The sequence below is a fragment of the Staurois parvus genome, unplaced genomic scaffold, assembly GCF_062004578.1.
Source record: "Staurois parvus isolate SC_StPar_1 unplaced genomic scaffold, SC_StPar_1.0 ptg000715l, whole genome shotgun sequence".
Classification (NCBI taxonomy): domain Eukaryota; kingdom Metazoa; phylum Chordata; class Amphibia; order Anura; family Ranidae; genus Staurois; species Staurois parvus.
This window is the reverse complement of record NW_028318511.1, coordinates 2,539,869-2,611,957: the sequence shown is the minus strand read 5'-3', so window position 1 is coordinate 2,611,957 and position 72,089 is coordinate 2,539,869. Positions and strand designations below refer to the sequence as shown.

The 72,089-nt window shown below is 43.6% G+C and overlaps 1 protein-coding gene across 1 annotated transcript; it reads right to left on the bottom strand.

Moving 5' to 3' along the window:
• Nucleotides 1–32,304: 32,304 nt before the first annotated feature.
• On the bottom strand, nucleotides 32,305–54,827 carry LOC149445615 (intestinal mucin-like protein). The gene is made up of 5 exons (XM_089653501.1): nucleotides 54,795–54,827; nucleotides 45,782–45,910; nucleotides 41,690–41,735; nucleotides 38,500–38,605; nucleotides 32,305–33,730 (listed from the first exon to the last, which is right to left on the bottom strand). Exons 1-5 carry the CDS (start codon nucleotides 54,825–54,827, stop codon nucleotides 33,553–33,555), a joined length of 492 nt encoding a protein of 163 aa, XP_089509627.1. The 3' UTR covers nucleotides 32,305–33,552.
• Between the last annotated feature and the right edge of the window lie 17,262 nt (nucleotides 54,828–72,089).

Here is a 72,089-nt window from a genome sequence, read left to right as displayed (position 1 = left end):
ATGTATGCCCTGAATATAGCCATTACAAGGTTGACTGAGGTAGGCACCAGTCATTTGGGGACAGCTGTCATGTTGCCCCTCTGTACGTTAGGCTCCTAGTCCTGACGAAGCGAGTCATCCTCGATGCCTCGGGTTTATATCTTTGATAATATCTTTAGCATTTTTTGCTCTTCCGGCCATATCACAAACGGACCCTGTTTTTTATGACACATTTGTTATTGTTAGGCCTGATACCATAATTGAATTCTGGTTCTCTGTCTATGTTAACTTTCTTGTCTCATCGATGATATCTACTGTGCTTTGTATACTCAGGTTGCACAGCTACCATACCCATTATTGCCTCATGATGGCTCTAAGGCTGTTATCATATAATGTCAAGGGGCTCACTTCTATCCAAAAACGGTGGATGGCTCTGAAGGAGTTAAAATCTTTGGGAGCAGATATTATATTCATCCAAGAAATTTATTTTAAGCAGGATGGCTCTTTTCATTTCACCTCCAAAAGTTTCTCTCGATCCTACTCAGCTTTTGATCCCTCTGGGAAAGCCGGAGTAGCTATCTTGATCAGGAAAAACTGCTCCCTTAGGGTCTCCTCCTGGTCGCTATGTTCTATTGGAATGTATGTATGCTTATACTCCATTAGAACTTTTGAATTTGTATGCTCCCAACTCTGGTCAGCTGTTATTTCTTTCTCAGACTTTAGACAAGTTATGCTCAATATCAACTCCTTTTATAATAGTTGGAGGAGAGTTTAACCTGGTCATGTCACCTCATAAAGACAGAAGAGTGCTCTTCACCCCCACTCCGTCAAAGAGACTATGCTCCACATCTACAGCTTTCCGCAAATTGTTTCGGGAGCATCGCCTCTTTGACGCCTGGAGGATTAAACACTCCCACCCCCCCACAAGCAATTTACATTCTACTCTAATCCACACTAGGTTGGATCACTTCTTTATCACCGCCCCCATGATCCCCTCTCTAGTCTCTTTGGAGATCAACCCGATAACATGGTCAGATCATGCCTCATTATCACTGGATCTCATCCTCTCTAAATCCCTCTCCTAGAGTTTGCCACTGGCGTTTTAATGAAAGCTTCCCGTGCACAGAGCAGATTCGAGAGGATCTGTCCCAGGGTTTGGACACTTATTTTCATTTAAATATTGGCACAGTAGCTTCCCCCTCTACCCTTTGGGAAGCCCATAAGGCCATCATCAGAGGCCTCTGTATCTCTATTGGAATTTGTTTGAAGAAAAACTCTGTTTGTTCATGCAAAGCAATCCTTATTACGCCAACTAACCACAGCGGAATGTCGATTGCTTAATAAGCCCTCTATACCCCGATTACAAAAGGTTTCCTATGTATGTGATCAAATCAGGGCTCTTGATCTGCATAAAACAGCTCAATCTCTTGCCTGGGCCAGGCAGAAATTGTATGAGTTTTCCAACAAACCACACTGCATACTAGTGAATAAACTCAAATCTCAAACACCCCCTTTTCTCCCGGATCATTTAAACCAGCCTGATGGCACACCCACATATGACCCACATGCCATGGCTATAATATTTGGGGAATATTACGAGAAGCTTTATAACTGCCTTACTCCTGATTTTCATCCCCCCTTCCAGTTGGCTGCTTTTAACACTTTTTTTTTTACTTACTACACCTACCACATTTATCACCTTCCGGTGTCAATTCTTTAAACACAGAGGTTTCTATGGAAGGGTCAGGAGTACATAATGCATAGAATCCAGGTAACAGGAATGCTATGCACAGAATGCAGGAAACAGGATTACATAATGCACAGGGTGCAGGGGACAGGAGTGTTATGCACAGAAAGCAGGGGTCAGGATTATATTATGCATAGAATGCAGGGAACAGGAATGCTATGCACAGAATGCAGGAATCAGCATTACATAATGCACAGGGTGCAGGGGACAGGAGTGTTTTTCTCAGAATGCAGGGGTCCAGGAGTATATAATGCACAGAATGTAGGGGGCAGGAGTGTGTAATGCACATCTAGTTTAGCTAGGGGGAGTCCTGATTGTCAGTGAGGAAGGCTGAGTAACAGCCTGGGTGTAATAGCCAGAAGGTCAAATTGTAGTAAGGGCTGAGAGATTTTGCAAGCCAGCCCCTCTGGAATTTCCCCCTGTTCCAGGGTTTTTGGAGGAGGGCCCTAGAGGCAGTGGGTGGATCTGAGGAGTGGCTGGTTGCACTTTTAAAGGATCCTAGCCAATTCCAAACAAGGTGTTGGCTAGGGACTGGACACCCTTAAACGTTTTGGAGTTTGCTCAGTGCAGGAGAGTGGAGAGTGGAGAGTGGAGGAAGAGTTTGGGTGGAAGAGGCTGCAGGAAGGTGACTGCGAGGAGGCCCTGTGGGATGGGACCTACCTGCAGGCCTGGAGCTGGAAAAGGGGAAAGCTCAGAGCTCACTGGCCCACTGAGAGAGGACCACCTGTATGGCAGGGAAGGAGGGGCGCAGCTGATAGGCCTGGTAGCAGCCACTAACCCACAAGCGGTACAGGAGAGGATCTAAGTGAGTACACCTATACCCCCTGGGCAGATAGGGGAGCTCTGGTGGAAAACCAGATTAGCCACCTACCAGTGACTGTTCATCTCTCAAAGTGACAGGAAATGGTTACCTTGTTCAAGGATACCTCCAGATTGCTGGGAGAAGATGAGACTTTTTTTTTCTAGGGTTCGGGTTGGTACACTAAAGAGGCTAGCTCTCCAGCAGAGACTGTGCTGCAGAGAAGGCTTGTAAATACTGAGGAAAGTTGTCCTCAGTTTATCAGTACCCTTGGGCATCCTGTACACCCCATCCCTATCCCAGTTCAATTCCCCTAAATAAAACAACTAAATCAAAGCTCGAGGACTGATTTCTGACTCTAGATGCAAGCTTTTGAAGATGTGGGATGCCTGGCTGTGCAGGACTATAGGGGGACCCAAATCTTCTGGCGACTCCTAAGGGGCTAGTGCTACATACAGAATGCATGGGAAAGTGTTTAATGCATAGTGGCAATCAGGAGTACAAAGCAAAAAGAGTGCAGGAGTCAATGGTGTGTAACACACAGTGTAGGGGTCAGGAGAGTGTAAATGTCCCCATTCAAGCAGTATTCTCCCCCAAATTACCCTTCCACTATAATCCCTCATTCCACTCCAAAAAACCTAGCACTAATTGATACACCCCCTCCCTAGCACAAATCCTCCTCTACCCCCCCACATCACCCCTCCCAGCAAAATTCCCCCTTCCCCATATCAACACATATCCCCAGCCTCCTTGATTCCCCTCCCAGAAAAAAATCCTCCTTCACCCCCTAAATCCTCCCTTCCAGCACATCCCAATTCCATTACAAATCCTCCCCCACCTAATTCTTCTCTTCAGATCCCCCCAGCAAGAATCCCCCCCAAATACCACCTCCTAGCACTACAAACACCCCAAATTCCTCCCAGCTAAAATTCTTTCCCCCCTTCAAGTACAAATTGCCCCACTCACAAATCCCCTTCTAACACAAATCTTCCCTCCTCAGCATAAATCCTTTCCCCACTTCCAGCACAAATCTTCTCCCCCAAATCCCTTTTTCCAGCACAAATATTCTTTCACCCCCTCCCAAAATCATCCCTCCTAGGACAGCTACTCATGCTAGCATAAATCACCCTCCCCAAGATACCCCCCCCCCCAAAATTCTCCTTCCCCCAAATCTCTCTTCCCAGTACAAATCATCTCCCCATATCTAGCACAAATCTACCCCCCCATCCTGGCACAAACCCTTATTCCCCCCTCTTAAACACCTCCCTCAGCACAAATCCTATTTCCCCTAACCACTCCTCCCAGCACAAATCCTTCCTCCCAAATACCCCTCCCAGAAAAAATCCTGTCCCTCAAACTCCCCCCCCCTTCCAGCACAAACCCCCCTCTCCCATCTTGGAACAAATCCTCTGCCCCCCAACCCCCTGGACTTTTTCCCCAGCATAAAGTCATCTTACAATCTCCAAATATGCCCAAGTTTGAACAAAAGCCCTGCGGCCCACAATTCCGCGCTGAGGCACGGAGCCCAGTTCAGGAACAATATCTGACACTTGGCTCTAATAACCCACCTGGCAGGGGTGTGCTAGCGTGAATACCCAGGACAATTTTCCTGCATCTCTTGCAGGATGCCCAGGGTCCCACATGCTGTGATGACCCACTCTATGTCAGTTGGTGTCTGTTTGATTTGGGGGCTAAGAGGATATATGACAGGGGGTCCTTTGGGAGGGGAGAGGAATTGTGCTGGGGAGGTTGGGGGTGTCCATATTTAAATCTGCCCCCTCCATCTAGTCCTCTACCCTCCCAAAGCACACCCTAGCACATATCATCTAGGCCCCCTAATATCACTCCTGGAATGAGTGCTCATACAGGCAGCCGGCAGAGATAGAAATGAGGAAAGAACAAACATTTTGCATTTCCATGTTCTTTGTACTGTGGGAGACCACAGGCCTAGTGCATTACCATAAAAAATATTTAATAAGAAATAAAATAGGTGTTGTACTCACAAACGACAATAAAGTCAAGGCACATCATAAAAGAACAGCTGGGTCAACATCGCGTAATGGGGTCCGTAATGGGGAATGTAGCCTGCCAATAGGCTGACGTGTTTCGAGGACTTGCCTCTTCCTCAGTCTATTGGATGTTTACATTCCCCATTACAGACTGTTACTCAGCGCGGTGTTGACCCAGCTGTTCTTTTATGATGTGCCTTGACTTTATTGTCGTTTGTGAGTACAACACCTATTTTATTTCTTACTAAACATTTTTTATGGTAATGCACTAGGCCTGTGCACCCTCTCTTTGTTCTTTCCTCATTCAGTATATTTGGATTCCCCCGGTCTGTTGAGGGCAGCAAGGTGTTCATGTTCCAGGACATTCTTAATGTGGTTTCAGCCTGCATCAAGTCCATCCCCAAGCGCAGGAGCATCTGTGTTTGCTGGCAGAGATAGAAATGCCTGCTACCATAGAGAGATGCAATTGTGGTGGGCGTGTGGGACCAGAGGCACCTTGCAAGAGATGCAAGTTAGGTGTCCCAAGTGCCCGCGCTAGCACTTCCAAGTCAGGTAGGTTAGTAGAGCTAAGTGCTGGAACTTGTTCCAGCACTGGGCTCTGGGATTTAGCCTAGACTCATTGGACACTGGGATTTAAATCAAATCGGCGAGTCTGGTATGGTTGGGAGGTATGCAATACGCCGCACACACACACTTTGTCTTTGCAGGCTACTGTAGTGGGCAACATAGACAAACTACATGATTTTTCTTTTTTTTCTTTTTTAGTCACCTTCCAATACTCCACAACCACAACAATCTTCACACATGATGCATCTCTGTCTAATTGCAGCTAACATGTTTTATTAGTAAAATTTTTCAGAAAATTCCTAAAGATCACTTTTCATTAAAGTGTTACTAAACCCACAACAGAAAAATCAGTCTGTATATGCAGTAAAGCATGCTTGTTATACTTAGTGTGGAATTTAAGGGATTAATCCTCTGCATTGTGTAAAAAGGGTGTGTGATTCTGTCTTTTCTGATCCTCCCCTTCTTCCACGTTCCCCATTTCATCTCCTGATAGAACACAGCCACTCTGCACATGTTCAGTTTGGTGCGTACTACTAGAGAATTTCTTTTTCTTTTTCTTGGGAGAGTGCATGTGGGAGGGTGCATGTGATCAGAACAGGACCAATCAGCACTGTCCAGAAAGAGAGTCAGGGGTTATGCAATCTCATAGAGATAGTGAGAGGAGAATGAAAACTTCCCTTATAAGATTTAACCAGTGCTCAGCTGGACACTGATAGAAGTCACAAGACAGCTCTAACTGCTGATGGGAAAAGGTATTTTGAAGTTTATATTCACTAAAATAATTGCATTTCCATGTTCTTTGTACTGTGGGAGACCAGATATAGTGAATGCAGGGTCCTGGGTTTAGTAACACTTTAACTATAGCTTTTCTGACTTTCATGTACAGATACAGGCATATGCAGGCGTTTTTGAGCATTTTTTTGAGCTGATTTGCAAACGTTATAGGCGTTTTTTGTTTAGGCGTTTTTGCTGTGGCCAATAGAAATAGCTGCTGTTTAAGCTGAAAACCCTTGAAAAAATACTCAGTCCCACTGTTCGGTCATTTTTCATTCAAGTCTATAAGGACAAAACGCTCAGTTCTGCCTCAAAAGCTGCACAAGTACTTTCTTGAGCGACAGGCGTTTTGCTACAGGCGACAGAACACTGTTGTGTGAGCAGGGGCCATTGGAAATAATGGAATTTTACTTGAACGTTTCTGAGCGTCAAGCTTTGAGCTAAAAAATGCTCAAGTGTGAACGGGGTCTAACTAGTACAGGTTATACAGTCAGTGTCAGTTACTGAAATGTTAGAGGACTGATTTGGCCGTAGTCTGATTATTTGATTCAGTGTGCTGAGATTTAAGAGGACTCATTCAGGGCTTGTTTGGCTCTTTGATTTCATTTCTGGGTTTTTTTTAAGGTGACAGTCTGTGCATTTGCACTTTACAAATGGTAGTGGCAATGCCTGAGCCACCTGTGAAAAACAGAAGAAACTGAGACATTGATTCTTCCCAGACCCATGGCTAACATATTTGCATTTCAAAACAGAATGCCAAGTGTCTGTGATACAAAAGATTGGTCGGCATAGCACAAGGTGGTGTTCATGATGTCTGTAATCATGTTGCAAGTTACAAACACAAAACTATTGCTGCAGCCAGACAAGCCAACTCTGGAATTGTTACCTTAGCTAAGCAAAGCATAACAGAAAAACCTGGGGGTGCATGCGCGGCTTCCCGGAGTATAGCCGCATGGTGTATGAGCTCCGCACTTAACACAGCTTCTGCTTGCTTTCTGGGGCCACTCTGCTTCTCATTTTTTGCTCTGATAAGCCTAGCACCCCAAGGAACACTTGGTGCATGCCGTCGATGAAGAAGAAAGGTAAGGGGACCGCTTACTACATACTTAATGTGGACACAGGAGCAGTGCAGCATGTCCCAAGATGGTGCCGGCAGAGCATCCCCATCCTGTTTCCCACAAGACACAGCAGCCAAGTCCCCTGCACAGGACAGTGAGTACTCAGCAGCTTACAAATGGGAATTTGGAAGCTTGTCTAAATGTCACGTATACTAAATTGGCCACTAAATTTCAATCAGAGCTTCATAAAAGCACTAATGTCCTTTCTCAGGAGATAGCTGCACTTGGTGCCTGAGCGGATCGCCTGGAAACTAAAAATGATGAACTCAGTTTGGCCTATGGCGAGCTTTCCAGGGACTACAACCTTTTACATTCTGCCTTTACTCAATTGCAGTCGCAGGTGGAAGATCTTGATAACCGTAATCACAGGAAAAACCTGCACATCCTCGGGATCCCCGAGTTAGTCACTGATCTTATAAAGGCCGTACTAAAATTATTCAAGTCCCTTCTCCCTGACCAGGACGCTCAGGCCTTTGCTTGTGACCGGATACACAGAACGTTGCATCCAAAGCCTCCTACGGATAAACCTCCTCGGGATATAATATTGTGCATGAAAGATTTCTTGATTAAAGAGGACATTCTTAGAGCTGCTCGTAACACCCCAGCGATATCCATGGAGGGTTGGACTCTGCAAATTTTTCCAGATGTCTCTCAGGCCACGCTAGAGAAGTAGCGCAAAATGAGGGAAGTCATGGCTGTCTTGTCCTCAGCTAGAATTCATTATAAATGGGGATTTCCCTTTAAGCTGATTATTCCCCACAATGGAAGCACATATACAGTTACACCTCCTGAAGGTCGAGAAGTCCTTGTGAAATTGGGCCTTGCAGATTCTTCCATGCCTCAACACCCACCCTCAACTCCTCAGGTATCTCCTATTTGGAACACCCCATCTCCACGGCGTGAAAGGCGGAGAGTCAGACATGAGGCAGGATGATAATGATCTTCTCCTTTGGCTGTTATACCTGTCATCTGATTTCCTATTGGGACATATCTATGACGTTTTACCATTAGCAGTGTCCGCCAAGTTTGGGTTAATTCCCTATATCTGTTGATGTGCTATATGTGTTATATGGGTATCTATGCTATTTTTTGCTTGCAGGCTGAATCTGTGGGAGCTGGCGATGTGCTACCCCACCCTGTTGCCACATGTGGACAGAGCTGCCACTTCCCGGTTGTAGAGTGGCCGCTCTGCTCTCCGTGTTCCTTGGCGGTGGGGTTTGGGCCCTGTTGGCCCTTGGAAATTATGGTTTTCTGTCTTTTCAGACGAGACGCTTTGCCTACCTGATCATTGGTTTGTTTTTATCTCTATTGTCATAGGGGCAGTTCTGGCCCCGCTTTTATTATTTTATGTTTTTGTCTTTTTTCTTGGTACATGATTGTTGTCATACACATTTTCATGGGTCTCCTTGCTACGCAAATGTGGCTTGGATATTGCATGAAATGATAAGGTCAGACTTCATCCTCCTGGTTGTAGAGCCGGGTAATTCTCCTTGCAGGCCAATCTCTTCTGATACTGAGCTCCTTGGTAAGATAATGTTGTTATGTGCTCTTTGCTATTTATTCAGAAATGGTGATCCACTGCCTTTCTCATAATGTCCAGGGTTTTAACTCTCCACATAAATGCAAAACAGCGTTCCTTCAGTATAGATAACTAGGGGCGAAGAAACTCATTTGGCAGCAGATAAGTACCCTACATTCTTCGCAAATCATATAAACAAGCATTCTACTGTATATGTTGCACTCCTCCAAATGTTGGGGTTGGCGATATTCCTCCATAACTCATTCCCCTTAGAAGTGCACCAGGTCTATCGTGACCCAGAGAGTAGGTTTATTATCATCATGGGCTCCCTTTTAGGTAGTGAACTTACGATAGCTAATGGCTAATGTTTATGTGCCAAATTCTGCTCAAGGGACCTTTTTCTCAAATTTGTTTTGACACTCTGGATAAGTTTCTATCCCCCATCTACTGGTGAGAGGGGATTTTAACTTGGTGTCCAACCCTTTGTTTGATAGGAGCTCCTCTTTGCCCTATTCTCTAGCCTTCCCAAAGTCCCTTACGAAATGCCTGGATTCGTTCCAATTGATTGATTCCTGGAGGGCTCACAATGTGGGGGCCAGGGATTATACCCTTTATTCCCATCCGCATAACTCCTATGCTAGGTTGGATTACATAAAAATGCTCTCTGATCGTTCTGGCCAACTCCATGAAAGCTGTATACATTTGTGTACTTGGTCGGATCATAAAATTGTGTTGTTATCTATCACTTTTATAGGTCTAGCGTGTACTTCTTATTCCTGGAGGCTGAATGACTCTATGCTCACAGACCCCACCTCCAGACAAGAAGTGGCTACATCAATCCAAGAGTATTTTCAGCTGAACAATACCCGACACCTCCCCGGCTAGGCTGTGGGTGGCTCAAAAGGTGGATCTTCATTGCCGCCTTATCTCTATGGCAGTTACCAGGAATAGAAACAGCTGGAAATGGATTCAGACACTCACCAGGGAACTTGAAACACATTATAGAGCTCCTATAGGTAACCCGTCCCTACTGAATAAGGGCATACTATCACAAAGGCATTTGGAAATGAATACCCTATTATCTCAAAAAAATGAAAAAGCCTTATGCTGGTCTAAGGCATCTTTTTTATTACATAGCAATTTGGCATCAACCATGTTCACTCGTAAACCTAACCATTCAATCCATCCCCCACATATATACAGTATAAATTACGTAATAAACAGGGTACTGTCTTCTCTTTGCCTCATGAAGTTTTGAATATTGTTGAAGAGTTTTACAACTTCCTGTTGGCTTATCCCCGAGTTGAGTCCTCTCCCCCTGCTGCCTCCTGGCTTGATTCTATTCCTCTCTCCGTTGTTATGCCCTCTCAGATCTCAACTCTTAATGCCCCTTATACATTGGAGGAAATTACTCGAGTAGTTAGCACATTGTAAAATTCCACGGCCCCGGGCCCTGATGGGTTTTCAGCCAGTTATTATAAACATTTTGCTCCTCTTCTAGCCCTATCTTTGGTGTCTATGTTTAATGAGGTTTTGTAGGGGGGTAGGTTTCCTGACGAGATGCTTTTGGCCAATATGTCGCTGTTGTCCAAACCCTTAAAGGATCACCTTTTACCACAAAACTATAGGCCCATTTCTGCCATGAATAATGATTTAAAGATCTTTAGCCGTATCTTAGCAGATGGATTGCCCCAATTATCTCTTCTTTAGTTTCATCTGACCAATTGGGCTTTATCCCTAACAGGCTTATTACAGATAATATACGTCTCACTTTAAATGTTATCCAAGATGCTAATTTACACTCCAAGGAGGTTTTGTTGATGAGTCTTGACATTAATACGACTTTTGATTGTGTCCTTTGGCCTTATTTGTTATTGCTATTGCAGCATTTGGTATTTAGTGATGAATTTCTCTCTGGTGTATGGGCCTCCAAACAAGGATTAGACTACCTGGCTTCAATTCTGACTTTTTTACCCTGGGCAGAGGCACCCAGCAGAGTTGCCCGCTCTCGCCCCTACTGTTTGCACTGATTTTAAAACCCTTAGCCATTGCCATAAGGTAACACCCTGGTATTTTGGGGTACCCGGTCTTGGTCTCCCAATTTAAATTATGTATATACAGTATGCTGATGATGTCATGCTCTTTCTTACTAACCCATTAGTATCACTGCCTAATTTACAGTATGTTCGGTGTTGAATGATTTTGCATCCATATCAGGCCTCTCTGTACTTTTTTCTAAATCGGTAGTTATGCCTATCAATGTTGCTGAACCTTTGGGGGAGTCCCTTCCTGGTTCTCCCATTTTGCTGGGCCATGGACCGGATTCAATACGTGGGTGTTTATCTTACACCCAGGGATTCTGGGATATTTGCAGCCAATTACCCACCATGTGTATCCCATCTTTATACTCTGCTCAAAATTTGGCATGGGTACCCTATTTCGTTTCTGGGTAGAGTCAAGGCAATAAAAATAAACTTTTTACCTAAACTCCTCTATTTATTTAGAGTGCTCCCAATATTGGTTTCTAAATCGTTCCTCGATCATTTTCAACGGGTGGTCAATAATTTTATCTGGCAGAATCGATGTCCTTGATTTTCCTCACTTGTCCTATATAAATCGCAAAGAATAGGGGGCCTAGGCCTTCCTAATTTCTGGGTATACTATTTATCCACTAATTTTCTCAACTTGCACAATGGGCGAGTATCAATTCCCCAATTCCCTGGGTCAAATTTGAGTCTCAGTCGATACGCCCATATTATTTACCGAGTTTACTGTGGACAAATATCCCCTCTCGTTCATTGTCGGGTTACAATTCGATTGTGTTTAACTCTCTGACACTTGTCCCGTTATAAATCTAAATTGGGTCTTATATCCTCAGCCCCTCCGGGGTCGACGGTTTTTGGGAGATCCAAAGTTTACCACAGGGTTTTCGAGCCCACTAGCATATCGTTAGTGATATGATCGTGCTCTTATCAGACTAACGGACTTTCAGAGAGGCGGGTCATATATATCTTTTGACCTGTTGCACACACTTTTTGATATCCCACTCTGTGAACATTATTGTTATATGAACTTTTTTAGTTCCCATTTTGGATTGACGCCCTCATCCCCGATTACTTATTTTGAATGTATCTGCCGTGACTCGCCCAGGGGTAGAGGCCTTATCTCAGATTTATACCGCTTTTTTTCGTGTGCCAATTATCCCTCACCCCCCTCATATAGATTGAAATAGAAGATTGATTGTAACATTACACTCACAGATGAGGACTGGGACTCCATGTTGGATATTATACGTAGGGGTTCTAGATCCCTTTCGGTCCATGAGACGGCCCTTAAGGTCTTAACCCATTGGTATTACACCCCCTCTAGATTACATGTCATGTTTCCCGGGAATGTCACACCTCTAATTTAGGGGTTGTGGCCTTGCTGGAACTCTTGTGCATATGTTTTGGGCTTTCCCTGGTCTCTCCTTGATCTGGCATAGGAAATAGGAGGTGGCCTCCGCCTTGGTGGGTTCCCCGGTAGACTTTTTGCTGAAAATTTGTTTATTGGGTGCACCCATTTCAGGGATTCCAGCAAACCTAATGAGGCTAATCCATACTATTTGCATTTCCACTCTATGGGCCATTGCCCTTCATTGGAAGTCTATAGTAGTCCCTTTGGCCTCTGTATTGCAGAGAGTTGATATGGTCATGCTAATGGAATATATTCAGTAAACTTTATTGGACAGGATGAATTTATTCAACAGAAAATAGGATGGTTGGAAGACACAACGGCACTTAATGTTAGATTAAATTTCTTGTGTACCCTTATTTGTCTTTGATTCTTTGTCAGTCATGCGCTTAATCTGCCTACAATGTTGTCTACCTCTTTCATGTACTTGATCTGTAATTTTTTGTGATTATCTTTATTTCACTGTAAACTACATATATGCCCTTTTCTCACTGTTCATTCTACCTCATGTATGATGTGCAGTTTTTGTAGTCTGCCCTTCAATAAAAACATTTGTAAAAAAAAAAGAAAAAAAATAACAGAAAAACCTGTTTAAGCAAGTTGAATATAGCTCTTTTTTTGCCCCAAAATATTTGACACTACAGTTGCTATCTTACAAATAGCAAATGGCTGAATAGCTTCAAACTCCAAAATTGCAAGTACCCTTTCCTGTAAGCATACCAAAAGGTCCATGCTGATTAAAAACGTCAATGGCAAGTGCAATAAACAGCTGTTGTGCCACAAACCTTCCTCTTGTAACTTTTCATTGGAAACAGAATAATTCAGCTGTTGGCTTTACTAAAACCTTCAAAACAGGTCTACTGTAAATTCTGGGGACATTTTTGAACTATCTAAGTATTTTCCACAGATTGTTCCCCCATCTGTTTTTGATACACTGCATGCTGAATTTATTGAATACCAAGTGACAGATTTCACAGATGTTCCCCAAAGACAGATAGTGACTCACACATGTTATACCTAGAGATGAGCGAATCGAAGTATCCGAAGTGGAATTCGAGTCGAATATCGGAAAAATTTCGATTCGTGCCGAATCCGAAAAATAGCCTAATTCGGACGCGCGAATCGAAATTTTTCAGAAAATGGCGGCTGACATGTGCGGCGACGGAGCGGGGATGTCTGGGAAGGCGCGCAGACAAGGCGCGCTGACCCATAATGCATTCCTCAACTACATGTGATCGCATCAGCCAATCAGCAGCCAGCCAGCCTGCACTGTGTAATGGTCGAGCTATAAATAGCGGCCATTTTGGAATTCTTCATTTGCCTGCAGTTATTGAACAGAGGCAGACCGCTCTGTACTAGGGACAGGGACAGAGTTAGGGCCACAGAAACGATAATTGGGGACAGAGAAAAGTTACTTAGGGACAGAGAACCATTACTCAGGGACACAGACTTGTTAATGAGGGCCACAGAATCGTTATTTAGGGACAAAGAAACGCTAGTTAGGGCCACAGAATTCATAATCAGGGACAGACAGAATTGTTACTCAGTGCCAGAGAATTGTTACTTAGGGCCACAGAAACGTTATTAGGGCCACAGAATTTTTACTCAGTGACAGACAGAATTGTTACTGAGTGCCAGAGAATTGTTACTCAGGGACAGACAGAATTGTTACTGAGTGCCAGAGAATTGTTACTTAGGGCCACAGAAACTTTAATTAGGGCCACAGAATTTTTACTCAGGGACAGACAGAATTGTTACTGAGTGCCAGAGAATTGTTACTCAGGGACAGACAGAATTGTTACTGAGTGCCAGAGAATTGTTACTTAGGGCCACAGAAACTTTACTTAGGGCCACAGAATTTTTACTCAGGGACAGACAGAATTGTTACTGAGTGCCAGAGAATTGTTACTCAGGGACAGACAGAATTGTTACTGAGTGCCAGATAATTGTTACTCAGGGCCCCAGAAACTTTACTTAGGGCCACAGAATTTTTACTCAGGGACAGACAGAATTGTTACTGAGTGCCAGAGAATTGTTACTCAGGGACAGACAGAATTGTTACTGAGTGCCAGAGAATTGTTACTTAGGGCCACAGAAACTTTACTTAGGGCCACAGAATTGTTACTCGCACAGACACAGAATTGTTACTCGCACAGACACAGAATTGTTACTGAAGGCCACAGAACTGTTACTTAGGGCCACAGAATTGTTACTCGCACAGACACAGAATTGTTACTCGCACAGACACAGAACTGTTACTGAGGGCCACAGAACTGTTACTTAGGGCCACAGAATTGTTACTCGCACAGACACAGAATTGTTACTCAGGGCCACAGAACTGTTACTTAGGGACAAAGAAACGCTAGTTAGGGCCACAGAATTCATACTCAGGGACAGACAGAATTGTTACGGAGTGCCAGAGAATTGTTACTCTGGGCCACAGAAACTTTACTTAGGGCCACAGAATTTTTACTCAGGGACAGACAGAATTGTTACTGAGTGCCAGAGAATTGTTACTCAGGGACAGACAGAATTGTTACGGAGTGCCAGAGAATTGTTACTCAGGGCCACAGAAACTTTACTTAGGGCCACAGAATTTTTACTCAGGGACAGACAGAATTGTTACTGAGTGCCAGAGAATTGTTACTCAGGGACAGACAGAATTGTTACTGAGTGCCAGAGAATTGTTACTTAGGGCCACAGAAACTTTACTTAGGGCCACAGAATTGTTACTCGCACAGACACAGAATTGTTACTCGCACAGACACAGAACTGTTACTGAGGGCCACAGAAACTTTACTTAGGGCCACAGAATTGTTACTCGCACAGACACAGAATTGTTACTCGCACAGACACAGAACTGTTACTGAGGGCCACAGAACTGTTACTTAGGGCCACAGAATTGTTACTCGCACAGACACAGAATTGTTACTCAGGGCCACAGAACTGTTACTTAGGGACAAAGAAACGCTAGTTAGGGCCACAGAATTCATACTCAGGGACAGACAGAATTGTTACGGAGTGCCAGAGAATTGTTACTCAGGGCCACAGAAACTTTACTTAGGGCCACAGAATTTTTACTCAGGGACAGACAGAATTGTTACTGAGTGCCAGAGAATTGTTACTCAGGGACAGACAGAATTGTTACTGAGTGCCAGAGAATTGTTACTTAGGGCCACAGAAACTTTACTTAGGGCCACAGAATTGTTACTCGCACAGACACAGAATTGTTACTCGCACAGACACAGAACTGTTACTGAGGGCCACAGAAACTTTACTTAGGGCCACAGAATTGTTACTCGCACAGACACAGAATTGTTACTCGCACAGACACAGAACTGTTACTGAGGGCCACAGAACTGTTACTTAGGGCCACAGAATTGTTACTCGCACAGACACAGAATTGTTACTCAGGGCCACAGAACTGTTACTTAGGGACAAAGAAACGCTAGTTAGGGCCACAGAATTCATACTCAGGGACAGACAGAATTGTTACGGAGTGCCAGAGAATTGTTACTCAGGGCCACAGAAACTTTACTTAGGGCCACAGAATTTTTACTCAGGGACAGACAGAATTGTTACTGAGTGCCAGAGAATTGTTACTCAGGGACAGACAGAATTGTTACTGAGTGCCAGAGAATTGTTACTTAGGGCCACAGAAACTTTAATTAGGGCCACAGAATTTTTACTCAGGGACAGACAGAATTGTTACTGAGTGCCAGAGAATTGTTACTCAGGGACAGACAGAATTGTTACGGAGTGCCAGAGAATTGTTACTCAAGGCCACAGAAACTTTACTTAGGGCCACAGAATTTTTACTCAGGGACAGACAGAATTGTTACTGAGTGCCAGAGAATTGTTACTCAGGGACAGACAGAATTGTTACTGAGTGCCAGATAATTGTTACTCAGGGCCCCAGAAACTTTACTTAGGGCCACAGAATTTTTACTCAGGGACAGACAGAATTGTTACTGAGTGCCAGAGAATTGTTACTTAGGGCCACAGAAACTTTAATTAGGGCCACAGAATTTTTACTCAGGGACAGACAGAATTGTTACTGAGTGCCAGAGAATTGTTACTCAGGGACAGACAGAATTGTTACTGAGTGCCAGATAATTGTTACTCAGGGCCCCAGAAACTTTACTTAGGGCCACAGAATTTTTACTCAGGGACAGACAGAATTGTTACTGAGTGCCAGAGAATTGTTACTCGGACAGACAGAATTGTTACTGAGTGCCAGAGAATTGTTACTTAGGGCCACAGAAACTTTACTTAGGGCCACAGAATTGTTACTCGCACAGACACAGAATTGTTACTCGCACAGACACAGAATTGTTACTGAAGGCCACAGAACTGTTACTTAGGGCCACAGAATTGTTACTCGCACAGACACAGAATTGTTACTCGCACAGACACAGAACTGTTACTGAGGGCCACAGAACTGTTACTTAGGGCCACAGAATTGTTACTCGCACAGAAACAGAATTTTTACTCAGGGACAGACAGAATTGTTACTGAGTGCCAGAGAATTGTTACTCAGGGACAGACAGAATTGTTACTGAGTGCCAGAGAATTGTTACTTAGGGCCACAGAAACTTTACTTAGGGCCACAGAATTGTTACTCGCACAGACACAGAATTGTTACTCGCACAGACACAGAACTGTTACTGAGGGCCACAGAAACTTTACTTAGGGCCACAGAATTGTTACTCGCACAGACACAGAATTGTTACTCGCACAGACACAGAACTGTTACTGAGGGCCACAGAACTGTTACTTAGGGCCACAGAATTGTTACTCGCACAGACACAGAATTGTTACTCAGGGCCACAGAACTGTTACTTAGGGACAAAGAAACGCTAGTTAGGGCCACAGAATTCATACTCAGGGACAGACAGAATTGTTACGGAGTGCCAGAGAATTGTTACTCAGGGCCACAGAAACTTTACTTAGGGCCACAGAATTTTTACTCAGGGACAGACAGAATTGTTACTGAGTGCCAGAGAATTGTTACTCAGGGACAGACAGAATTGTTACGGAGTGCCAGAGAATTGTTACTCAGGGACAGACAGAATTGTTACTGAGTGCCAGAGAATTGTTACTTAGGGCCACAGAAACTTTAATTAGGGCCACAGAATTTTTACTCAGGGACAGACAGAATTGTTACTGAGTGCCAGAGAATTGTTACTCAGGGACAGACAGAATTGTTACGGAGTGCCAGAGAATTGTTACTCACGGCCACAGAAACTTTACTTAGGGCCACAGAATTTTTACTCAGGGACAGACAGAATTGTTACTGAGTGCCAGAGAATTGTTACTCAGGGACAGACAGAATTGTTACTGAGTGCCAGATAATTGTTACTTAGGGCCACAGAAACGTTATTAGGGCCACAGAATTGTTACTCAGGGACAGACAGAATTGTTACTGAGTGCCAGAGAATTGTTACTCTGGGCCACAGAAACTTTACTTAGGGCCACAGAATTTTTACTCAGGGACAGACAGAATTGTTACTGAGTGCCAGAGAATTGTTACTCAGGGACAGACAGAATTGTTACGGAGTGCCAGAGAATTGTTACTCAGGGCCACAGAAACTTTACTTAGGGCCACAGAATTTTTACTCAGGGACAGACAGAATTGTTACTGAGTGCCAGAGAATTGTTACTCAGGGACAGACAGAATTGTTACTGAGTGCCAGAGAATTGTTACTTAGGGCCACAGAAACTTTACTTAGGGCCACAGAATTGTTACTCGCACAGACACAGAATTGTTACTCGCACAGACACAGAACTGTTACTGAGGGCCACAGAAACTTTACTTAGGGCCACAGAATTGTTACTCGCACAGACACAGAATTGTTACTCGCACAGACACAGAACTGTTACTGAGGGCCACAGAACTGTTACTTAGGGCCACAGAATTGTTACTCGCACAGACACAGAATTGTTACTCAGGGCCACAGAACTGTTACTTAGGGACAAAGAAACGCTAGTTAGGGCCACAGAATTCATACTCAGGGACAGACAGAATTGTTACGGAGTGCCAGAGAATTGTTACTCAGGGCCACAGAAACTTTACTTAGGGCCACAGAATTTTTACTCAGGGACAGACAGAATTGTTACTGAGTGCCAGAGAATTGTTACTCAGGGACAGACAGAATTGTTACTGAGTGCCAGAGAATTGTTACTTAGGGCCACAGAAACTTTACTTAGGGCCACAGAATTGTTACTCGCACAGACACAGAATTGTTACTCGCACAGACACAGAACTGTTACTGAGGGCCACAGAAACTTTACTTAGGGCCACAGAATTGTTACTCGCACAGACACAGAATTGTTACTCGCACAGACACAGAACTGTTACTGAGGGCCACAGAACTGTTACTTAGGGCCACAGAATTGTTACTCGCACAGACACAGAATTGTTACTCAGGGCCACAGAACTGTTACTTAGGGACAAAGAAACGCTAGTTAGGGCCACAGAATTCATACTCAGGGACAGACAGAATTGTTACGGAGTGCCAGAGAATTGTTACTCAGGGCCACAGAAACTTTACTTAGGGCCACAGAATTTTTACTCAGGGACAGACAGAATTGTTACTGAGTGCCAGAGAATTGTTACTCAGGGACAGACAGAATTGTTACTGAGTGCCAGAGAATTGTTACTTAGGGCCACAGAAACTTTAATTAGGGCCACAGAATTTTTACTCAGGGACAGACAGAATTGTTACTGAGTGCCAGAGAATTGTTACTCAGGGACAGACAGAATTGTTACGGAGTGCCAGAGAATTGTTACTCAAGGCCACAGAAACTTTACTTAGGGCCACAGAATTTTTACTCAGGGACAGACAGAATTGTTACTGAGTGCCAGAGAATTGTTACTCAGGGACAGACAGAATTGTTACTGAGTGCCAGATAATTGTTACTCAGGGCCCCAGAAACTTTACTTAGGGCCACAGAATTTTTACTCAGGGACAGACAGAATTGTTACTGAGTGCCAGAGAATTGTTACTTAGGGCCACAGAAACTTTAATTAGGGCCACAGAATTTTTACTCAGGGACAGACAGAATTGTTACTGAGTGCCAGAGAATTGTTACTCAGGGACAGACAGAATTGTTACTGAGTGCCAGATAATTGTTACTCAGGGCCCCAGAAACTTTACTTAGGGCCACAGAATTTTTACTCAGGGACAGACAGAATTGTTACTGAGTGCCAGAGAATTGTTACTCGGACAGACAGAATTGTTACTGAGTGCCAGAGAATTGTTACTTAGGGCCACAGAAACTTTACTTAGGGCCACAGAATTGTTACTCGCACAGACACAGAATTGTTACTCGCACAGACACAGAATTGTTACTGAAGGCCACAGAACTGTTACTTAGGGCCACAGAATTGTTACTCGCACAGACACAGAATTGTTACTCGCACAGACACAGAACTGTTACTGAGGGCCACAGAACTGTTACTTAGGGCCACAGAATTGTTACTCGCACAGAAACAGAATTTTTACTCAGGGACAGACAGAATTGTTACTGAGTGCCAGAGAATTGTTACTCAGGGACAGACAGAATTGTTACTGAGTGCCAGAGAATTGTTACTTAGGGCCACAGAAACTTTACTTAGGGCCACAGAATTGTTACTCGCACAGACACAGAATTGTTACTCGCACAGACACAGAACTGTTACTGAGGGCCACAGAAACTTTACTTAGGGCCACAGAATTGTTACTCGCACAGACACAGAATTGTTACTCGCACAGACACAGAACTGTTACTGAGGGCCACAGAACTGTTACTTAGGGCCACAGAATTGTTACTCGCACAGACACAGAATTGTTACTCAGGGCCACAGAACTGTTACTTAGGGACAAAGAAACGCTAGTTAGGGCCACAGAATTCATACTCAGGGACAGACAGAATTGTTACGGAGTGCCAGAGAATTGTTACTCAGGGCCACAGAAACTTTACTTAGGGCCACAGAATTTTTACTCAGGGACAGACAGAATTGTTACTGAGTGCCAGAGAATTGTTACTCAGGGACAGACAGAATTGTTACGGAGTGCCAGAGAATTGTTACTCAGGGACAGACAGAATTGTTACTGAGTGCCAGAGAATTGTTACTTAGGGCCACAGAAACTTTAATTAGGGCCACAGAATTTTTACTCAGGGACAGACAGAATTGTTACTGAGTGCCAGAGAATTGTTACTCAGGGACAGACAGAATTGTTACGGAGTGCCAGAGAATTGTTACTCACGGCCACAGAAACTTTACTTAGGGCCACAGAATTTTTACTCAGGGACAGACAGAATTGTTACTGAGTGCCAGAGAATTGTTACTCAGGGACAGACAGAATTGTTACTGAGTGCCAGATAATTGTTACTTAGGGCCACAGAAACGTTATTAGGGCCACAGAATTGTTACTCAGGGACAGACAGAATTGTTACTGAGTGCCAGAGAATTGTTACTTAGGGCCACAGAAACTTTAGTTAGGGCCACAGAATTGTTACTCAGGGACAGACACAGAATTGTTACTGAGGGCCACAGAACTGTTACTTAGGGCCACAGAATTGTTACTCGCACAGACACAGAATTGTTACTGAGGACCACAGAACTGTTACTTAGGGCCACAGAATTGTTACTCGCACAGACACAGAATTGTTACACAGGGACACAGAACTGTTACTGAGGGCCACAGAACCGTTACTTAGGGCCACAGAATTGTTACTCGCACAGACACAGAATTGTTACTCGCACAGACACAGAATTGTTACTCGCACAGACACAGAATTGTTACTGAGGGCCACAGAACTGTTACTTGGGGCCACAGAAACGTTAATCAGGGACACAGAATTGTTACTGAGGGCCACAGAACTGTTACTTAGGGCCACAGAATTGTTACTCGCACAGACACAGAATTGTTACACAGGGACACAGAACTGTTACTGAGGGCCACAGAACCGTTACTTAGGGCCACAGAATTGTTACTCGCACAGACAGAATTGTTACTCGCACAGACACAGAATTGTTACTCGCACAGACACAGAATTGTTACTCAGGGACACAGAACTGTTACTGAGGGCCACAGAACTGTTACTTAGGGCCACAGAATTGTTACTCGCACAGACACAGAATTCTTACTCGCACAGACACAGAATTGTTACTCAGGGAAACAGAACTGTTACTGAGGGCCACAGAACTGTTACTTAGGGCCACAGAATTGTTTCTCGCACAGACACAGAATTGTTACTCGCACAGACACAGAATTGTTACTGAGGGCCACAGAACTGTTACTTGGGGCCACAGAAACGTTAATCAGGGACACAGAATTGTTACTGAGGGCCACAGAACTGTTACTTAGGGCCACAGAATTGTTACTCGCACAGACACAGAATTGTTACTCAGGGACACAGAATTGTTACTCAGGGACACATAATCGTTTAATTAAAGAGTATGTCAGACAACATGCAGAGGAGTGGCAGAGGAGGCAATGTTTTAGGAGCGAGCAGACGTGGCAGCAGAGGAAGGGGTCGAGGCAGCACTATTCGCAGCCAGAGGCCAGTGCTCCCGGTGTCATCCAGCGGTCGTGTCTCCACCGACAACCCTGCCGTCATCGATTGGTTGGCTCGGTCGTCTTCCTCTTCCCAGGTCACCTCTGACACCTACAGCCAACGGTCGGTGGGTACGTCAGACACAACCGTTAGTTGGCATGGCCCGGGACCAAGCCCACTGAAATCACGTGTCCTCTACCTGCCCCTGTCCTTTGGTGTTCCCTCACCAAGCGAAGTATCGCATGCTGTGGGCTCAGCCCCACTGTACAGTGAGGAAGAGCTAACAGAGGGCGGTCAGGAACGGGGGGAGACATCCGCCTTTTCAGCAGCTAGGCGAAGAAGTAGTGGCGAGGAGAGTGGCCCGGTAGCCGGTCTAGAGACAGGTCTGTCTCCTGACCCAGACGCAGCCGAGGGGGCTAGTAGTGAGGCAGAGACCCTACTTGATGATGAGGAGGTTGATCGCACTTGGCAGCCTCGTCGTCATCAGGCAATTTCTTCCGCATCATCAGGAGAAGAGGGTGGCAGCTTGGCAGTGAGCGAAACAGTCGGTGGGTTGCCCAGGAGACAGCAGCAGGGTCGCAGCAGTGTCAGTGGAAGCAGTGTCAGTGGAGCCAAACGGCCACGGAGTAGAGCACCAGCTCCACTGCAGCCTACCACCACGGCCAGTAGTGGTGCCGGTGTGCACGGAGGAAGCAGCAGTCAGCCAGTGAGGAGTATCGGGGGCAAAGTTTCCTACTCGGCGGTGTGGCAATTTTTCGTCAAGCCGCCCGAGGAAGTAAACGTAGCCGTATGTCGACTATGTGGCCAGAAAGTCAAGCGTGGCCAGGGGGCCCATGTTGGGACTACAGCGTTGCGGCAGCATATGCAGCGTCGCCATTTGGTGGCCTGGGAAAACCGTGATAAAGATACGGCGGTTCTGCCCGCCCCAGCCCCCGCTCCATCACCCGCTCCGTTACTTGCTCCGTCACCCGACGTCAATCGCCCTCCATCAGCCAGTCAAGGCTCCAACACCTCTGCTGAGGGGAGTTGTCGCTCGTTGGCATCTTCCGCTCGTTCAGATGCTCCTTCTCCTGCTACTCCTCTTCACGGATTCCATCAGCAGTCTTTCTTGGAATCCGTTTCCAAGAGACAACAGTTTGCGAGCACGCACCCGACGGTGCAAAAGCTGAACGTCCTCCTGTCCAAGTTGCTGGTGCTGCAGTCCCTCCCTTTCCAAGTGGTGGACTCAGCACCTTTCAGAGAAATGATGGCTTGTGCCGCGCCGCGGTGGAGAGTGCCAAGCCGTCATTTCTTCGCCAAAAAGGCAGTGCCAGCCCTGCATTCACATGTAGAAGACATGGTGGGCCAGTCTTTGAGCATGTCGGTCTCTGCCAAAGTGCACGGCAGCGCCGACGTGTGGAGCTGTAACTATGGTCAGGGACAGTACATGTCATTTACGGCCCACTGGGTGAACGTGGTGCCGTCACAGCCGCACCAGCAACTTGGACAGGTCACGCCGCTTTTGCCTCCACGTTTGCACGTCCTTGGTCCGGCAAAGATGTCCGCCTCTACCACCTCTTCTTCCGCCGTGTCCTCAGCCGCCACCCCCGTGCCAAGTCCCATTACCCGACCGGCATATCACATGTGCAGGGCGCAACGGTGTCACGCTGTTCTGCACCTGGTATGCCTTGGCGAACGTAGTCACACAGGTGAGGAACTTCTGAGTGTAATGAACAGAGAAATCGACAGATGGCTGTCTCCGCGCAAACTGAAAATCGGAACCATGTTGACCGACAACGGAAAGAACATGGTGTCTGCTCTGCGTCAAGGAAGGTTGTGCCATGCGCCATGCATGGCTCACGTGTTCAATCTGGTTGTCAAGCGGTTCCTAAAATCCACCATCCCACTGCAAGACATCCTTAAAATGTCACGTAAACTTTGCATGCATTTCAGCCATTCCTACACCGCAAAGCACACCCTCCTTGAGCTGCAGCGGCATAACGGAATTCCACAGCATCGCCTGATCTGCGACGTTGCAACAAGGTGGAATTCAACCCTACACATGTTAGACCGCCTTTACGAACAGCGAAAGGCCATCACCGATTTCCTGATGTTACAAGCGGATAAAGGTACTCCCCTGTGTAACTTCGATGTCAGCCATTGGCAGCTCATGCGTGACACCTGCCGCTTGCTCAGGCCCTTTGAGGAGGCCACGCTATTCGTGAGTCGGCAGGACTATGGGATGAACGACGTCATTCCTCTGTTGCACGTCCTTGAACAAATGCTGTTAACAATGGCTGGTCAGGGTGCGGTGGACGTGGCGCACAGATCTCAACGCCACATGACCCCTGTGGGGGCAGGACAGGAAGAAGAGGAGGAGGTAGAGGAGGACATTTGTGCTCAGGAATTATTGAGTGAAATGGGTGGTTTTTCCACTCAGCGGACAGGAGTGGAGGAGCAGGAGCATCTGGTAGAGGAGGAGGAGGAGGAGACAGAGGACCCAGACGCACCGTGGCAGTATGCTGTGGAGATGGAGGCAGGGAGTCCCTCGCATTCCTTGGCACAAATGGCCCATAGCATGCTCGGTTGCTTGCGTAGCGACAGCCGAATAATAACCATCAGACAGAGGGATGACTTTTGGCTGTCCACCTTGTTGGACCCTCGCTACCGTTCCAAAATGGTGGCCTTTTTCACACCTGCTGAGAGGGAGGCCAAAATAACGTACTATAAAAACCACCTATGTAGTCAGTTGGTCTCTGCCTTTGTGCGCCAACGTCCATCCTCAGACACTGTGGGCCCTGTGCGCTCGCGTTCCGCTGCCATGGCAGCAGGGGAGGGGTGGGGTGGTAGGAGCAGTGGCAGCTCCACCAGCAGCGGCTGCCTCAGTCTGCAGTCGATGATGAGTAGCTTTCTTCACCAGCGCAGTGAGGAAACTACTAACCAGCCGCAGCAGCAGCAGCAGCAGCAGCATCAGGTGGACCTGGAGCAGGACCTCAAACAACAGGCTTGGGCCTACTTGGACAGCACCCTGCCAACCGAGGTAGACAATCCCCTTGACTACTGGTCAACGAAACTTGACCTTTGGCCCCAACTAGCTGAATTTGCCCTTGAAAGGCTGTCATGCCCGGCCAGTAGCGTGGCATCGGAGCGCGTGTTTAGTGCGGCAGGAGGTATTGTAACTCCGCGGAGGACACGACTGTCCACCCAAAGTGTGGAGAGACTCACGTTTGTGAAAATGAATCAGGCGTGGATTAGTCTGGATTTCAAACCACCAGTTCCTGACACAACTGACTAAATCCGCCATGAATCATGCCTCAAACATGTGCCACTTTGAGGTCTCCTCACACACTGCTGGTGTGTAGAATTTTTTGACATAGGGTGCTGGCAGATTACGGGCCTCCCATAGCTGCTGCCAGGCCCCTAATCTGCCATAGGCCCCTATATACCGCCTCCTCATGCTGCTGCCAGGTCCAGAGTCTCTCATGGGTCCCTGTACGGCCTCCCATTGCTGCTGTCTCCATCGCCACACTCTGCCATGTGCCACTTTCAGGTCTCCTCACACACTGCTGGTGTGTAGAATTTTTTGACATAGGGTGTTGGCAGATTACGGGCCTCCCATTGCTGCTGCCAGGCCCCTAATCTGCCATGGGCCCCTATATACCGCCTCCTCATGCTGCTGCCAGGTCCAGAGTCTCTCATGGGTCCCTGTATGGCCTCCCATTGCTGCTGTCTCCATCGCCACACTCTGCCATGTGCCACTTTCAGGTCTCCTCACACACTGCTGGTGTGTAGAATTTTTTGACATAGGGTGCTGGCAGATTACGGGCCTCCCATAGCTGCTGCCAGGCCCCTAATCTGCCATAGGCCCCTATATACCGCCTCCTCATGCTGCTGCCAGGTCCAGAGTCTCTCATGGGTCCCTGTACGGCCTCCCATTGCTGCTGTCTCCATAGCCACACTCTGCCATGTGCCACTTTCAGGTCTCCTCACACTGCTGGTGTGTAGAATTTTTTGACATAGGGTGCTGGCAGATTACGGGCCTCCTATAGCTGCTGCCAGGCCCCTAATCTGCCATAGGCCCCTATATACCGCCTCCTCATGCTGCTGCCAGGTCCAGAGTCTGTCATGGGTCCCTGTACGGCCTCCCATTGCTGCTGTCTCCATCGCCACACTCTGCCATGTGCCACTTTCAGGTCTCCTCACACACTGCTGGTGTGTAGAATTTTTTGACATAGGGTGTTGGCAGATTACGGGCCTCCCATAGCTGCTGCCAGGCCCCTAATCTGCCATAGGCCCCTATATACCGCCTCCTCATGCTGCTGCCAGGTCCAGAGTCTCTCATGGGTCCCTGTACGGCCTCCCATTGCTGCTGTCTCCATCGCCACACTCTGCCATGTGCCACTTTCAGGTCTCCTCACACACTGCTGGTGTGTAGAATTTTTTGACATAGGGTGCTGGCAGATTACGGGCCTCCTATAGCTGCTGCCAGGCCCCTAATCTGCCATAGGCCCCTATATACCGCCTCCTCATGCTGCTGCCAGGTCCAGAGTCTGTCATGGGTCCCTGTACGGCCTCCCATTGCTGCTGTCTCCATCGCCACACTCTGCCATGTGCCACTTTCAGGTCTCCTCACACTGCTGGTGTGTTGAATTTTTTGACATTATTATTATTATTATTATTATTCAGTATTTATAAAGCGCCAATAGTTCGCTCAGCGCTGTACATTACAAAGGGGGACAGAACATGTGACAGAACAATACCAATACAATGCAAAACATGAGGGGATCGAGGGCCCTGCTCTTTCAAGCTTACAATCTAGGAGGGAGGGGATGGTGGCACAGGAGGAGATAGCTGTGGGGGATGGAGTGGTAGGAAGAGTGGAGGAGGTCGGCAAGTTAGCAGGGGGCGGGGTAGGCTTCCCTGAAGAGGGTGCTGGCAGATTACGGGCCTCCTATAGCTGCTGCCAGGCCCCTAATCTGCCATAGGCCCCTATATACCGCCTCCTCATGCTGCTGCCAAGTCCAGAGTCTGTCATGGGTCCCTGTACGGCCTCCCATTGCTGCTGTCTCCATCGCCACACTCTGCCATGTGCCACTTTCAGGTCTCCTCACACACTGCTGGTGTGTTGAATTTTTTGACATAGGGTGCTGGCAGATTACGGGCCTCCCATAGCTGCTGCCAGGCCCCTAATCTGCCATGGGCCCCTATATACCGCCTCCTCATGCTGCTGCCAGGTCCACAGTGTCTCATGCCATGTGCCACTTTCAGGTCTCCTCACACTGCTGGTGTGTTGAATTTTTTGACATATGGTGCTGGCAGATTATGGGCCTCCTATAGCTGCTGCCAGGCCCCTAATCTGCCATAGGCCCCTATATACCGCCTCCTCATGCTGCTGCCAGGTCCAGAGTCTCTCATGGGTCCCTGTACGGCCTCCCATTGCTGCTGTCTCCATCGCCACACTCTGCCATGTGCCACTTTCAGGTCTCCTCACACTGCTGGTGTGTAGAATTTTTTGACATAGGGTGCTGGCAGATTACGGGCCTCCTATAGCTGCTGCCAGGCCCCTAATCTGCCATAGGCCCCTATATACCGCCTCCTCATGCTTCTGCCAGGTCCAGAGTCTCTCATGGGTCCCTGTACGGCCTCCCATTGCTGCTGTCTCCATCGCCACACTCTGCCATGTGCCACTTTCAGGTCTCCTCACACTGCTGGTGTGTACAATTTTTTGACATAGGGTGCTGGCAGATTACGGGCCTCCTATTGCTGCTGCCAGGCCCCTAATCTGCCATAGGCCCCTATATACCGCCTCCTCATGCTGCTGCCAGGTCCAGAGTCTCTCATGGGTCCCTGTACGGCCTCCCATTGCTGCTGTCTCCATCGCCACACTCTGCCATGTGCCACTTTCAGGTCTCCTCACACTGCTGGTGTGTAGAATTTTTTGACATAGGGTGCTGGCAGATTACGGGCCTCCCATTGCTGCTGCCAGGCCCCTAATCTGCCATGGGCCCCTATACCGCCTCCTCATGCTGCTGCCAAGTCCAGAGTGTGTCATGGGTCCCTGTACGGCCTCCCATTGCTGCTGTCTCCATAGCCACACTCTGCCATGTGCCACTTTCAGGTCTCCTCACACTGCTGGTGTGTTGAATTTTTTGACATAGGGTGCTGGCAGATTACGGGCCTCCCATTGCTGCTGCCAGGCACGTAATCTGCCATGGGCCCCCGTACCGACTCCTCATGCTGTGACGTTGCAACAAAGTGGAATTCAACCCTACATATGTTAGACCGCCTTTACGAACAGCGAAAGGCCATCACCGATTTCCTGATGTTAAAAGCGGATAAAGGTACTCCCTGTGTAACTTAGATGTCAGCCATTGGCAGCTCATGCGTGACACCTGCGCTTGCTCAGGCCCTTTGAGGAGGCCACGCTATTCGTGAGTCGCCAGGACTATGGGATGAATGACGTCATTCCTCTGTTGCACGTCCTGGAACAAATGCTGTTAACAATGGCTGGTCAGGGTGCGGTAGACGTGGCGCACAGATCTCAACGCCACATGACCCCTGTGGGGGCAGGACAGGAAGAAGAGGAGGAGGTAGAGGAGGACATTGGTGCTCAGGAATTATTGAGTGAAATGGGTGGTTTTTCCACTCAGCGGACAGGAGTGGAGGAGCAGGAGCATCTGGTAGAGGAGGAGGAGGAGGAGACAGAGGACCCAGACGCACCGTGGCAGTATGCTGTGGAGATGGAGGCAGGGAGTCCCTCGCATTCCTTGGCACAAATGGCCCATAGCATGCTCGGTTGCTTGCGTAGCGACAGCCGAATAATAACCATCAGACAGAGGGATGACTTTTGGCTGTCCACCTTGTTGGACCCTCGCTACCGTTCCAAAATGGTGGCCTTTTTCACACCTGCTGAGAGGGAGGCCAAAATAACGTACTATAAAAACCACCTATGTAGTCAGCTGGTCTCTGCCTGTCTGCGCCAACGTCCATCCTCAGACACTGTGGGCCCTGTGCGCTCGCGTTCCGCTGCCATGGCAGCAGGGGAGGGGTGGGGTGGTAGGAGCAGTGGCAGCTCCACCAGCAGCGGCTGCCTCAGTCTGCAGTCGATGATGAGTAGTTTTTTTCACCAGCGCAGTGAGGAAACTACTAACCAGCCGCAGCAGCAGCAGCAGCATCAGGTGGACCTGGAGCAGGACCTCAAACAACAGGCTTAGGCCTACTTGGACAGCACCCTGCCAACCGAGGTAGACAATCCCCTTGACTACTGGGCAACGAAACTTGACCTTTGGCCCCAACTAGCTGAATTTGCCCTTGAAAGGCTGTCATGCCCGGCCAGTAGCGTGGCATCGGAGCGCGTGTTTAGTGCGGCAGGAGGTATTGCAACTCCGCGGAGGACACGACTGTCCACCCAAAGTGTGGAGAGACTGACGTTTGTGAAAATGAATCAGGCGTGGATTAGTCTGGATTTCAAACCACCAGTTCCTGACACAACTGACTAAATCCGCCATAAATCATGCCCCAAACATGTGCCACTTTCAGGTCTCCTCACACTGCTGGTGTGTTCCATTTTTTGTCATAGGGTGCTGGCAGATTACGGGCCTCCCATAGCTGCTGCCAGGCCCCTAATCTGCCATGGGCCCCTATACCGCCTCCTCATGCTGCTGCCAAGTCCAGAGTCTCTCATGGGTCCCTGTACGGCCTCCCATTGCTGCTGTCTCCATCGCCACACTCTGCCATGTGCCACTTTCAGGTCTCCTCACACTGCTGGTGTATTCCATTTTTTGTCATAGGGTGCTGGCAGATTACGGGCCTCCCATAGCTGCTGCCAGGCCCCTAATCTGCCATGGGCCCCTATACCGCCTCCTCATGCTGCTGCCAGGTCCAGAGTCTGTCATGGGTCCCTGTACGGCCTCCCATTGCTGCTGTCTCCATCACCACACTCTGCCATGTGCCACTTTCAGGTCTCCTCACACTGCTGGTGGGTTCCATTTTTTGTCATAGGGTGCTGGCAGATTACGGGCCTCCCATAGCTGCTGCCAGGCCCCTAATCTGCCATGGGCCCCCGTACCGACTCCTCATGCTGCTGCCAGGCCCGTAATCTGTCATGGGCCCCTGTTGTCGCTTGTTGGCATATTCCGCTCGTTCAGATGCTCCTTCTCCTGCTACTCCTCTTCACGGATTCCGTCAGCAGTCTTTCTTGGAATCCGTTTCCAAGAGACAACAGTTTGCGAGCACGCACCAGACGGTGCAGAAACTGAACGTCCTCCTGTCCAAGTTGCCGCTGCCAGGCTCGTAATCTGTCATGCGCCCCTGTACCGCCTCCTCATGCTGCTGCCAGGTCCAGAGTGTGTCATGGGCCCCCGTACCGACTCCAAATGCTGCTGCCAGGCCCGTAATCTGTCATGGGCCCCTGTACCGCCTCCCCATGCTGCTGCCAGGTCCAGATTGTGTCATGGGTCCCTGTACGGCCTCCCATTGCTGCTGCCAGGCCTGTAATCTGCCATGGGCCCCCGTACCGACTCCTCATGCTGCCACTTTCAGGTCTCCTCACACTGCTGGTGGTTTCCATTTTTGTCATAGGGTGCTGTATGGCCTCCCATTGCTGCTGCCTCCACCGCCACACTGTGGCTCCACACTCTGGTTTTGGCCCCGTGACTGGTCAAATGAGTGAAGTGTGCGGTGATTCTAAGATTGACGGCACTCATCTGCATGTCATACTGCCTGACAGTATTATTTCTCTTCCCCAGCAGACTCCAAGGGCATTTAAATTAAAGGTACAGTGTTCAGCACTAATATTAAGTCTCTCTGAAGCCTAGAAACACCCTTTTTTAAGTTAAATTCACAGCGAATATATTCGACTCGAATCGAAATTTTTCCACGAATTCGCCGAATCAGTCGAATCGAATTTTTGAATACTTCGCTCATCTCTAGTTATACCTATTGGCTCATGGTAGGACAAAGCTGTATCCTTCAAGAAAATTTGAACGTACGTAGATTCCCACTTCTGGGTAAATTTGCAAAAACTAGGATTCCCTTCCCCATGGGACTGCTGAGGAAGAATGTGTGTTTTCCTTTTTCAAGCTAATGAAAATTTTGCTGATAGCAGTCCTTCCAACATTGAAGTCGAAAGTTTGTTCCTAAGATCAAAGTGGTCCAGGGAGAATTACTCAGAAAATGCACAAACGTTGAATACACAATGTATGACCACAAGTCTGAATTTGCATCCAAGACGAAACGTAAACCACTAGGTGTTTCTCCTGCTGCTGGTAATAATATGTCTAAGGGGGACGACTATGATGATGATGTGGTGGTGGTGTAGGACTATTACAGACAGCCACAACTTAAATACATGAAGTTCTTCCCATGATTTGCACAACAGGAATTACATGTTTGCATTGTAATAGCATTAGAAATACTTGTACACACATAACATTACAGTTTGACTTCTGAAAATGTTGCTTACAATTATGGCCACTCCAGGCTTAAATGGAGGCCTGGGGAGATTATATAGGGAGACCTGTTCCACTGAAAACAGTGTGACTTCTGAAAAGGTTTGTTACAGTTTCAATTACGGCCACTCCAGGCCCAAATGGTTTTCTATGTATCTCAGTCTTTCACCATTATTCACCGCAATAGCTAGCGAGTGGAAACCTTCACACGGGATCACCTGTTCCACTTCTGAAAATATTGGTTTCAGTTACGGCCACTCCAGGCCTAAATGGGTTTCTATGTATTACTTGCAGAAGTTTTCACTGGAACAGGTAGTGAGGGGAAACCCTCACATTAGGACACCTGTTCGAATGAAAACTACTGCAAGCCTCTTTAACAAATTGTTATTTGAACAATGCATTTACATTATGGTCTCTTTGGTAACTGCCAAATGTCAGTTTTTAATCATGTCTCTATGCTCCAGCTGGAAAGATTCACCCTTCATTTGCCCTGCTTACCATTCCATCCAAATTCAGAACAGAAATTGAGGGGACCTCTATTCTATGGATCCTGGGATTTCCCCTCAATTTCTGTGGTGGTAGCTAATTGTCTATGGGACTGAAATTGAAGTGAAATCTATCCAGCTGGACACAGATTACCAAACTGCTAGGTTATATTAACCTGACCTTCATGGAAGTGGAGAAATATGCTTTTTGACTTTTCTTATATTTTAAAAACATTGCTGAAAGCACTAGATGCACATTTATAGCTTGTATATTGATATTTGCACTTAAAATGGCCATTTTATGTTCTTTTTTGAAGTGTCAGTAAAAATGTGGCTCTGTCAGTAAATTTCATGATTTTTGCCACAATAAAAAGATGGCGCTGTTTGTACATTTTTGTGGTCCTGTTCGTAAAATTCACTTTGGGGGCTTGGCAACCATGGTCCTGGAACTGATAGTTTGGCCCCCACAGAGCCTTGAACTCAACATCGAGTCTGTCTGGGATTACATGTAGAGACAGAGGATATGAGGTAGCCTACATCCACAGGACATCTGTGATTAGTTCTCCAAGGGGTCTGGAACAACCTACCTGCCGAGTTCCTTCATAAATTGCGTGCACAAGCATTGTGGGTCACTAGACTTCCCCTTTTCTGTCCTGTTCCCCCTGTTATAATTGACATCTCAACATTTAAAATTTTTCCTCACTTTTAGTTCTGGTAACAATGGTCAGAAAGCAATAAAAATCTTAAGTTCTAGCCATTTGACACTCTATCCAAAACATAAACATAACAAACAGTGATACATTTTAGGACCACTTTAAAGAAAGAACTAAAGTAGATAGAAGATAAAGGATTGTATACCACAAATGGTCTGAAGGCAACATTTGAGTCTGATATCAGCAGCAGTCACTTTTATTACATGTTGAAAAAAACAACATTGAAATCTATGCATTTTTTCACAATCCCAATAAATGATTTAGGTGCAGTCTAATTTCATTATTATGTTTTTAGCGCATTGAATGTGAAACGTTCAAAATGAAAAATCTCTAAAATCTCTCCAAAGCTCTATATGCAACATAACATGGACACAATACATCTGAAATATCAAAGGGATCGTATAGTAGCATTAAAATGTGGCTGAAACTAAAAGTAATAGCATGCATTTATGTACCTTTAAACATTTTAAATACATTTAAAAATCTTCATAGCACTCTAGAAGCCCCCAATATGGCAAATTTTGACTTCCAATAGGTCAAGTTTGTGTGAACAGTGTGATCCAGATCCAAACCCACATCTGCCTCAGAGTACCTGTCCACCACATGCCTGCCATTAGTGACAGCATACAGATTGCCAAAGACTTTTAAAAGGCTGCCCAGTTGGAAGATGGGATCCCTAGAAAACAGCCACATATCTATGTTGCCAATTTTCCAGAACATTGGCTGGCTCTTGTGAGCATCCGTGTTTTTTTTTTTTTCAACACAAATTGCAAACATTTTGTAATTGTAGCTTTATTCCAAGAGAAATTGGGCACATCCATAGCACAAGTAACTAAAACTACTACCTATGTAGACAATCTAGTCCACATACAAATTTAGGCTGGTAAGGAATCGAAATGTGTATTGAGTCTTTTGGGAACATGGTTTCATGTTCTGTGGTTGTATACTTTTCATGTGTATATGGTTTGTGTTGATTTCTTAGTAATCTAAAAATTGAAACTATTCATATTTTATTATGTATTGTGAATATGTAGTGTAAATGCTCACCATTTATGCTCACTTATTCACAGATCAATTTTGTCACTGATACCAATTTATGAAAGTGAGGCAATGGTAAGGTTTTGTTAATTTCAGGATTACATGGAGATAATGTTACATATAAAAGTAGTCAAAAGACTTTGGAGAGAGGAGTATCTGTGATCTTGTGAAGGATGCATTACTATAACACACAGTGAAAGAGCGCACATTAGACTATGCTTGAATGATGCAGTATGGAATAACAGCCCAAGCTTTAAAATCAGTCCTTTCAAGAAAGTAGCTTAAAGAATAGAAAATGTATAAAAAGCAACAAACAGCATGAGTTTTGTATTTACATTTCTAGAGGTGCATTTTTCCATTAGTAAACATCTCAAAAACTATGGATTCTGGCAAAGCAGAGTGCTGCAACCACATTGGTCAGTGTGTTCATAGGTGTAGTCAGTTGTTATTCCAGTGGGACATTTTAGTTTCACTCTTCTAATACTTGACTTCTGTATACCACAACACACACAACGATTGGCTTCGCTGGGTTTGCCTGAAGGTAACATAGGAACGCTGCAGAGAAAGAAGTAGCTCAGTGAAAATACAGTTGCAGATACATGGCAGCAATATGTAAAGTTCAATGAAGCTTAAAGTTAGGTTCACACAAGTGCACATTGACTGGCCTAAAGAGAAATGGCGCAACATTTTGTGGACTGATGAAAGTAACATTGTTCTTTTTGGGTCTAGTGGCCGGAGACAGTTTGTCAGACGACCCGCAAACACTGAATTCAAGCCACAGTACACTGTGAAGACAGTGAAGCATGGTTATGCAAGCATCATGATATGGGGATGTTTCTCATACTACGGTGTTGGGCCTATTTATCGCATACCAGGGATCATGGATCAGTTTGAATACATCAGAGAGGAAATGCCCTTGAAATGGGTGTTCCAACAACACAACGACCCCAAACACACCAGTAAACATGCAACATCTTGGTTCCAGACCAACAAGATTGACGTTATGGAGTGGCCAGCCTAATCCCCGGATCTTAATCCAATAGAAAACTTGTGGGGTGACATCAAAAATGCAGTTTCTGAGGCAAAACCAAGAAATAGGGATGAACTGTGGAATGCAGTCCAATCATCCTGGGCTGGAATACCAGTTCACAGGTGCCAGAAGTTGGTTGACTCCATGCAACACAGATGTACAGCAGTTCTTAGAAACAGCGCTTATACAACTAAATATTAATTAAGTGATTCAAAGGAAAGCAAAATCTTCAAACATTTTTCAGTTTATATAGTGAATGTTTGAGTTTGTAAGAAGAATACAAACACTGCTATTTTTTTGAACAGTCTAATATTCACTTTTCTTCAATTTTTTTAGAGGAACAACACAAATTTGATATATTTTTCTTCATGTTTTGATTTGGAATAGAATGTGTAGTGTTCCCAATGCATTTGTGTGTATGGAAATAAAAGCTATTAGAAGGATTTTGAGCTTTATTCACTTTTTTGCAACACACTGCTATTATTTTGAACACAACTGTATGTCTAACGCATGCACCAAAACGCATGGTGCTGCAGCAGTTTCAGTGCAGTGTGATTCTTGGAAGAGGATCAGCGACTTATTTTCCTCATTTCTCATGCATAGGGCACCCCATTGAAATTAATCAGCTGCCCTACACACCAGAATATGCTAAAAGAAAAGTGTGGAAACAGGCATTTGCTCTGGCATACTGTATGCACTAGTGTGAACTAAGCCTTAAGTGACCTTGTCAGCACAGGATGTATGTATAACACACCTCCTAAACAAAGACTGCAAGTAATTACATTTCCGATAGCCCAATTCTTAAAAAGGCCATTGCTTTACTTCTCTTTTGACTGCTGCAAGCATTTACACACTCCTGGGTGTGTGCATACCTGCTTACCTCACCGCTCACTATTGTTTCTCCCAGCGGCTCACATATAATTAAATAATGTAGAAGCTAGCAAAAGGAACCACAAGGAGCTATAGGGAGAGCATGTATTTGACCCATCCAATCAGTTGCTTACTTGCAGAGGATGGAGAGCAGAGAAGCAGCAGATTTTCAAGAAACAGGCAGCAGAAAAGAAAAGTATATGCAGTCTTTTTCATTTTGTTGTACATAACAATGAACCTGTGCTATCAGGATCACTTTACGTCCAACTCCAGGCTCTGCCCCCCCCCCCCCCCCATTCTCCCCCTTTACCTTTGGAGGCCCTTAGCAGTGTTTTATGCTTTATAATTTTTATACTTACCTTTTCTGGAGTTTTCAGGCTTGTAAAGCGACTCCCAGGGTACTATTCCAATCATCTTTATCAGTCGATGGTCCTCTATGACAGCCCGCCCTCTGCATCATGACACACAGGGCTAGTTTTACCAAAACTGGTGCACTCAGAATATTGTGCAGCTGTGCATGGTAGCCAATTAGCTTCTAACTTCAGTTTGTTCAATTAAGCTTTGGCAATAATATCTGGAAGCTGATTGGTTTCTGTGCAGAATTGCACCAGATTTTGCACTCTCCAGCTTTAGTAAATAACCCCCTAAGAGTCTGTACTCTGCAATGCTGTATTAATGCCCCCTCAGGAGAAGGGTCCATGAAACCCTGAACTCACAGCACGTCCTCCCATCAAGGATGAATGACACTGTGCATTATTTAACCTGGAAGATTGAGGTTAACGTGACAGAGAAAAGGGACTGCTGGGGACAACACCAGACAGGAGGTGAGTATTGCATCCAGAGATGCTTTTTTATTTTCAACACTAGCTGAGGATCATTTTTTGCCCAGAACTGGGCTATAAAGTTGAACTCCAGGCAAACAGTTGAATACACAGATAAAATGCACATACAGTATATAGGTGTGTAATTTTGTTCAGTCAGTAGGTGGTTTATACACTATCACCAACCAGGATGGTGAAACCACTTTCTCTGTTACATGTAAGGATTACATTGGTGTCACCCAAAGGAGTTCCCAGCATGTCTGAAACCCATGGCGGATCATTTTTTTTAACACCCCCTCCATACACAAACATAACCATTAGTAATAATCATGTTAGTAAGCATTGTGTCTGCTGAAGGTGGGAGTGGAGGGAGGACAGAAGCAGAAACTTTGTGCAAAGTGAACTTAGCATATAAACCTGCTTGCCATGAAGCAGCTCAGAGGTGCTGTCTTCTGCATAGTTACAAACATTTAAAAATAGTTATGAGGACAACACCTTGAGGGGATTGGGAAAACGAAAGAAGAAAAATGCAGCTCTATCCACTGGGCATGGCTAATAAAGGGAGTGACACTTGTATAGTTTGTACTGTGAAACCTTTTCCACTTTGCTATGGAGGCTTGGGGTATGCTAAAAAGAAAGTGGTAAAAAAACATAAGCCCCAACATTGACTTCAGTGACAAGAATAATAATCCCCAGTATTGGTCTTAGTGAGAAAGGAGGAGAGAAGTGCATGGTACGGGGAAAGGGGGATTTTCTCTGCTGGATGTAGCGCCAGAATTAGAAACACGCCATGATTCCCCTTCATTACTACAGAGCCAATATACTATGACAGCTACCATGCAAAAGTCCACAAAATGTATCCTTTATTTCTTTTACTTTTAAGGTAAACTTTTACTTGAAATACACCACTACTGTTTACCTCAACTCTCCCAGACTATTGAACATTCTCTGTTATTTTGAACATGCAATCTCTATATTGGGGAAAATGAAACTTTCATATTAAGCCAGCCATACACGGGTCGAATTCCAAAAGAATTTTCTTGTGAAAATCTTTTCTAAGAATTTTCGTTCGAATTTTGCACCATTAGTGGGCCACAGCAACGGACGATTTTTGAGCACCCATCAAATCTGAGTGATCGAGCACGTTGGAAATTTTTTGAAAAACAAATTAATTTCTAATCATTGATGGAAGAATCGCGTGAGAAATGTAATTAAAAAAGAAATGAGCATGAGCTGTGAACTGGAAAGAAAAGAAAATTATTGGCCACAAAGTGTCTTTTCTGTAGCAACATGAGATGAAATTAAAGTTTTGGTTGGTTGAATTTTAAAATTAATGATGGCACTATCGGATTACAAAACGTACAAAATTTTTGATTTTCTAAAGAAAATTAGTTCAGAATTTGACGCATATATGGCCTGCATTACTTTCTGAATTTGTCTTTTACAATGACTATAGGATTTGCACTAAGCTTCTCTATTGACTAAACTGTTTCCAATACATTTCTCAGTTTTATATGCATATCTGAAAAACATTTTAAAAGATTATTGCCTACATTAAAAAAGCTTGATCTTAGAAGATGCCAAAACGTTTGATATCCAACGTCTCTGTATTTGGTAATTACAGAATATGTCACAAATTTGCATTAAACAGGAACTCTACTTTTGTAAAAAAAAAATAAAAATGTCCCATAGGTAATTCATGCACATTTCAGGGATTCTAACAAACTTTATAGCAGATTTCTACCTTTTTGTTGCTGTAAAGAAATAACTTTGTTTCACCAGACTGATCATATACTCATTCTGAATGGAATAACCGATTCAGTATAATCAGCTGATGCACTTTCTGTGTTCTAATAAAGAAAGCTGCAGTGTCTGCATCCCTTTAGAAGTGATTAATCCTTGGGCCGTTTCTCACCAAAATGTACATTTCTATTATAGGAATTGCCTAAATCTGACTTGTTTTTAGTGCAGACTTCTAAGAAAATGACTATACCAATTACACAAGGAGGAAATTACATTTTGGAGGCATAGTGTTGACCAGCTATGTACAGAATGCCTCCAGATTGCCATACTGCATTGATTTTCCAGAAAATTACAGTACTGTAGATTTAATAACATTGAAATACAACATTTGCTACACTTTTTTCCCATGAAAGTGAAATATCAAATTCAGGTAGCCAAATTAAAGTAAAACTATAGGCAAAACTTTTTTTTTTTCATTTTGCATAGAGCATTTGGATAGATATAACCCTTGACCCAGTGTCTCCATTGTAAGATTTCCCCTCTATTACTTTTCTATGGCCAACCCAAAATATTGGATTTTCTTTCACTTTCACTTTCAATGATAATGGTAAACAGGAGAAATAGAGAGGGTGAATTATCCTTAATGGGTCAACAGACAGCAATACAACTGACAAGTGTTGTAATCCCTCTCCATTCTATATAAAACTAGAAATAAAGGTTTGTCTTACTTCTTATACTTTAAAGCCAAACTCCAGACACTTTCAGTTAGGTATATCCCTCAGTAGCCACAAAAGATACTAATGTAAGCAAACAATGTAAAATCACAACGTGGCTAGTATGTAGCCATTTATAATACTCACGGTACTGAGAGGCAAACACCAGTACAGTATGGAACATCTTCTTGAAGCTCACAGCCATTTACGCTCAGTATTGTGATGTTATGCACCAGACGGCAGGGCTTGGGAGCTAAAAAAAAAAAATCAATCTGTTTAATATTCCACTAGTTTTATTTTCACATAATTATGGGGCTGATATATAAAGCAATATTTCCAACAATCACCAAACATTTGTTGCAGGTAAATCTTCTAGGTGCGTGTGTTTTGAATAGCAGTGACTGACTGACCACCAGTGAATGTTTGGTGAAATTCACATTCGCTGCTTTATAAATAAACCCCTTATTTTTTCACGCAAGATTTACACAACTTTTTCCTATTCCTAACTGGGTTCCATTGGTTAACATTTTTTTTGCAATTCTTTTTTAGTCTGTCTTATGATTTACACTTCTTTGCTGTACTGCAAAACCAGAAAAATGCTTTCTGAATCAGTTTACATCTTACATTGGGAACCTCATTCCCCCTGCTCAAAGGTCTGAGATGATGATGATGGCAATTTATTTTATACTGAGCACGGGGGGCAGAGGGTTGGCACAGAAAGTTGAACTGCTGAGCCAAAAAATATGGGTGCCACCTGCCTGGCTAAGTAGCGAGGCAGAGGTATATGAATCAAAAGACTGGCTGAACAGAATTGCAAACTCTTTGCAAGATAAATAGTAAGCCCCCATTCCTACCTGAGCAGTTTTCTATTTACTTTTACTACACCTGACTATGCTCAACATGTAGAATCCCATTTTTTCTAACTGTCCATGTTCACGTTTGTACGCTCATAACTCATGGACTTCGATGGGAGTGTCTGCTAACACACAATACAAACGTTTTTATGCCTGAAGTATCCCTCTCCTATAAAACGGCTGTCCAGCCTAAGAAACAAACACCCAAAGCTTGGTACACATGCAAGACATATGTAAAACATCTGAAACAAACACTTCAAAATCACCATCACCAATCACCAAATATGCTCATCTTATGCTTCGCTCAGGTGTGAATGCAGGCTAAAGGTTTGTAACATTACCCCCTTAGGAGTGGCTGAAGATTTGGGTCCCCCTATAGTCCTGCACAGCCAGGCAACACACATCTTCAGGGGCGGACTGACAACTCATGGGGCCTTCGGGCAATAGGGAATCATGGGGCCCCTGTGTCCTTGCCCAAACTCAAAAAAGCCTATGGAAAAGGTACCAGGGGCATCTGATTGGGGCCCCTACTGACCCCGGGCCCTCGGGCAGTGCCCAAGTTTTCAAATGGTCAGTCCGCCCCTGCTTCTCACAGACTTGCATCCAAAGTCAGAAATCAGTCATTGAGCTTTGATTTTGTTATTTTTATTTAGGGGATTTGAACTCAGATAGGGTTAGGGTGCCCAAGGGAACTGATGAACTGAGGACACCTTCCTGGAACTATTTACAAGCCTTCACTGCAACACAGTCTCAGTTGGAGAGATAGCCAGCATCTCCTTAATGTACCACCCCAGGTGCTAGATGAACTCCTCTTCTTTACTCAGCAATTTGAAGGTATCCCTGAACAGGGGATCTGATGTCTGTTACTTTAAAAGTGGACAGTCCCAAGTAGGTAGAAAATCTTGTTGCCCACCAGAGTGCTCCTTCCCCTATCCCTGCACCCAGGGGGATGCAGGTGTACTCACTCAGATCCTCTCCTGTACTGCTGATGGGTTGCTGGCTGCTACCAGGTCGTTTAGCTGGGCTGCTTCTTACCTGCTGTACATGTGGTCCTTGCTCTGGGGGCCAATGAGGCTATGAGTTTTCTTCCCTTCCAACTCTGCTGCCTTTAGGTGAGCCCTTCTCTCCATCTGGGCTCCCTCACATCTTCCTCACTGTCTTCCACCTGAACTCTCCTGCAGCTGAGCAGGCTCACTTACTTTTAAGGCTTGTCCTAGCTTCTTGCCAAGGCTCCTGTTGGTGGATAGGCTAGGATCCCTCAAGAGTACAAGCCAGCATCTCCTCAGATCCACCCACTGCATCTTAGCCTTCCTCCAAAGCTCAAGAGCAGGGGGGAATTCCAGAGGGACTGGTCTGCAGAGCCTCTCAGCTCTTGACCCAAATTTGAACTCCTGACTATTACACCCAGGCTGCTACTCAGACCTCCTCTCTAACAATCAGGATTACAGCTCCCCCTAGATAACTAGGAAAGTGCTACAAGTTTATGCATCTAATCTGTGTGTTCTGCTCTTTACTGGAGCTTTGCTTTAGGGCCAGTTCACACTACATGCATTTCAGTGTACTTTTTTCTGCATCCAAAATGCACAGAAAGTAGGTTATATGTTTGTCAGTGTCATAGTTCACATCAGTGCTTGCAGTTCCAGTGCATTCCAGATGCGGAAAAAAAGTAGAACAGACTGCATTTTTCCTGCACATAACTGTACTGGAATGTGGTAAAACGCATCAAAAATGCAGTGGAATGCGCATGTCCCTATTTGAATTGAAGAAAAAGTGAGGAGAAAAAATGAACTGGAATGCATCAATAACGCACTGGAACACAGCAAAAACGCTTCAAAAATGCACTGGAACGCGACAAAAATACGTTAAAAATGTGCATGCAGAAAAGCATCTGGAACACATCTGGACTGCATTTCTATAGTGTGAACTAGCCCTTAAACAGATCCTGTCACCATAATAAAGCTTCAGAAAACAGGTCTTCCTGTAAAATAAGAGTGTACATGCTTATTTTTTATGCCTCTCCCACTGCTGAATGCTGCTGAGAAAAGGACTCCCGAAGTCTGCTAGGAAACTGACTCTTTCAGGAATGTCAATCTCCTGGGTCCCCAGCAGCTCCGGGACCATTGAGAGTTGCAGAGTACCAGCAGATTTCAGGAGACCATTTCTCAGCAGCAGAGCAGCATCCGGCACTGTGGGCAGCAGGAAAAACAAGTAGACTTTTTCTTGGAAACATTAGTATACCAATTGAGTCCCTTTGACTTACAGTTTGAAAAAAAAGCAGTGTACTCCCTCTCAAGTAACCTTATTCTACAATTCAAAACTTGAATAGGGAAATATGTGATTTCAAAAAATGTACTAAATATGTTTGTTTTTTTACATAGGCTTTAACTACTATGAAAAATGTTGTATAAACTCACAAAATGCCTGCCTTGACATGGTATAAACTAGGTAATAGGTACTCATTAACAGAAATCCAACAAACTTACGTATGCATATGTTGCAACAGTGATCTGCACTTAGTTGAAAGGTGCCCTGTTAACAGACAAAAAATAGAGACTTTATATTTGCGTAAATGACTTGCATATAACCTTCAGCACACTAAAATAATATAAGCAGAGCACAAGGAAACAGAATTTGAAGCTATGAGCAGACTAAGGAAGATACAGGGTATCTCTCCCAAGCCTAAACCTCAGCATATACAGTAAAAGCAACATGCCCACACGGCAGGGACATTCTGATAATAAAAACGAATTAAGGGCATAGTTCACCTTTCCCAAACAACTGCTTATGCAGGTAAGGGGTGTCTGTAGACAAAAAAAACTGTTCAGCTTTGACCAAAGTTGAATAAAGCACCTGCCAGACTGATAAACTCCATGAGATTGCATCTCCCCATTCTACCTTGTTGCTAGGATGTTGCTAAGACATGCCCAGCTGTTACTGTTCACATTCACTAGTGGAGTGAGCTCTCAAATGCAGAGCTAAGAGCTCCTGCACAGAGAGAAAGTACATGTGAGGGGCTCTGAATCAGAGAAAGAGCTTGCACCTGTGAAGGTGGAAATGAACAGTACCAGCTAGCTATGTCTTAGCAACGTCCTAACAACAAGGCAGTACTGGGAGATGCAATCTCTAGGAGTTTTTCAGTCAGTCTTAATGAGGTATATAAATTACCAACACCTATAACAAGGACATTATCCAACTTTGGTCAGAGCTGCACAGTTTTTGCTCTACTGTAAATTATACTATTAAGCAGACAGTAGATAGGACAAAATGAAGGGATTCCTACATCTACACAAGCAAGATAGATGAAGGAATCACCCTATCAGGATACTGTATTCCGACAGCAGGATACCCACTTTAAGAGTACATTGATTACTGCTGAAGCTGCTGATTGACAAAAGTTTTCCCAGCATGCCTCTTGTCACTTAAACAATCAAATTCGTCAAGCAGAGACAGCCTACACACTGAAAGAAATTCAGCTGCTTCAACAGGGAATTTTGATCAGTGTATGGCCAGCTTTATGCTACCTGATTGCAAGATAGCAATGTTTGTCTCTAATCTTCATCTCCACAACACCAACAACCAGTCATGACTCTTGTGCAAGAGAGTTATAGACTTTGGTCCCATCAATGATAAGTCAATGGGCAAGGGTGCTGTTTACATCTAAACTGCTCTTCTCCCTCATACAATTTGATATGCAAAAAGGCAACTCAGAATGATTTCAGAACAACTCAAAGGTACATCAAATCAAACAAAGAATAATTCAAAGAACCCTGGAAGCAAGCTATTTCCCATTAAAGCATACTTCATTGGATCTGCTTTTAAATATGATGCCTGTGTACATAAAACCTAGCTAAACAAAAGATGACACCACCAATGAATAGACATGGAGGTTGACATACTAAAGGAGCACATTTTTTTTATTTAGTACAGTAAAGCTGTATTTACTTCAAATCACCCAATTATGTACAAATTCCCTTTTCTTGAATATCCATTAGTAGTTTGTTACATTCAACTGGACTTGTTCTGTAATATTGAAGACATTATGCAGCTTATTCAAGAGGCTTTCTTTCTGTTCCAGTGAGTGTCATGAAAATATCCCAGCAGTATAGCCACACAGGTTACATTAAAGTTCACCTTTGGAACATATTACATGTTCCACCTCTTTTTAGGGTGGAATATGCAACATATTCCCACTGCTGCAACTGCTGCCCGATTACCCATCCCTACCCATGACATCAGTAGTTTAAGTTCCATGTACTGGCTGCCAGTTTTTGAAATCTCCGCCCACACGGCTGCATCATTCATTCACAGAGTTCTGTGAATGAATTAATGAATGAATAAGTACCAACATCCTTTGCGGATGTCGGCTTGTAGTTCTCAATGAACTACTGCAGTGCTGTGGAGTGCTGTGGCAGTTCATTCAGTCTTCTTGTCAATGTAAAACTGTCTGTCCGTAGGAGGTACGAGTGCACAGATTAAACTAACAGTCTTCTGGACACCTGCATGCCACCAGTGATCTGCTGTTTGCTGGTTCAATGCTTTACAGGCTCCAAAAAAAATAATAATAATAAAAAAATGTAAATTTTTATACCTGCAAAAAAAAGTGCATTTATAATAATATTTGCACATTTTTTATACCTGAAAAAATGTGCATATATTATTTTTTTTTTTCTTTTTAAAGTGAACTTATCCTTTAACTCAATCTCTGTGGAATGTGGAAGGAAAAGAAAGAAAATGTTTTTTTTGTTTGGTTAAAACCTCTGCCGGGTTATTTTTTTTGCTGTCAGTATACCTTTGTGGAAATTTCCCTTAACCTCCTGTCACAGACACACAACAGGAAGTTAGTGGAAATCTCCCAGAATGAGAGGAATTCCCTTTGGACATCTCTCTTTGGAACAGATGTCTTCCATTGGATAATATCTGCCCACCTCTTGTTCTTGTGACAACTCACCAATTTTGGATTTCCCCTAATTTTCCTTCTTGGTGACAATGGTCACCAATACAAAATAGTTAATCTACCCAATGCAGACAGCAATGAAAACAAAAGAGGAAGTTTAACCCTTCCACACAACGTTCAAAATTCCAAAAACAAGTGTAGCCTAGAGCTTCACTTTAAGGCTCCTTGAACATGAAGTGTCGAGCTCAGCCATTCCAAACCTTTTTACCCCACAGGAACCCTTGAAATATTTTTCATGTTTTGGGGAACCCCTAGTGAGACTAGTCCATTGAGGGTCAGTGGGAAAATCCCTCTTACACTAAGCAGGCACCGTCAGGTGAGAGATCAGATAGGTAGGTCAGTTGGGTAGATTAACAGAAAGGAACCCCTAGCCACCCTTGGAGGAACCCTAGGGTTCCCCTGGTTAAGAATAGCTAGTAAAACTGCTAGGTGTGTCCCTCCTGGCAGTTTAGTGTACCCAGGAGGGACAGGTGCAGCATCCAGCCCCACTGCCTGCAGAGTGTTAAAGTATATAGCAGGCTGTTGCTGGACAGGGCTGAACTCTGTACAGAGTGGTACCAGTGGTTAGGGCCTTGAACCAAATGGACAGGCTGGCAGAGCTTCTGAATTCCAGGCACTCATCCATGAACGCTTGGGCCCTAATCGCTGAAACCACTCAGTACAGAGTTCAGCCCTGTCCAGCTACAGCCTGACTTTGACAGGCAGCAGGGCTGGATGCTGCAGCTGTCCCTCCCAGGAGCACTAAAATTCCAGAAAGGACGCATGAGCAGCTGAATGCCCCTGTGTGTGAGGGGCACAATGGTTTTTACAAACACTAGGTTATTTCAATTCACTTAATGTGCCCATAGGTGCACTTTAAGTGGTATGGGCTTATAGAAAAGAAGCACAGTTTTCTTTAATATCTTTTTTATTTTGTGAAATCATCTCCTGTTTTACTTGTTCTTTATTTGTTCCTTTTCATTTGGTTTGTTCTGTGACTGACATAGCATGTTTTTTGGCAAATAATTAGCCTCTTAAAGTGGAAGTAAATAATAAAAGATTTACCTGTAGGTACTGTAAATATCTCCTAAACATTCACCGTTTAGGAGATATTTACCTGTGCAGCTGCTGGTGATATCATACCTGTGGCATACCTACAGAACCCTGTGCTGTGAACAGTGACTCCTGTATGCATGCATGGGAGTGACATCATTGCGGCTCACCCATTAAAGCGGCTGCAGCCAGCGAATCCAGAAGAAGACAGGGTGAAGATGGATTCCCTGTCAGCGGTGACAGGGCGCTGCTGGAGAGTCTGTCATAATGTGCTAGTATGCGGTGCATACTAGTACAAAATTAGGCTTTACCCTGCGGGGGGACCTTTTTTTTTTTCAGCAGCAGTTTACTACCACTTTAACAAAAATGCAGTCCCTTTAATACTTTTCTCTCAGAATGAATATATTTCTTTATTTCCAGAAGCAAAAATCTGTTTCTTAATAAATAGGATGCAACTACAAAGAATATAACCTATAGACCACATAATCAAATTCTAACATGGTCTTCATTTATGCTGTACAATACCACACGTTTAAATTGCTAGTTATCACAAAATACAGTATATGTACTGTATGTCAACATGACTTACACTTCCACAGTCCTCTGGTGTCAAAGTTTCACATGTCTTATTTATAAGCGTAGAAAAAATCTGTCCATTTGACTTGATACAGCCATAGGAAGTACAGGGATCACGTGGTGAAGGCCAGGTCTCCCCTACCTTTAAGAAAAAAATGAGGATTAAAGGTTACACAACCACAGAACTATGGATTGTATTATAAACATAACATATCTTTAGTATTATATTATTTCAAATTGATCTTTAAAGCTTTTATAACTTTTGCAAAATAGTTTTGCTGTGGAGAGGAGAGGGCCGCAGATAAATAGATACAACTTATGTAGGAGGATTTGTTTCATCTCTGTGTATCACCTGAGATTAGTCCCTTCATTGGGAATATGCAATGGTTTACAACTGCTTTAACCGCTTCTCGTCCGCCATATAAGTAAATGAAGGGCGGGCCGCGGCTCTCTTGTGACGTCCTGCCACTCTAATTGTGTATGCGTGCCCGAAGGGGCGCGCGGCGATTGGTGGTGCACTATGTCCCTGGGACACAGCGGATCACCGATCACAGTAAAGAGCAGATGACACAGGCTCTGTCATGTGATCAGCTGTGTCCAATAACAGCTGATCGAATGTAAACAAGGAAATGCCGGTTATAGGCAGTCCTCTTCTCAGTGCGTGAGGAGAGGAGAGCCGGTAAGCGGCATTCCTCAGAGGGGACATCCACATTGATCATCAGAGTACCAATGATCAGTACCCTGATGATCAGTGTAGCCCCATCAGTGCCACCTGCCAGTGCCTATCAATGCCACATACCAGTGCCCATCAGTGCCACATCAATGCCACATATCAGTGCCTACCAGTGCACATCAATGCCACATATCAGTGCCCTACAGAGCTGCCTTTCAGTGCCAACTATCAGTGCCAGTCAGTGAAGCCTATCAGTGCCGCTAATCAGTGCCACCTATCAGTGTCGGTCAGTGCTGCCTCATTAGTGCACATCAGTGAAGTTTAGTACAACATTTTATAACAGAAACTAAGAAAAAACTTTTTTTTTCAACATTTTAAGTCTTTTTTTAGTTTGTTTAGCAGAAAATTAAAAACCCAGTGGTGATTAAATACCACCAAAAGAAAGCTCTATCTGTCTCAAAAAACTATAAAAAATTTAGTTTGAGTGCAGTGCTGCATGACCGCACAATTGTCATTCAAAGTGCGACATCACTGAAAGTTTCCATGGGCAGGAAGGGGGTAAAAGTGCCCAGTAGGCAAGTGGTTAAACCCCAAATATACTCTTGTAAAAAAAAGAAAAAATATGTTTTTGTTTTCTTTCTTCATTTTCCAAAAACTGTTGGCAGCAAACGAGATCTGCAAAATACCCACCATGCTTCTTATCAAATTTCTTGGGGTGTCTACTTTCCAAAAAGGGGTCATTTGTTGGTGAATTCTACTATTCTGGCTTTTCCAAGGTAGTCAAGAAGTGTAATGAGGAAATAAAGCCCTTTAAAAGCCTGAAGGTGTTTATTGGATTTTGGGGTCCTGTACTTGGCTAGACTGCAAAAAAGTCTCTCATGTGTGGTATTCCCATACTCGGGAGAAGAATGTATTTTGGGGAGTAATTCCACATATACCCATATGAGCAATACATCATTTAAGCGACAACTTTGTGTAAAAAAAAAAAAAAAAAACAGCATTTTGGTAATTTTCCAAAAAGTTGTGGTAAAAAAATTAATTCTTCTATTGACTCAGCATGCCTCTCAGCAAATAATTTGGGGTGTCTACTTTCCAAAAAGGAGTCATTTTTGGGGGAGGGGGTATCTTATGCCCAGCATTAGAAGCTTATGCCACACATCACTCACTCTTCTAACCACTTAAAGACCAAGCTTTTCTGACACTTTTTGTTCACATGAAACAAATTTTTTTTTTTTCTAGGAAATTGCTTTGTCCCCCAAAACATTATATATTTTGTTGAAAAAAATACACTTTTTTTACTTTTAATGCATAAAAACACAATATATTAGACAAGTGTTTAGTAAAGTATAAAAGATGATGGTATGTTGAGTAAATAGATACCAAACATGACATGCTTTAAAACTGTGCACACCCTGTGCAACGTTAACAAACTGCATAAATTTTTAATATCCATTGTCACCGCTTTAAAAGCCTTTACAGGCTTCCATTTTAGATTTACACAGGAGTGTCTAGTGCTAGAATTACTGCCCTCGATCTGACATTCGCAGCAATACCTCACATGCATGTTGCAACTGTTCTTTACATACCCAGTTCAGGGCCAATGCTTGCGTATGCAGTTGCACGTGGGGGCTTTCATTTTTGTTTTTTTTTAATTTTTTTAAATTATATTCACACTGTCCCTTTCATTTTTTTTTAAATCAGTTTTATTGTTATCACAGGGAATGTAATTATCCCCTGTGTCAGCAATAGGCAGTGACAGGTATTTTTTTCTGAAAAATCTGAGGTCTATTAGACTCTAGATATCACCTTCGCCCTTACATCATCTGACCTCACCAAGAGATCTTCCTGTTTCTTAGATTATAGAGATGATTAACGCAATTCCGGTCTCCAATCAGCTCTATGGTCAGCTGGCAGAAAAACTGGCTGCATTCTCAGGTTCCCCCGATGGCACGGGACTGCCCGAGAAAGCTGTGGAAGGCAGTGGAGGGGGGGACATCTCCTCCCGCTAATTGTAAAAGCAATCCTGTAAAAGCAATTAACCACTAGGATTGCATATACATGAAAGCTGATCGCCGGCTGAAAAAAACCATACCAGGATGATGTCTGCGGCAGCACTTGCATATTGCTGGTCCTTGTTGGGTATATATGCTATGCTCTTTTTCTTTTTTATGCAGCCTGTGGGCTGAATGAAAAAAAGAGGAGAAATCTCTACCAGAAAAAGTGTGTGGTATGCCCACCATTAGAATATACCACCCTTGGCATTCTTGAGAGATTTGGTATTGGTGACCAGTTTATAAAATGGGTGAAGCTTTGATATCATTCTCCTTGTGCCACGATTAGACAGGGAGGGGCTATTTTCTCAAATTTTCATTTGGCCAGAGACACCCGTCAGCGATGCCCCCTTTCCCTGCACTGTCTATTGAGCCTTTGGCGGCATGTATTAGGGCCAGCATAGATATAGTGGGTTTTTAGTATAGTACTCAAGAAAAAATATTGCTATATGCTGATGATGTTTTGCTTTTGCTTGGAGACACAGTTTGGCAATTATTTGGGACTAGTCATTAATTGGGCTAAATCAGCACTGTTGCCGCTGGACAGGGTTGTGGATCCCATGGTGTCTACTTTCTGTCCAGTGGTGATTACAACCTCCTTCAAATATTTAGGTATCCTTATCAGTGACAATTTACTAGATTGTCAACTCAATGTAGCTCCTTTGTTGACTCGCTTTAAAGATAAGGTCAAGATATGGTCCAAATTCTGGTTATCTCTGGCAGGTAGAGCTAATCTTATCAAAATGATATTTATGCCCCACTTGTTATACTTTCTTCTTAATTCCCCAGTCATGATTCCGTTAAACACATTTGCAATTATAAATATAATTTTTTGCTCAATGCTTGGGAAGGTTGTTCACCTCAGCTTCAGCTGGAGCAATTGCAACTAGAGATGAGCGAATTATTCAAAAATTCGATTCGGCTGATTCGCCGAATTTCAGGAAGAAATTTGATTCGATGCGAATTTATTCGCTACGAAGTTAACTTATAAAAAGGGTTTCTAGGCTTCAGAGAGCCTTTAAATTAGTGCAGAACACTGTACCTTTAATTTAAATGCCCTTGGAGATGAGGAAGGAGAAGGAGAAGGATGAGAAGAAGGAGAAGGATGAGAAGAAGGAGAAGGATGAGAAGAAGGAGAAGGATGAGAAGAAGGAGAAGGATGAGAAGAAGGAGAAGGAGAAGGAGAAGGATGAGAAGAAGGAGAAGGAGAAGGATGAGAAGATGGAGAAGGAGAAGGATGAGAAGAAGGAGAAGGAGAAGGATGAGAAGAAGGAGAAGGATGAGAAGAAGGAGAAGGATGAGAAGAAGGAGAAGGATGAGAAGAAGGAGAAGGATGAGAAGAAGGAGAAGGATGAGAAGAAGGAGAAGGATGAGAAGGAGGATGAGAAGAAGGATGAGAAGAAGGAGAAGGATGAGAAGAAGGATGAGAAGAAGGAGAAGGATGAGAAGAAGGATGAGAAGAAGGAGAAGGATGAGAAGAAGGAGAAGGATGAGAAGAAGGATGAGAAGAAGGAGAAGGATGAGAAGAAGGATGAGAAGAAGGAGAAGGATGAGAAGAAGGAGAAGGATGAGAAGAAGGAGAAGGATGAGAAGAAGGAGAAGGAGAAGGATGAGAAGAAGGATGAGAAGCAGGATGAGAAGAAGGAGAAGGATGAGAAGTAGGATGAGAAGAAGGAGAAGGATGAGAAGAAGGAGAAGGATGAAAAGAAGGATGAGAAGAAGGAGAAGGATGAAAAGAAGGATGAGAAGAAGGATGAGAAGAAGGAGAAGGATGAGAAGAAGGATGAGAAGAAGGAGAAGGATGAGAAGAAGGATGAGAAGAAGGAGAAGGATGAGAAGAAGGAGAAGGATGAGAAGAAGGATGAGAAGAAGGAGAAGGATGAGAAGAAGGATGAGACGAAGGAGAAGGATGAGAAGAAGGAGAAGGAGAAGGATGAGAAGAAGGAGAAGGAGAAGGATGAGAAGATGGAGAAGGAGAAGGATGAGAAGAAGGAGAAGGATGAGAAGAAGGAGAAGGATGAGAAGAAGGAGAAGGATGAGAAGAAGGAGAAGGATGAGAAGGATGAGAAGAAGGAGAAGGAGAAGGATGAGAAGAAGGAGAAGGATGAGGAGAAGGAGAAGGATGAGAAGAAGGAGAAGGAGAAGGATGAGAAGAAGGAGAAGGATGAGAAGAAGGAGAAGGAGAAGGTTGAAACCGCTGTATGGAGGGAATGTCACAGAACTGTCAGCAATAGCCTATTTCTGACAGTTCTGTGACATTCACTCCATACAGCGGTTTCAACCGCTGTATGGAGGGAATGTCACAGAACTGTCAGAAATAGCCTATTTCTGAAACCGCTGTATGGAGTGAATGTCACAGAACTGTCAGAAATAGGCTATTTCTGACAGTTCTGTGACATTCCCTCCATACAGCGGTTGAAACATTGTATCTATTTGTTTCCATTTATGGAAAGAAATAGATACAATGTTTCAACCGCTGTATGGAGGGAATGTCACGGAACTGTCAGAAATAGCGGAGCTCTGCAGATACACTTAGCGGAGCTCTGCAGATACACTTTTTGCCGGCTTGGAATTCTTCTTATTTTCATCCTACTTCTTCTTCTTCTTCTTCTTCATCCTCATCCTCTTCTTCTGAGGATGAGGATGAGGATGAAGAAGAAGAAGAAGAAGTAGGATGAAAATAAGAAGAATTCCAAGCCGGCAAAAAGTGTATCTGCAGAGCTCCTCTAAGTGTATCTGCAGAATAGAGGAGCTCTGCAGATACACTTTTTGCCGGCTTGGAATTCTTCTTATTTTCATCCTACTTCTTCTTCTTCTTCATCCTCATCCTCAGAAGAAGAAGAGGATGAGGATGAGGATGAAGAGGAAGAAGAAGTAGGATGAAAATAAGAAGAATTCCAAGCCGGCAAAAAGTGTATCTGCAGAGCTCCTCTATTCTGCAGATACACTTAGAGGAGCTCTGCAGATACACTTTTTGCCGGCTTGGAATTCTTCTTATTTTCATCCTACTTCTTCTTCTTCATCCTCATCCTCAGAAGAAGAAGAAGAGGATGAGGATGAGGATGAAGAGGAAGAAGAAGAAGAAGAAGTAGGATGAAAATAAGAAGAATTCCAAGCCGGCAAAAAGTGTATCTGCAGAGCTCCTCTATTCTGCAGATACACTTAGAGGAGCTCTGCAGATACACTTTTTGCCGGCTTGGAATTCTTCTTATTTTCATCCTACTTCTTCATCCTCATCCTCAGAAGAAGAAGAAGAGGATGAGGATGAAGAGGAAGAAGAAGAAGAAGAAGAAGTAGGATGAAAATAAGAAGAATTCCAAGCCGGCAAAAAGTGTATCTGCAGAGCCCCTCTATTCTACAGATACACTTAGAGGAGCTCTGCAGATACACTTTTTGCCGGCTTGGAATTCTTCTTATTTTCATCCTACTTCTTCTTCTTCATCCTCATCCTCAGAAGAAGAAGAAGAGGATGAGGATGAGGATGAAGAGGAAGAAGAAGAAGAAGAAGTAGGATGAAAATAAGAAGAATTCCAAGCCGGCAAAAAGTGTATCTGCAGAGCTCCTCTATTCTGCAGATACACTTTTTGCCGGCTTGGAATTCTTCTTATTTTCATCCTCCTTCTTCTTCTTCTTCTTCTTCTTCATCCTCATCCTCTTCTTCTGAGGATGAGGATGAAGAAGAAGAAGAAGAAGAAGTAGGATGAAAATAAGAAGAATTCCAAACCGGCAAAAAGTGTATCTGCAGAGCTCCTCTATTTCTGACAGTTCTCTGACTTTCACATTTACAGCGGTTGAAACATTGTATCTGTTTCAGAATAAAAACATCTGTATCCTAAATGGAAACAAATAGATACAATGTTTCAACCGCTGTACATGTGAAGGAATTGTCAGAGAACTGTCAGAAATAGCGGAGCTCTCTGCAGGGACACTTTTGCCGGCTGATCGGGAAAAATCCGATTCGCGCACCCGAAGTAGGCTAATATTCGGATTCGACGCGAATCGAATTTTTCCTGAAATTCGTATCGAATTCCACTTCGCCTGGTTCGATTCGCTCATCTCTAATTGCAACGTCCCAAGGACAGAGGGGGGATAGCGTTGGCTAACCCATAGTTGTATTACCTTGCTAGTCAGCTGTAACATTTTTATAAAGGAATTGTACAGGGAGGTGTTGACTCGGCTCCGGTTGATGACTCTACCATTAAGGTGATGTTGCACTGCACTGCTTCTGGCTCTTTAACTGAGGGCCTTGAGGCTCAATCTTTTTGTAAACCTAATAAATCCTTCCCTACATATTGCTAAATACAAAGAACTTGGCTTAAGGTTAAGTATTTGCAACAGATAACGGGCCATACGGATTATAGTTCCATATGGAATAATGCGACACTACCAGAATTGGCCAAATTACAATGTTCCCAAATGGAAAGCCTATGGTATCACTCATTTGAAGCATATATTTAGCAAGGGTCAGCTTCTCTCCTTTGATGTCTTGCAGTCTTGATATAACCTACCATCCATGATGCTATTTTACTATTTGCAGCTAAAATATGCAGTTAAGGCTCAGGGCCTATGACCCTTCTCCTACCCCTATGTTTAACTACTTACAATCTGCTACGGTGACCAAAGGGTTTATTTCTCGTTGTTATAGCATGCTTTTCACAGATTACTTGGAAAAACACCCTAGTAGATCCGGTGGCCAATGGGAACAAGATGTTGGGACTTTTGAAGATGACCAGTGGGAGGCTGCCTTGCATTCAGTACATCTTAGTTATTTGATGGTTTCCCATCGCATTTCTCAGCTATATATTCTACTTAGGGTCCATTACAGTCCGGCAAAGTTGTACAAGATGGGGCTACGTCAGGACCCCGTGTGGCAGATGCAAGCGGGACCATGGGGATCTGATACACATGTTGCGGAGATGTTCAAAACAAGGTATTGGCAGGAGGTGGTAACTACCCTTAATTTGGTGTTTAAAACTAACTTAATTCTGGATCCTAAGTAGTGCCTTTTGGGTATTTTAGATTCAGTAACGCAAGATACATTTATACTAAAGGCCATTTCTAAGGCCTTGTTCCAGGCACACAAGGCGATTCTGGTGCGATGGACCTCTGATACTTCCCCCACGGTTACTCCAGGTCTGGCCCCTTTTGAATTACTAATGCACAGACTGCTGTAGTTACCTCTGATTATACTTAGATTATCGCTTTCTCAAGACCACTTTATGTCTCTCCGGTATTGCCTGATGGGGGCGGTGTGCTCTCTATCTCCAGTGGGTCCACTGTTCTGGGTATACTCCTATTGTCCAATATACGCACAATTGCCTTACAATATGATTGTATTGAAATGTGTTTTCTCTATAATTTTGCAGAGACTCTTGAATTCTTGTCTTATTGATGGCACTGGAAGGTTTTCTTCATTATGTTGTTTGGTTTGTTAATAATTAAGTCTTTGCTACCATTCTGTACATGCTTTGTCATTTTGGAAATGCATGACTTAACCATTAATAAACGTTATTTTTGATTTAAAAAAAAAAAAGAATATACCGTCCTGCATCCACCCAATTCTAATGGTGGGCACACATGAAATGTTTTTTTTTCCTTTCAGCCTAACAGAACATAACAGACTCCTCTATGAAGCAATCTCTGCCAAAATTTTTTTAAAAAAAAATATATATGCTGAAACATAGGGGCGATCCACCTACTGGCCACCCCAGGCCCCTATGCTTGGGCACATATGTTCTTTTTTAACTGCGGATTAAAAATCTCATCCAACAGCACTGCACACACTTAAATATATTCTGAGAGCAAGACCCCTGTTGCTGTCAGAATAAACAGATCAGTGCTGTAGCTGCATGACATTCCTGCAAAGAAAACAGCAACAGTTAACAATAAAACAGTAACGAAACAACTTTTTTTATTGAAATCTGTGCCAAAAAATATTATAAAATATATATGCAGAAACATAGGGACAATCCACCCACTGGCCACCCCAGGCCCCAATGCTTGAGCACAAATGTTCTTTTTTACCTGCGGATGAAAAATCTCATCCAACAGCGCTACACACACTTACGTATATTCTGAGAGCAAGATCCTGTTGCTGTCAGAATAAACAGATCAATGCTGCAGCTGAATGGCATTCCTGCAAAGAAAACAGCAATGGTTAACAATAAAGCAGTAACAATAAAACAGTAATTTAATAAAACATTACCAATAAAAAAGTAACTCGACAACTATTTTTATATTTTATGGGATTTTTTTAATTTAAAAAAAAAAAAAACTAACATCCAGATGGTGGGGTCTCTCACAATGCGATAACCAGTTTCCTGACTACCTAGCATCTTTCGAGACCCTGTGTATATATGTGCCCTAGACTGTACCCTATACTAATAGTCCACTAGTATATTGTAGCAACAGAAGCAGTCCTTGAGGCAGAGACCAGGTTGTCCAGGACAGGAGGGACAAAAAAAAAGTAGGTGCCATGCCTAATCCCCTGTCTGCTACAGACACATCTTTTTTGGGGTGTCTTTTGGGTTGGGTTACCAGGAATGGCATCAGGAAAATGCCTCTCATGCAGCTGGCTCACTGTATCTGGGTTGGGGATTGGGGCCACAGCACCTTCTGGAAACAAAAGGGCTGTGATGATCTCTTCCTGGAATTTTAGGAAGGATCCACTTCGTCCAGTTGCTTTGTAAAGCACAAAAGAGTTGCACAGAGCCAATTTTTGTACAAGCATCTGGCTTTTTGGGAAAATAAGTATGGCTTCATCATCTGGTCGTTGAAGTCCACCCCTCCCATTTTAAGGTTATAGTCGTGGACACAGAGGGGCTTCTCAACAAAGCCAGCTGCCATGGCAATTTGGATGGTCATGTCTGCATGAGTGGAAGACAGGACGAAAACAGCCCATTTGTCCTTCCACTTCACTGCGAGCATTTCATAATTTTTCAAGCAGACTTCCCCCCCCCTTTCTTAGACGGGTATTTGTAAGCCGTTGGGGGAAGCCCCAATGATTAGGTCGCATGGTGCCATAGGTGCCAATTCCAAGATTGTATAAATGTTTAAATAGTAGCACACTTGTATAAAAATTGTCCACGTATAAGTGGTACCCCCTATGGAAAAAGGGTGACACAAGTCCCAAACTATCTTGCCACTGCTTCCCATGTAGTCTGAGCATCACGTGACTATCTTTTCCCTTATAAATCCAAAAATTAAATATATAGCCTGGTGCCCTCTCATAGGTATTATACATTTTGACCCCATATCTGGCACGCTTGCTGGGGAAAAATTGTTTGAATGCAAGGCGGCCAGAAAAACTAAAAAGAGACTCATCAACACAGATGTTTTGCTGAGTAGTATACACATCTGCAACTTTTTTGTTAAGGTGATTTATGAGGGGCCGAAGTTTGTGGAGCCCATCAAATTCAGGGTCACCCTGAAGACAACAGTGTATTGTCACTAAAATGCATAAACCACATTATATTCTCATATCTATGCCTTGCCATGGCAGCAGAGAACAAGGGCATAAGACGAATCGGGTCTGTGGACCAACAGAACCGTAATTATTTTTTTTAGTAATGCCCATGTTGAGGGTTAGGCCCAAAAAAAACTTTACATTTGGAAACCGTAATGTGTTTCCATGCAAAAAGTCTGGCAAGGTTTGAATTTGGGTTGGCGGCGATAAACTGTGCATATAAATTGCTTTGATCCACAATCAATTCATACAGATCTTTCATGAAAGGCAGCTTCAAAAAATCAAGGGGAGTAGTTAAATTTACTGTTTCCACCTGAATTTTTGGTTGGGCAGTGACTGGAGGAAGTACAGGAGCTGCAGAATTTCAGGATTTACGAGCACATACGGAAGGTCACTATGGGCTCCACAGTTTTGTGTGAAAATTCTTGGTGGCTGTGGGACACTACTTGTGCTAGCCACTGCACCAGCTTGTACTACACTTATGGAACTCGCCACATCACCAAGTGATACTGCATTGCTGGTATGTAAAGGACCAGTATGTACTAGGTCACTGGTGCTCGCCAGTTCACCAAAAGGTAGAGCCGCACTAGGCGTAGGGCCTAAACGCAGGTGCTGGGGCTGATCCTACTAATGTTGCATTTTTGGGGATACTATTATGCATATGCTGATCTGATCAAAGACATTGATCCGTTCAGACACTATTCTAATAATGGAGGTTTATTGTGTATGTGAGCATGATGATTTCCTTGAAAAGAAACATTGAAACAGGTTTGTGGAAAAGGGTTATTCCTCTCAGAGTATTGATAAAACCATACAGGAGGCATTGGTGATCCCCAGAGAACAGTGGATATTTATCACCTTCGCACCTAAGGGTAAAACAAATCAAAGTACCTAAGCACAATTTTGCAACTTTGACGTTAGTAAAACCATACATATCACAATTATTTTGTGCATCCAGGTGGATTATACTTTGTTTTTGTCAGGACAAATTGAGCTTTCATTTGGTGGTGAATGGTAATTGATATCTCCTGATTTTTTTTTTATTAGCAAAGGAAACCTTGCCCAAAATAGTAAAAAAAATATGTTTTTTTAAATATATCTGTATATATCTTGCTACTACAATAACCTGTCATTAAAGGACAACTCAAAATAAATTCTGCTGCTCCTGATGATCACAACGATATCACATCGTGTATGTTAGTTGTTGTTTGTACCCATAGTACGGCTCACAAACAATAGTGCACATTTTGATTTTTTTTTATCCTGCCTAAAATACACTGACACTGATACTAATTTAAATATTAAAAAAAAACCTGACTCTTGACCCTTGACCCAAACACTAACCCTGGCACTGACCTAGATCAAACATCAATCTAGGTATTTAAAAAAAAAAGTATTATTATTATTATTTTATTATTACAACACACTTTTTTCTCTTTGAAAGGACAGAGAGAGATACAATGTATCACTCTCCTTCATTCAAAGAGAAAAAACACGGGAGTGGGCTTCACAGTGACTCATCACTTTGATAGCCAATCAGAGGCTATCACAGCAATAACGTGACCCGGAATCAGGAGTTCTGGATCCTGATCATTACCATGGGACCCTGGGCTCTCAGTGAGACCCTGGTCTCTGTGCTGGGAGCGTGCCATGCAAATTAGCATCCCCACAGAAAAAAGCCCAGTCCAGTGGGACTACATATTTGCGTACGGTCGGCGTGAAGGGGTTAATATCAGTTCCAGATCTAGCATTTCAACACATTTTTACAACGTAATTTGCATTGTTTTAGATTATTTAATTATGAATTAATAACATACATTCAACGTTTTGTTCACTCCACCAACATCTATAATCTTGCATTTTGTCTGGACACACTGGCCACAGCACTGACCAGAGACCTTCTGATATTCTTCTCCCTGAAGAAAACAGAAATGGTTCAAAAGCAGGTGTATGGTGACTTTGGCACTGAATATAATAAGAAATTGGATCATGTTACTTGAATAAAATAATAATTTTTTTTTTATTAATCCTGTAACTGCAAATCAAGATTGTTTTCTTTTATTCAACCCAAACACGAACTGCAGGAGATGGAAAGATGCTCAAATCACTTAAATCACTTCTTGACTACTGGCATGTATTTTAGTTTTCTGGATGTAGAAAAATGACAACCCACACTGACAACACACCACAGAAATGAATGGTTCATTGGGCCTGAATGCTGCTTTCAGGTCAGCATGGCTTAGCCGACTATAGTAAAATGATGAATAAACCCCTTGTTTTTCTGATTTGTGAAATAAGACATGCAAATGTGTTCTGTTTAATAAGGCCATGCTGTGCTTCATAATGGTTTAACAGGATTTTTTTCTTCTTTAAGTCCATCTTGCCATACTCTGATTATATTGTGTCATTGGTCTCCAAGCCATACACCACAGAAGCCATGGTTTCAGTTCACTGCATTGATGATGACCAATAAGCCTAAAACAGCTGTATGCAGTTTGGAATAAATAGCTCTACAATGTCAGGCTGTATCTGTGCTGTTACCCCGCATTACTGGATCCACAGTTGGATCAGTGTCAATAAAATTGGGGAAAAATAAGATAGTTAGATACGATAGATAGATAGATAGATAGATAGTTAGATAGATAAGCATTTCTCAACCTGGGTGCCACATTACCCTAGGGTGCCACCTGAGGTCCTCAAGGGTGGCATGGCATTGTGCTTGAACAAAGCTGTCAGATCTGAATGAACTCCTGCTCTGCCGAATATCACAACAGCAAAACCTTGGTCAGCACAGTGCAGTGCAAAGTGGTGGCAGAGGGAGGCAACTTTCTGAATCCTGAGCTCTCGGTCTACCCCTACCGGACAGTACCCGGCCAGCACCGCCCACAGCTGTATGGATTGCAATAGAAGAACGGTCTGCCTGGAGGCTCTGGTGAGTGGAAAGCAGGGCACAGAGGGGATCAAAAGGGAGGGTGGTTAGCTTGCAGAGCTTAGCAGGGAAAGTGGTGTTCATAGAAGTGCTAACAAGGGGATTTGGGATGTGGAGGTGAGAAAAGAGGAGGGTGTGGAGGTGAGCAGAGAGGGGGGTGTGGAGGTGAGCAGAGAGGGGGGTGTGGAGGTGAGCAGAGAGGGGCTTGGGGTGTGGAGGTAAGCAGAGATGGGTTTGAGATGTGGAGGTGAGTAGAGAGGGGTTGTGGAGGTGAGCAGAGAGGGGTTTTAGTTTGGAGGTGAGCAGAGAGGGGGTGTGTGAAGGTGAGAAGAGAGGGGTTTGGGGAGTGGAGGTGAGCAGAAAGGGGTTTGGGTTAAGGAGGTAAACAAAGAGGGGTTTGGGGTGTGGAGGTGAGCAGAGAGAGAGTTTTGGGGTGTGGAGGTGAGCAGAGAGGGAGTTGCGGTACAAAGGTGAGCAGAGAGAGGGGGTGGAGCTGAACAGAGGGTGGGTTTAGGGTACAGAGATGAGCAGAGATTTGGTTTTGGGATATGAAAGTGAGCAGAGAGGGGGGTTTAGGGTACCAAGGTGAGAAGAGGGGAGGGGGTGTTGCAGTGCAGAAGTGAGCAAAAGGGTTCTGGGATGCAGAAATTAGCAGGGGGATCGAAAGGTGGGCAGAGTGGGATTAGGGTGCAGAGGTTAGCAGAGAGGGGACTGTGTGTAGTGTGATTTTGCAGCCCATTCATTTGAATGGGCTGAAAATCGCACTGGAGTGCAGAAAAAGCAGTGCATGCACTACTTTTAAAAGATGCTCCACACCAAACCATATGGTACTGCAATACCATGCAATCTGGTGCCTTCAAACACACTGCATTTTCATTCTGTGTTTGGGATGCCATTAACAATGCATTGGCACCTACATGCAAATTGCAAGGGCAATGCAATCACTTGGAGTGCGGGAAACGCACACGGAGTGTGCCTTTCCCCTATCATGCTCTGATGTGAACTGGCTGTAGTCCCCAAACCGGTTATTTTTTTTCATTGTGCCACACTGAAAACGCACAGCATTTGCTAATGCATGGGGGTAACATTAGGAATTAATCACAACCTTGAGCGTCTGCAAAAGAGCAGCGCATTTGTGTGCACATTGGGAATGCACGTGATTTTGCGCACATACCCCAACATGCAGTAGTATGCACAAAGCCTTAACTAGGGTGCCTTGAGATTGAAAATAATTTTCAAGGAAAGAGGTTGAGAAACACATAGATAAAATAGATTAGATAGATTAGATAGATAGATGATTCACTTTGACTTACAGCTTTGCAATCCTGAGCATTAGAGTGCTCACATGTCTTCTTTTCTACAAAAGTATGAAAATGTCCATTTGTCTGGTTACAGTGATAGACTGTACAATTGTCACGGAGTTCAGGTAAGCTTCCTCCATCCTTTCAAAGCAAACACAGTAGTTAAACAGAAAACCAAACCAGTTTTATACAATGCATTCTAATCAAATAAGAATTCATATTTATAGAAATAGTTTATTTCATATTGATTTCCAGAGTTAAACCTGATCTGTAAGGTTTCACTGCTTTACCAATTATAGTGTAGGTCAAGCCAAAAGCTATTTTCTAGCTTTGGATAGTGTGTGGAAGTTTTATAACCTCAGTCATTTTACCAGACAGGAAATTAGAGAAATTGTTCAACAGAAATCAAAATGCATTTTTAGTATAGCAGGATAGAACCCCAGTCATATTTTTACTGCTGCCTAATGTCAGAAACCATAAACCAGGGCAGAGACAGAAAGTGAAGTTAAAATCACACCTTTAATGAAATGGCACATATAACATAGATCATAGTCAAAACAGAAGTCAGGGTTTGGATGCCAGAGCAGATAATCAGATGAGCCAGATAACCAAAAGTCAGGGGTCAAAAATCAGAAACAGAAATCCGAAGAGAAGTCAGCCAGACCGAGTTGTACGCAGGACCACACTGGAGATCAAAGACCACACAAGGGCAAGGAAGAAATGAGCTAAGCTGCTAAAATAGCAAAAAGAGCTGGCTGTAGACTGGACTAATGAGACAGGCAGGGGAGGACTGACCATTTGGAAACTCGGGCACTGGGGGCCCCATGAGATGCCCTTGGTACCTTTTTCATAGGCTTTTTTGAGTTTGGGCAAGGACACAGGGATCCCATGATCCCCTATTGCCCCGGGGCCCCTTGAGTTGTCAGTCCACCCGTGGAGACAGGTAATGGTATCCAGGTGGGTCACTGTGGTGTCAACAAGTGGCTGGTAATTAACCGACAGCTTGAAGCTTCTGAGCACTGAAATAAAAGAACTGCTAGTTAAGTAGCAGGGAACCAGCGCTGACACCTGTGTTCCTATTACCGATTTTCCATTACTTCCTGTCTGGTGAAACCATAAAGACAGTAAGGGAAAATTCTCTGTAACAGAGTCCCAGATAGCAGAAAGAAGTCAAGTGTTCTAACTCTTCCTCACAGTTTTTGATTTGAGAAACACTTTAAAGTAATTAATAGGCACAAGTCACTTTAAAAGGGCTGTTCTGAGCAATGTCTTGACTGGGGTATTGCCTATAACTCAGCTGCTATGACTCCAATCACTTCTAATACCACTCCCCACCTAACGTTAACATAATATTAAAAACACGAAACACTTGAATTTGGAAGTTAAATGGCCATAGCAGCCAGTTTATATAAATAACATTCATAACAAAATACTGTATTTTTTGCTCCATAAGAAACACCTAGATTTTAGAGGAGCAAAACAAGTATGAACCAATGGACTACAAACATATTACAGGAAATGACCAGAGACTGCAGACATAGTACAGGAGATGACCAGAGACTGCAGACATAGTGCAGGAGATGACCAGAGACTGCAGACATAGTACAGGAGATGACCAGAGACTGCGGACATAGTACAGGAGATGACCAGAGACTGCAGACATAGTACAGGAGATGACCAGAGATTGCAGACCTACTACAGGAGATGACCAGAGACTGCGAACACAGTACAGGAGATGACCAGAGACTGAGGACACACTACAGGAGATGACAAGAGATTGCGGACATACTACATGAGATGACCAGAGACTGCGGGCATACTACAGGAGATGACCAGAGACTGCGGACATAGTACAGGAGATGACCAGAGACTGCAGACAAAGTACAGGAGATGACCAGAGACTGCGGACATAGTACTGGATAAGACCAGAGACTGCAGACATAGAACAGGATAAGACCAGGGACTGCGGACATAGTACAGGAGATGACCAGGGACTGCGGACATAGTACAGGAGATGACCAGAGACTGCGGACCTTTGGGGGGGGGGGGGGAGTACCCGAATTTGACAGGTACCCGCTCCCACTTCTACACGTGTCAGGTCCCACAAGACTACGGGACCATTCATAAAAAAAAAAGAGATCCTGCAAACAACGAAGAGTGGCCCCCAGAATGTCAAAAGAAATAGGGCGATGAGAATCAGACACGCGGCAGCCCTTGCAATAATCTCTCATGGCTTTTGTCACCCAGAAAGACTTTGTGACATTCTAAAACCCCGATAGCCGGAACAAGAAAGCCAAGGACGCCAGCTTGCGAGAAATCACAGATACCGAAACCCCTCACTCAAAGTCTCGACCAATAAAGTATAACAAAGCGCACAGGCGATCCTCCTCACTAGGACAACCCCCCACTGAACTTACCAGCTCATGCCAATACTTCCAGACCTTTTCATAGGAAGACCATGTCACCACACAAACAGCCGCATCTGTATACAGCTCCAGGTCATAATCGGAGACCGCTGCATCCATCCACAAACAATGGCCATTGTATTGGTCCAAAAACATATCCCACATCCCCCTTGTGATTCCTACCTAGTCAGATAAAATGATGTGGAGCCTCAACCTCAGCCATTGTCCCCGCCAGGCATCTATAAAAAAAACCCTACCCATAGGCATAACCCAGCAAGCAAAATTCAACTTACTCAGCAAAGATTGCAAGGAACGCAATTAAATCTTTTTGCAGACAAGAGCACGCATAACCGCATATACATGTCCTCCAGCTTGTCCAGCGGCAGACGGCATTCCATTGCCACGGTGTCAATAAAAATGCCAAAAAACTTCAGTTCCGTCGCAGGGCCTTCCGTCTTGTCCGGCGCCAAAGGGACCCCAAACAATTCAAAAACATATTGTATAGTAGCCAACAACATAACACATGTTCAACCTGGGGGGGCGGTGACCAAGAAATCATCCAAATAATGAAGCACCGAATGTAAACCCGAAACATCACGGACCTGAAAACCTCAAACAAGGAACACAAAATCAAACACTGATCAACAAAACACTGATCTTGCCACTTGCAACCCAAAACACGTAATCAACAAGGATGAACCAGCAAGAGCCGAAACGCTGCCTCTGTATATGTATATATCTATATATGCACTCATCTTAGGTCAGTCAGAGTCTATGTAAGACCCTGGCTCCCGGGCTTGGCACGCATTTTGCATATGTGTAGTGTAGGGACAGGTCATATGTCTCTCAGGGACAGTTACTAGCGGTAGGGAAGGGGTAGGGACACCCCATCCTTCCTACAAGCTTCCCATTTGTGCACAGACTGGCAAGGCTGCATTCTACCCCTCAACACAGATGCTGTCAGCACATCTGAGCCCTGCTCTGCTACACATCACAGTCAGTGGAGTATTTAGATTCTGTGCTGCCCTAGGCAACACAAAAATCAGACACTCCTTCCCCAGCAGAGAGAGAGCATGACACCCACCAACGCCAGACCTCCACCCCTCCCCCCCCACCCCCTCTGCTGGGAGCCACTCACATTCACAGCTCTGGACATCCTGGGGAATGACATTTGGGCTCTGCATACACCATAAAGCAGCCTTCAACCTCTCTCGGATCTCACCTGGTCCCCATGCCGCATATGTCCCTTCTTCCAGGGGGCAGTGCTGCCCCCCTATAAAATGCCGCCCTAGGCAAATGCCTTGTTTGCCTTGTGGTAAATATGCCCTTGATCACAGTTGCATCCTGTAAGTATTCCTGGTCAGGAGTCTTCTCACTGGGCTGTTTGTGAAGTCCAAACTTTAAATTTAATACAAGTTCTGTTTTCTGCAACTGGATCCTGAGTGTTTACTGATGCTGCATCACACTGCACCTCCCCACAAACTCTTCTCAGTTGTCTACGAGTAAACTACTAAATCCCTTCCCCTCTTTCAATCTCCACAACAAAGCTAATAATTGTATTAAGTCCAAGATCAGAACTAGGAGGGCTAATTAGTCTGCTTAAAATGTCACAGGAAGGGTGCACAGGATAGCGCTAAAATTCCACATAAGATCAACAGGTATTTGTTCCACCAATCAAACAGATCAAAAGGGAGCAAAAAGCAGTTCAGTGTTAAGGTTTACATACACTGTCTTCTTTGCAGAGTGCCTTTTTCATATACATTTACATTTTTGCACAGAGCACTCCTTTCTCTCCTTTTTGGCTCCTCCTTTCCCTGGGAGCCGGGTGCTATGGAAGTATAGTATCTGTGCAGTTGTGTTCCCATGCTGGGCTGTGTGAATCAATAGACGCACACAGTGCGAATAAGTCACGCCCCTGCTTCCTCCTAACAGAAGTTTGATCGGCAACAGAAGGAGCTATGGGGTTTGTTTATTAAAACTGGAGAGTGCAAAATCTGGTGCAGCTGTGCATGGTAGCCAATCAGCTTCTAACTTTAGCTTGGTCAAATAAACTTTGACAAATAGCTGAAAGCCGATTGATTGCTATGCAAAGCTGCACCAGATTTTGCACCATGCAGTTTTACTAAATCAACCCCTATGGCTTTCGCTGCTCTCAATGTCTCCTTGTGAGACCAGGAAGTGAGAGGAGCAGTGCCGCAGCTGAGACAACACTGAAATGGTGACAGGAGACAGGTATGTGTTTAGGGGCTAACCCTGGTAACCCCACAAAACTGTTAAAGTTCACTTATACGGTGAGTTGATATATGTGTGAAATTGGTTTTAGTAAATGTTTTTCAAGCACTAAAGAACTATGGAGTTTTAATGTTTCTCTTTGCTCTGAGAACTGTATGAGACAACAGGAGCCTTTGAGTTGGAGGCTCAGAGATCCCTTAAAGGCAAAAAATTGTATTGAGAGAGGTGTCTGATCACAAGTGGTGGTGGAGAGTAAAAAAAGGAACACCTACGGTATTTTTGTCTGTGCAGTGTGGAATGGACTTAAAAAGACACATGGAGAGACTGTTAAACGCACAGTATAAAGTGGAGTGAATAATAAAGACACACAGAGACACTTTTTTCATTTTTAGTTTGACATTTGTTTTTTTGATAAATGCTTTTTATTATCATATGTATTATATTATTAATCAGGGGTGCATATGTATAAGAATTATTGGATAGGAGCGGCGCAGCACTGTTTTTCACATATATAGATGTATATTGGTGTTTGAGTGATACTAAGTGATTTCAGCAACTCTGCAGTTATATATATATATATAGGGCACTTATAGTTTAGGGTGTAGCTGTGCAGGAATAAAAAGGGTATGTTCATTTACTTGACCGCTAATAGAAGTGTACTCCTGGCTTGCAGTGCACATCACCCTACAAGAAGACTGAATCAACACTGTATCAACACTATAATACCTATTACACCTAATACATGCCTAATAAAATATGGCAATACAGTATTATGTTTATTGATAACTGGAGGTGGAGACAACTATCAAGGTAACCGTAATCCCTGTAAAGATGTTTACTATAACCGATTTTGGCCTATTTGTCTCTGGTGGAGGTTTCTGTATCCAGGCATTGGTGTTTTACACACCCTGCTTAATGTAAGAACCAAATGATTATGAAATAAAAAAAACTGCCCCAAACCAATATAGTTAACAAAAAATACCTTTAGGGTTGTAAGTACTCCATTAGCTGTAGTGAACACGCATGCATTCTCGACACACTTTCCACAGCACTGATTGGGAACAGTCTGGTACACATAACCCTGGTGATATAAAACCATAAACATGAACTTTGCATTGTTGAATAACACTATGTTAATAAAAAGACAACATACTACTTGTCCTCTGTAATTTCAAATAAAAACATTCTAATCAGTTGGTAGCAAAAAAATGTAATCCATGTAAATGCATCCACATTGCATGGTACTTCTGCACCATGTGATCCAGTACAGGCAAATACACTGCATTTGCAACCTGGGGTTTTGTTAACATAACATTGACACCCGCTGAAGATCGCAACTGCAGTGCGTTTTGAACATGGTTTGGGAAACATGCACAGACAAGCGTTTCCAGCACCGAATTCTGGTGTGACCCCGGCCCTTCATATCTGTATACCTAGAACTTAAAAGAGTATGGAAAACTGACCCACTGTACAATTCTGTTTTAGGTGTGCAGACTATTCCATCAAGAAAAGTGGGAAGACTCTGCAGTGACATTATCAGTGAGGGCACAGCTGGACTGCACTGGCACGTAGGCACTCAGCACCCCTGCTGCTCTAAGTCCTGACTTGTGCTGGATATGTAGAAATTCACCCTTAGACACATACAGTACACAATACTCACTGTACCTATGAAAACAAATAGGTTTATGCTATGTGGCAATATAAAAACCCAGTTAGTGGAGATGGGGATTATTTTACAGATATAAATGTTTTTGTGGATACTCCTGTGAACCTTCTTCCAGGCATTTTCTTTCTTTCTCCATATTGCCTTCCATATTATTAGACAAAGAGTTTTCATATATTTACAGAGCTGTAACAAACGCTATGACTTTCTTTGCAACTTACAAGTCCACAACCTGTTGCATTGGTGTAAGTGCAGTTCTGTGTTGTTGAAGATGTAACAAGGTGTCCACTTATTTTTCGACAAATAACAGTGGTGCAACTGTCATTAGATTTCAAAATGTTGCTTTCCTAAAAATAAGAAATGAGGAATTAATATGAAAGTCTCAGCTAGTTTGGCTTTATAAATTAGTCCAAAGTGCACCTGTCAATTACACATTGAGTGCTGCCTTTTTGTGACCTAAACACATTCCAAATCTTTACTAACATATACAGTGGATATAAAAAGTCTACACACCCCTGTTAAATTGTCAGGTTTCTGTAATGTAAAAAAATTAGACAAAGATAAATAATTTCAGAACTTTTACCACCTTTAATGTGACTTATAAACTGTACAACTCAATTGAAAAACAAATTGAAATCTTTTGGGGGGGGAGTAAACATAAAAAGCTAAAATAATCTGATTGCATAACTGTGCACACCTTCCTATAACTGGGGACGTAGCTGTGTTCAGAACAGGGGAGGGCAAACTTTTTGACTTGAGGGCCGCAATGGGTTCATATATTGGACCCGGGGGCCAGACCAAGAGTAGATGAATGATGTGTATGTGTCATCCATAGTAAGTATAGTAATATTCCCCCATAGTAAGCATAGTAATTAATCCCCCATATAGTAATTCATCCCCCATAGTAATTCATCCCCCATATAGTAATTCATCCCCCATAGTAATTCATCCCCCATATAGTAATTCATCCCCCATATAGTAATTCATCCCCCATAGTAATTCATCCCCCATAGTAATTCATCCCCCATATAGTAATTCATCCCCCATATAGTAATTCATCCCCCATATAGTAATTCATCCCCCATAGTAATTAATCCCCCATATAGTAATTCATCCCCCATAGTAATTCATCCCCCATATAGTAATTCATCCCCCATAGTAATTCATCCCCCATATAGTAATTCATCCCCCATATAGTAATTCATCCCCCATATAGTAATTCATCCCCCCTATAGTAATTCATCCCCCATATAGTAATTCATCCCCCCTATAGTAATTCATCCCCCATATAAATTCATCCCCCATATTAAGTCCCCAAGTCCCCCCTGTGTCAATTCACTTACCTTTGCTCCGCACGTTCCTCTCGCCGTGTTCCCGCGCCGTTCCATTGTAGCATGAAAATCTGTCTCCTATGAGGATCTGTCCCCCTCGACGTATCTGCGCATGTGCCAGTTTCAGGCATTAGCAGCCGATCGGCGATCTCCGGCACATGCGCAGATACGTCGAGGGGGACAGATCCTCATAGGAGACAGATTTTCATGCTACACCGGTCTTCAGGGCGGACTGTGAGAGGAGCCTAGCTCCGCGGGCCGGATTAAAAGGTCCGCCGGGCCGTAGTTTGCCCATTGCTGGTTCAGAATAAAGCAATCACATTCAAAACCATGTTAAATAGGAAACAGTACACACCTGTCATCAGTTAAAGTGCCTCTGATTAACCCCAAATAAAGTTCAGCTGTTCTAGTAGGTCTTTCCTGACATTTTCTTAGTCGCATCCTACAGCAAAATCCATGGTCCACAGAGAGCTTCCAAAGCATCAGAGGGATCTCAATGTTAAAAGGAATCAGTCAGGAGAAGGGTACAAAGGAATTTCCAAGGAACTAGATATACCATGGAACACAGTGAAAACAGTCATCATCAAGTGGAGAAAATATGGCACAACAGTGACATTACGAAGAATTGGACGTGCCTCCAAAATTGATAAAAAGACACGAAGAAAACTGGTCTGGGAGGCTGCCAAGAGGACATTAAAGGAGCTGCAGAAATATCTGGCAAGTAAATACTGGCTGTGTGGTATATGTGACAACAATCTCCCTGGTATTCTTCATATCTCTGGGCTATGGGGTAGAGTGGCAAGAAGGATGCCTTTTCTTACGAAGAAAAACATTCAAGCCCAGCTAAATTTTGCAAAAACACATCTGAAGTCTCCCAAAAGCATGTGGGAAAATGTGTTATGGTCTGATGAAACCAAGATTGAACTTTTTGGCCATAATTCCAAAAGATATGTTTGGTGCAAAAACAACAATCACCAAAAGAACACCATACCCACAGTGAAACATGGTGGTGGTAGCATCATGCTTTGGGGCTGTTTTTTTTAGATGGAGCTGTGGCCTTAGTCAAGGTAGAGGGAATTATGAACAGTTCCAAATACCAGTCAATATTGGTACAAAACCCTCAGGCTACTACTAGAAAGCTGAACATGAAGAGGAACTTCATCTTTGAGCATAACAACCCAAAGCATGCATTCAAATCAACAAAGGAAGGCTTCACCAGAAGAAGATGAAAGTTTTGTAATGGCCCAGCCAGAGCCCAGACCTGAATCTGATTGAAAAACTGTGGGGTGATCTGAAGAAGGCTGTGCACAGGAGATGCTCTTACAATCTGACAGATTTGGAGTGTTTTTGCAAGGAACAGTGGACAAATATTGTCAAGTCAAGATGTGCCATGCTGATAAACTCATACCCAAGAAGATTGAGTGTTGTAATAAAATCCAAAGGTGCTTCAACAAAGTATTAGTTTAAGGGTGTGCTCACTTATGCAATCATATTATTTTAGGTTTTTAGTTTTACTTCCCTCTACCTAAAAGATTTCAGCTTGTTGTTCAACTGAGTTGTACATTTTATAGGTAACATTAAAAGTGGAAAAAGTTCTGAAATTATTTATCTTTGTCTAATTTTTTTACATGACAGAAACCTGACATTTTAACAGGGGTGTGTAGACTTTTTATATCCACTGTATAAGCATTATGTTGTCATCTTGTCCTAGCTGTGGTTTCAGCTTACTTGCCAGGTTAAAATACAAAATCACAGACTCTCTACCGGACTCCCACAGAAATAAGAGCAGAATGTTTTGGTATTATGGTTGGGCATCAATGGATCTCTGGGCACTCCTTTTGTAGTTTGTTCATAAATTCTATCCTAACACATGTATCTAAAATGTTTCAGACAGCAGACCTTCCAGGTGGAGCAGAAATGTGTCGAGGAGGAGGGGTTTATTAACTTTATTATATATGATAGCTGCTTCCCCTCAAGATGTTTTAATTATCAGCAAATGAAGTTGATTCTACAGATGGCCATAGATGTTTAAATTTAAATGAGCAATCAATTTTTCTGCTGGAAAAATCTGAACACTTTTAACAATAATTTTCCCATATTTTTCCATTTTTAAATTTCCTTCTTTCAGTCAGCTGTATTGAAGAATACAAAATGTATTCTTCATTTTGGGCTTCACAATTCACTTCATTTTGGTGGTCAACCAAACTCATAGGTGCTAGAATGCATAGTTTATAGTGATTACTAGATGATTAGCTGACTGACAGAAATCTTTTTTTTATATTCATCTCATCTGAGAACTGAAAATGAATTTTTTTCTCGTACCTTCTTTGTCATGACTAAACTAGACCTTAAAATGGCAGCTCACATAATATGAAAGCCACAGGTACATTTAGCTAAAAAGCTCATGGAAATTATTTAATATAGAAAAAAAGTGAATGATGTGATATGTTGCTGACTTTCATCATCAAATCATGTGCAAGCAGAAATACTGTATTTGTTTATTTCCTTGCATGTGATTGGGTAGTATTTGCAAAGCAATTTCCACTACAATCAAGTGAAGAGAACATTCCATTGCAGAGTGAGCAGCCTTCCTGCCTTTAGTAAATCAACCCCACTGTGTTACCGTACATTTAGGAGTTTGATCCCTCCATCTGGCATTGTGTATGCGCAAGATGTTTCCACGCATATTCCACAGCACTGACCAGGGAGTATTTGATACCGGTAACCCTGGAAGGCAAACATGGTAATGTTGATTACATTAAGCAACTGAAATAAATCGATACAATGTCACATAAAAGACTGTAACATTCGAAACATATACAGATGAGCAGTTGTATCGAACTAGTAAATAGAAAGCTGCTCTTAGGACTTTAGTACACTGAAAGGCTGATTTATGACAAATATAGCTAACATGGAGCTGATGATCAGAGAAACCAATCAAGCCTTATCTGTAATCTTCAGTTGAGCTTTTTATCATGCTTTTTTCATGTTTCTTTTTTATCAGGTTTGTACATCTGCATTAATATAGATATTTCTCCTTTTTTTTTTGTTTGTTTTTTTTCCTGTGCTATGTAGTAAATGTGTAAATAACCTAAATTCAAGCTCATTAAAACTAATCACCAAGGAACAATATTTAAATACTAAACAATTCTATTTTGCCAGCCTTGTGATCCAGGTGCCCCTGCCAGAGAGCAAAGCCATGTCCTGGATCTACTGAAAACTATAATTAAGCTTGGTCCAGGACTACACAGACTAACTGAAAAATAAATAAGTGCCAGCACATTCATTAAGTCAAACCTGTGTCATCCCTTCTGTAAACATGCCCATTGTGTGCAACTTGCAGAGACCATGATTTGCCCAGTGTTGCAACAAAGAAGACCAGGTCTGAAGAAGAAGCAGTTGCTTCAAAACACGTCAGAAGACTTCTCCTCGCTGCCCCATTGGTCGCCCGCCGGGTTTGGACTTCCTTGCATTCCACACTAGTTTACGGCGCCAAATTCAAACTTCCTATACCATGTGAATAAACCACACACCCTCCTATAACAAATAATCAATAGTAACAGTGTAACCTTGGCCGCCACGATAGTCCTTCCACCCAGGAAGTCCAAAATAAAAAAGTGTTCAATAGAGTCCAACAAAAAGTCTCAACATATTTCCATATAAACTAGTGATATCTTCATTTTTCTCAGCAACTTTCGATAATCTTTCAAGAATATTCCTCCTTTTCCTCTTTATACCTCAAAAAAATAAACTACACATAGTGCATTATCTTCAAAACATGACGCAATAAAATAATACTAGTGCGCTCACAGCATAGTGTTGAAAAACGTGCCCCAAATAACCAAGTGTCCATCTAGTGACCGCAATTCCTACTCTTACCCTCAGTAGGTGAATAACTCACTTTGTATGAATTGTTGACTAATGAGATCCTTCTTCCAAAATTCTTCCCAATAAACGAAGACCCTCCAAGAGATGTAAATCATATATAGCATAATATTGTCCACACATAAACATCATATAACATGAATCAGTGTTTTGACACTCCACACCACTGATCACAAAACAGTGAGACAGCCGAGTGATCCAACACCAGTAAGTCCATGCACCTTACAAGAATGACAGGAAACAGAGGCTTTGATCAAACAGACTCTTTCTTCAAACACTGTGGCTTTCAATGCTCCAATGACAACGATAGTATATACCCAGAAGAAGAACATACAATCATTGCGTACCACCTTTTAAAAGCTTTTACTTTATTAAAAAAAAGTGCT

Coding starts and splice junctions, on each gene's coding strand:
- LOC149445615 (XM_089653501.1), bottom strand. CDS start 54,827: ATGCTAGGTAGTCAGGAAACTGGTTATCGCATT. Junction 45,911..54,794: donor AGGAAACTGGTTATCGCATT/GTGAGAGACCCC, acceptor TTTTTCTTAAAG/GTAGGGGAGACCTGGCCTTC. Junction 38,606..41,689: donor CTGTTGCAACATATGCATAC/GTAAGTTTGTTG, acceptor TTTTTTTTTTAG/CTCCCAAGCCCTGCCGTCTG.